The 71,898-nt window shown below is 41.6% G+C and overlaps 4 protein-coding genes across 7 annotated transcripts in view; 1 reads left to right on the top strand and 3 right to left on the bottom strand.

Annotated features, from left to right (window-relative positions):
• Positions 1-11,528: 11,528 nt before the first annotated feature.
• Positions 11,529-17,831, bottom strand: LOC309693816 (uncharacterized protein). Of its 2 annotated transcripts, none has more exons than XR_014272707.1 (2): positions 11,844-17,831; positions 11,529-11,641 (listed from the first exon to the last, which is right to left on the bottom strand). XR_014272707.1 is itself a non-coding variant. In XM_082513382.1 (2 exons), the coding sequence occupies exon 2, from the start codon at positions 16,515-16,517 to the stop codon at positions 12,303-12,305; it is 4,215 nt and encodes a 1,404-aa protein (XP_082369508.1). In that variant the 5' UTR covers positions 16,518-17,279; positions 17,482-17,831; the 3' UTR covers positions 11,529-12,302. The 2 variants fall into 2 exon arrangements, 1 of the variants encoding a protein (XP_082369508.1); XM_082513382.1 differs by having other exon boundaries at positions 11,529-17,279; positions 17,482-17,831.
• A 6,839-nt stretch (positions 17,832-24,670) lies between these two features.
• olfml2bb (olfactomedin-like 2Bb) lies at positions 24,671-35,226 on the bottom strand. Its single transcript, XM_082512426.1, has 9 exons — positions 34,489-35,226; positions 33,287-33,559; positions 33,063-33,170; positions 31,531-31,692; positions 31,162-31,381; positions 30,610-31,026; positions 30,081-30,257; positions 28,422-28,618; positions 24,671-26,220 (listed from the first exon to the last, which is right to left on the bottom strand). The coding sequence occupies exons 1-9, from the start codon at positions 34,741-34,743 to the stop codon at positions 25,825-25,827; spliced, it is 2,205 nt and encodes a 734-aa protein (XP_082368552.1). The 5' UTR covers positions 34,744-35,226; the 3' UTR covers positions 24,671-25,824.
• A 1,707-nt stretch (positions 35,227-36,933) lies between these two features.
• On the top strand, positions 36,934-61,180 carry LOC309694681 (protein Niban 1-like). Its single transcript, XM_082514894.1, has 14 exons — positions 36,934-37,111; positions 39,333-39,463; positions 39,601-39,738; positions 39,841-39,958; positions 41,127-41,288; positions 45,192-45,307; positions 45,699-45,803; positions 46,567-46,729; positions 46,886-47,067; positions 48,465-48,611; positions 48,716-48,826; positions 49,364-49,471; positions 49,572-49,683; positions 59,657-61,180. The coding sequence occupies exons 1-14, from the start codon at positions 36,979-36,981 to the stop codon at positions 60,919-60,921; spliced, it is 2,991 nt and encodes a 996-aa protein (XP_082371020.1). The 5' UTR covers positions 36,934-36,978; the 3' UTR covers positions 60,922-61,180.
• Positions 61,181-70,646: 9,466 nt separating this feature from the next.
• Positions 70,647-71,898, bottom strand: part of LOC309693817 (kinesin-associated protein 3-like) — a 26,658-nt gene continuing 25,406 nt past the window's right edge. For all 3 annotated transcript variants that reach the window (XM_082513385.1, XM_082513383.1, XM_082513384.1), the window contains exon 20: positions 70,647-71,804. In XM_082513385.1, coding sequence (XP_082369511.1) covers positions 71,702-71,804 — 103 coding nt within the window. In that variant the 3' untranslated portion in view covers positions 70,647-71,701. The remainder of the gene's footprint in view (positions 71,805-71,898) is intronic.

The raw sequence follows: 71,898 nt of genomic DNA, 5'->3' as shown, positions 1-71,898 counted from the left end.
AGGGGAATATGGTGGAAGATAGTGTCATGAAGCGAGGATGTGTTTGAAACCATTCCTGAACCAGCTGTACATGGTGGAAGCTGACATTGTCCCACACAACAACATAGACGATGTCTTCTCCCTGACAGGCCTGCTCCAGTTCATTTAAAAAAACTATCAGGTGTTCAGTGTTGTATGACCCTAGAACTGGTCTACAGCCTACCACACCATATAGCATATCGCTGCACACATTGAGATGTTTCCCCCACGTTGTCCAGGGACGTGGATGGTAGCCCTTTGTCCAATAAGGTTACGTCCTCTGCGTCTAGTTTTTGCCAGATTGAAACTGGCCTCATCAACAAAAATATACTTGTGATGATTCACAGCAGCGTCCAGCTCCATCACCCTCTAAAATGATAATTAAGTTGTTTTTTTTAAAATTACAACTAATAGTTGTCAGTACTGTCACAGTGATTGCATGCCAGTTTAAAGTTTTTCCAGCAAGATGGTGCACCACCACATTATGGGTGCCAGGTCCAAGCATTTCTAGATGAACAGTTTCCTGGAAATTGGATTGTCATCGTGGGCCAGTTGAATGGCCCCCAAGGTCTCCCGATCTGACCCCCTTAGACTCATCTGAAGGCAATTGTCTATGGTGTGAAGATACGAGATGTGCAGCACCTGAAACTACGGATACTGGATGCCTGTGCTGGCATTTCTCCTGCGGTGTTGCTATCAGTGTGTGAAGAGTGGGAGAAGAGGGTTGCATTGACAATCCAACACAATGGGCAGCACATTGAACACATTTTATAAGTGGTCAGAAACTTGTAAATACCTCATGAAAGAATAAAGTTACGTTGAAACCAGGCACACCATTGTAATATATATATATATACATATACATACATATGAATGTATGTGTATGTGTATATATATGTGTATATATACACTCAACAAAAATATAAATGCAACACCTTTGTTACTGCTCCCATTTCCCATGGGATGGACGTAGAGACCTAAAATTCATTCCAGATACACAATATAACCATCCCTCCCAAACAGTGGTCACAAATCAGTCCAAATGTGTGGTAGTGGGCACATCTGCTATATTGAGATAATCCATCCCACCTCACAGGTGTGCCACATCAGGATGCTGATCTGACATCATGAGTAGTGCACAGGTGTACCTCAGACTGCCCACAACAAAAGGCCACCCTGGAATGTGCAGTTTTTTGCGCTATTGGGGGTCTGGGGACCCAGAACCGGTCAGTATCTGGTGTGACCACCATTTGCCTCATGCAGTGCAACACATCGTCGCATGGAGTCTATCAGATTGTCAATTGTGGCCTGTGGAATGTTGGTCCACTCCACTTCAATGGCTGTGCGAGGTTGTTGGATATTCGTGGGAACTGGTACACGCTGTCGTATACGCCGGTCAAGCACATCCCGAACATGCTCAATGGGTGACATGTCCGGTGACTATGCTGGCCATGCAAGAACTGGGACATTCTCAGCTGCCATCTGCCCTGAACAATGTGAACCATGATTCATCCGTGAAGCGCACACCTCTCCAACGTGCCATCGAATGTGAGCATTTGCCCACACAAGTCTGTTACGGCGACGAGCTGGAGTCAGGTCAAGACCCCGATGAGGACGACGGGCATGCAGTTGAGCGTCCCTGAGACGGTTTCTGACAGTTTGTGCAGAAATTGTTTGGTTGTGCAAACCAATTGTTCCAGCAGCTGTCTGGGTGGCTGGTCTCAGACGATCTTGGAGGTGAACCTGCTGGATGTGGAGGTCCTGGGCTGGTGTGGTTACACGAGGTCTGCGGTTGTGAGGCCGGTTGGATGTGCTGCCATATTCTCTGAAACGCCTGTGGAGACGGCTTATGGTTGAGAAATGAACATTCAATGCACGGGCGACAGATCTGGTTGACATTCCTGCTGTCAGCATGCCAATTGCACGCTCCCTCATTGCTTGTGGCATCTGTGGCATTTTGCTGTGAGACAAAACTGCACATTCCAGGGTGGCCTTTTGTTGTGGGCAGTCTGAGGTACACCTGTGCACTACTCATGATGTCAGATCAGCATCCTGATGTGGCACACCTGTGAGGTGGGATGGATTATCTCAATATAGCAGATGTGCCCACTACCACACATTTGGACTGATTTGTGACCACTGTTTGGGAGGGATGGTTATATTGTGTATCTGGAATGAATTTTAGGTCTCTACGTCCATCCCATGGGGAATGGGAGCAGTAACAAAGGTGTTGCGTTTATATTTTTGTTGAGTGTATGTATTTATGTTTTTCTATGATTAAGTGGAGGAGTGCAATAGACCTGTATAGTCCAAAGCAAATTTCTCCTAGGGGGGACAAATAAAGACACTTTGACTTTATTTTGGCCACTTTGTAACTCAAAATCAAACAGAACATGTAGTTTGGTCTAATACATTCATATCATCAATATCATCACAATAAAACCTTTTATTCTTTTTATGTAAATTATGATTACATCCTCTTATGTTTTAACGTTAACTTACACTGAAGAAAAAAGAATAAGCCCGAAGGTGTGGCAGAGCAATGTTAGCATTGCTTCCAATTCAGTTTAATTCAATTTAATGTATATAGCACCAAATCACAACAACAGGCACCTCTTCCAGAGAAAAATGATTTCAAATGAACTAATTAATTTTCCATCCATCCATCCATCCATTCGCTTCTGCTTATCCTTTTCAGGGTCACCGGGGGCGCTGGAGCCTATTCCAGCTGTCATAGGGCAAAAGGCGGGGTACACCCTGGACAGGTCGCCAGTCTGTCGCAGGGCTAACACATAGGGACAGACTCACATTCACACCTAGTGGCAATTTGGATTATCCAATTAACCTATCCCCACAAGCTGCATGTCTTTGGACGGTGGGAGGAAGCTGGAGTACCCGGAGTGAACCCATGCAAACACGGGGAGAACATGCAAACTCCACATAGAAAGACCCCGGCCTGATGGTGGAATTGAACTCAGGACCTTCTTGCTGTGTGACAACAGTGCTAACCACCGTGCCAAATTTTGTATATTTGAGCTAATGGTAGCACTAGATGATGGCAGTATAGCTCTCTTACTCATGGATGTAAAGCTCCAGCACAGAATGAAGATATGACTTATGACTGTGACTAATGCAGAACCTGCATCAAAGGAGGAGGGGAGGTGGTTTGCAAGGAAGATCGCAAGACAGTTTGCAATACATAATAGAGATTTAAAAAAAAAATCTTCACAAAGGTGGTACACTGAACCTTCTAGCAAGCCAAAATAATAATTCTAAATTGATTTGTACGGGAGGAGCTTGTTAATGTTCTGAAGGCAGTTGGGGCCATAGTTACTAAGAAAACCAACTTACCGTTGGTGTTCATCTGTAATAGACAGAAATCCTGCACCACTCGCAAGGTCCCAACAAGGCACATGTACAGAGAATACTTGGGAGAACCTGCTGTGGTCAGAATGCTTACATCAAGTTACAATAATTTCTTCAAAGTTGACATTTTGTGCCCACTTAAGACAGTGTATAATGTCTTCCTAAATTTTAGATGCCATTTATAATGACTTACATTATAAATGACACCTATAGTAAATTTTTAGTTCTAAATAGTTCATCTTTCATTATTTCAGTGGAAATAATGAAAGATAAAATATTTGCTCACTGAACAATACCAAGCACTGCTGTTTCTTTGAAATCTCCAGGTTTGTTTTTATTACTAAAGCTGATCACAAAAGTGTCATTCATCTGTCTGCTGAGATGGTTTCTTTAACTTTATGGTCTGCGAGAGCAAAACATAAAGTGCAGGGTTTAAGAAATCCTTTTAAAGTGCTTTAAACAGATCTCACATATGCCCAGGATTTCATTAATTTAAGTGGTTCTGTCTCAAGTTATCGTTAGTGGAGTACCTAGACAGCCTGTGCTCTAGCAGTATGTCTGTTAATACAGATGACAGATGAAATACTTCTGTTAAGAAAAGAAAATTTAAAAATTCAGAATATTTCCTTTCATGGCCAAACAGCCTGTCTGGTCCTGGTGGAAATCCCATTTTATGCTGCTATTTCACACCAAAGAAGAGTGGTAACCATTTTTAGAATACTGTCTGCAGTGTTTCTGGGGTCAACTATAGTCCTTCCTAAAATTTACAGCTCTATTTTGATTTAACTGACAAAATTTTAGGCTCAGTGCAGCCAGGCTGAGTGGCAGTTTACCTTACAAAGAAGAAGTTACAGTTTTCCCACAGTTAATTATGCATAATATTGCCTTATCAAAGCACATCCCACACTCAGCATAACAGTAATCATAGTTTTTCGCTGTTTCTCAAGAGTCGTGTTGCAACCACATTTTCTGCACTTCATCAAATGTCTTTGTTCTAAAACCATAACAACTCTGTTTATAAGACTTTATAAACACAATGATGGTCCATAAAGTCTTCCATAAAAATGACCAGCTTTGGTAATTCACCTAAACAGCTTTTTTTCAACCATGGACCTTATATGTAAAATTAAATAAAATACAACCACACTGACATCACTCATTAATTTAGTCAAGTCTTGTTGTGAAGCCTCAAAATACGTATTTTTGCCATCACCATATTGGGAACCCCAAAATGAAAACCAAGAGGTGGAGCTGGCTTTCTCCTCCACGACAGACCAGTGCAGCCTGAGTCTCCCTGCAGTCTATCTGTCTCCCACTTCCCTCTCAACTCATTTGTGAACAAGATACCAAGTTACTTAAACTCTACTTAGAGAAGCAACTTGTCCCTATCCCAGAGTCAGCACCCCACCTTTTTCTGTGTGAGGACTAATTCTCATTCCTGCCACTTTGAACTAGGCTGCGAAACTCCCCAATGCAAGCTGGAGGCCACCACCTGATGAAGCCATCAGAATCACATCATCTACAAAAGGAAGGATGAGATTCTGAGGCCACCAAGGTGGAGCCATGCCACTAATTGACCACGCCTAGAAATTGGTGGTAAGGGAAGCTCTGGTAGAGTCCAAAACACACTGGGAGCGAGTCCAGCTTATTGCTGGCAATGTAGACTAAGCTCTTGCAACAGTTGTACAGGGACTGAAATGTCTCATAAGAAAGGGGGTCAGACACCCCGTACTGCCAAAGCACCACCCAGAGGATAACCTGAGGGATACAATTGAATACCTTCTCCAAGTCCACAAAACAAAGTAGACTGGATGGATGAACTCCACACACACTCAGATTTTGTGAGCCACTAAAGAGTCACTCCAGCATTTCACAAGAAGGAAAAAAATCAAATACTCCCCCTATTGTTGTTGTGCTGCATACCTGCAGTTTAATTGGGGGTCAGCATCTCCCTCAGCATAAAGTCATCTAGGCTTTGCTTCTCACTCTGTACTCCTTTGCAAACAGCAATGCAATACCATAATTATGATACAGCGTCCTTTCATTCTTTGGAGATGGCATGCTTATTAACTGCCAATTGTTAAATGTGTGTGCGCGTGCGTGTGAGATTTTATTTGATCTATGACTGTTAAGCACTTGGCCCTGCTTTTAACACATCAGTTCCCTCAGAAGTCCCACTTAATAATCAAGGTGGATAGGATTGCTTTGTCAACCAATTGCTGTCCAACCATCTGCTTTGAGGATTACCACCACAACAGGTACCAACCACCTTGAACCATGTTCCACACCTCCATTGTTGTGGCCCATGGTTCATTTGAACTCCATGTTTCTAGGCTCTCTTGGAATGTTGTTGTATTTCTGTTGGAGTTGGGAGCTAAAGATCTCACAGTCTGGGACCTCTTAACAGCACTCCCAGAGCACCCTCACTGTATGTTTAGGTGTGCCAGGCCTTTCCAGCATCCTTCCCTGCCACCTGATCCAACTCACCAACAGGTAGTGATCATCTGACACCTCAGCTTCTCTCTTCATCCAGGTGTCCAGAACATACAATCGCAGATCTGATGATACAATTACAAAATTAACTTGTGACATGGTGTGCCAATGGTCCCGTGCAATTATGGACACGCCTATGCTTGAACATTCTGTTCATTATAGACAAACTATGGTTTGCACAGAACTTCAATAACAAAGCACTACTCAGGCTTAGATCAGGCTGGCTGTTCCTCCCAATCATGTCCATCAGCCCTTGGGTCCAGGGTTGCTGAGGGTGCTCAAGAGGGTGCTGCTCTTCAACATCTTTCAAGAGGGAGGCTTGGGACACTGAGTCTGAGTGGACCATACTGAGCATCTCTAGTGCTGATGTCGAAGTACAAAGATGTTGCTGAAAGGTGGTTGGTGTCTGTCCACCAGATGATGGACACCAGAGGTGAAGGGAGCCACCAAGCTAAAGAAGGAATGCTAACAGGCTTGATTAGCCTGTGGGACTATAAGCAATCCAACTGGAGTGCAGTAATGTCAGTAGCTGAACCAAAACCTCAGATGTGGTAGGAGTTTGTTGAGGCGTTGGTCACTTCTCTCACCGCTACAACTTTTCCCTCACAGTCACTTGTCACCTGCCTTAAGGCACAGGAAACTGCTGCAGTATTCTGCAGTAGTCCAAAGTTGCTAATGATAAACAGTCATTCTATAACTCCAAACCCAGAGGATTTCCTGTAGAAAAACAACAACTTAAGCTGAGCATGAAGAAGTGAAGAATGAAGAATTTTTTTGAGAAAATGACCACAGACTAATAAAGCAGATGTATCGTGATGAGACACACAAATAAGCAGAGAATATATGTGGATGTCACCTTTTGCCATTTATCGCTATCACATCACAAGATTACTTACATTAACCTACTTCGTGTAACGTGATCCAAGACCTGCAGGACCTCCAGGAAAAGCAAAGAAGTGACATGATGGAGGATGTGAGTCACATTCAAACTTCAACTGTGTGACTCTGTGGTCTGTATGTCTGGACTCATGGAGCAGGATGTCTATTTAGAAAGCACTCAGCAGGCATTTGCTGCTCTGACTGGGCTTAGAGGAAAGGTGACTTAGGCTATCATTATACAAACAATTGTTTTGGCACAGAAGTAAGAGTCTTTGTAAAGTGAAATCTTTGCAGATTAGTTCAAGAACTACTTTTCAAGCTATTTCTGTCTTTCTGCCTCATTTATACTTCTCTGCCTTTGGCTGTAGACAGACACGGCAAACAAAGTTATTTTCCTTTCCGAGTGATTGATGTGTGATTTAACATCCTCTTGCTTCCAACAATTTCTTATTTTCAGTCTGTTCTTCAAAGATCTTTACTTTCATAAGCTACCTAAGCTGCTTGTTATTTTTGTCTTGTCTCCATTACCACACCACAACCACAACAAGGTTATTCCTGCAAGTACTTTGGCTGTATTTCTCAGTCTGTCTGAGAAGCTTAGAGTAACAAACCAGATGTTGTAACGTAATGCCTGGGGGACACATTAGCTCTCCCTGCTGTCTGCTTTTCTTACTTCCCTCATTCATCTCTCATCTTTACTTGTCTGCTGCCCTCAAATCCCTATTATTTTCCACCTCTCTCTTCTCCCCACGTCGTCTTTTTCTGTTCTCATCATTTGCGTCTCCCCTGCTTTCTAGTATTTCCTCTTTTAGAGCACTGATGGTCTGGCTGGAAACCTAAACGGAGCCATCTGCTGCAGAAATATTCAAACTTACATAATCTACATATGGTTGAAGTAGGTTTCCTAAATACACAAAAATATTTTCTTTCAACATGAGAAAATGACTGTATCAAAAATCCAAGATGTTCCCTAAGTCATATGTAGCAGACAAAGGACATGTGAGCAAGTTTCATTTTCTGTAATAGATTCTATTTAACTCCACCAACAAATTCCAAGAATACAAATGACTGAAAACAATTAAAGAGGACCCACTGTGTTCATTTCTATCTCCAGATTTTTTCTTGCACTTTTCTCAATAGCATTTTTTACCATTCAATATAAAGTAATGTAAATAAAGTTCATTTATATAGCACTTTTCACAGACATAAAGGTCACAATAAAATTCACAAATCACAATGTTAATCTATTAACTATATTAAACCAGAAAAATAAAATAAAGAAATATATAAATAACAACAGAATATCAGCTGAAGGCCTGATTAAGGCCAGAAAAATGTACAACAGTTTTTTTTAAAGAGTCCACAGACTCAGTTAAATGGAGCTGGAGTGGTAAACGTTCCAGAGCCCACAGACTGAAAGGCTGTTCCCCCAAGTCTTCAGTCTTGTATAAGAGAGAACTAAAAGATTTTGAGTGTGTTTAACAAGAAGCTGAAATGTTGTTCAAGTTTCCTTGTAGGCGTTTCACCTCTCATCCGAGAAGCTTCTTCAGTTCTAAGAGCAATTGGTGGAGAGTCCCAAATTTTAAGCCCTATGGGAGTTTCCCCAAGAGGGTCATGGACCCCCTGTTGATCCTGTATCTAATCACACGAGCTAAGGTATGAAAATGGGTGTGAGTCACAATCAGCCACGGTTTCGGGTGAACCCATTGTGAAGCCTAGCCCCACGTTATCATGTGATTTACTGAGGTCAAATGACCCACTATGTGAGTGGGCGTTAAAGCATCTGCGAAGGGATCTCAAAACTGGATTACAGATGGCAGTTGATGTCGTAAGCCACCGCCTCTGTTGAAAGATGATCGCTCACAGTGGACATAGATGGCTTCTTTCACTCCTCTTTCAAACCATCTGTCCTCTCTGTCCAAAATGTGAACACTGGCATCCTCAAAAGAGTGACCTTTGGCCTCAGGATTGCAGATGGAGAGCCGAGTCTTGTCCCGTTGAGGTGGCTCTTCTGTGTTCTACTATGTGTTTATTAAGTGACTGTTTGGTCTCTTCAGTGTAGAGGTCTGAGCATTCCTTGCTGCACTGTACAGCATACACTACGTTGTTAAGTTTGTGTTTAGGAGTTTTGTCTTTGGGATGAACCAGTTTTTGTCTGAGTGTGTGGCTGGGTCTGAAGCAGTGGCGGTCCTAGCCCCTGGGCGAAGACTCCCTCTGGCGCCCCCCCCCCCCCCCCCCCCCCCCCACACACACACACACACCCACCACCACCACACACACACACACACAGGATTGTACATTAACATAGAACTTTTGTCAGAACCATACTGAATTTCACAAGAGAAACATACAGATGTGAAGAGAGAGAGAGAGTAAACAGCTACCAAACAGCCATCATAATTCGTCATACAATGAGAACAGGACAAATCAACAATTGACAATGGACAACTGTACCCTCAAACACACAATAATAACATGGACTGAACCACCACTCACAACCACTAGCACTTTATATAGCCTCTGTAGGAATTATATCTCACTTATCTTAACTGCACTACTGTATAGCTCTGTGTAAATAATCATTCTGTACATTCGATAATTTTTAATCCTACAACTGTTTACAACTTGCATAGTTCCCATTTCTGTATAGCTGTATATCTCAGATTTCTGTAAAGTTATTTATTTCATATTCTGTATAGTTTTTCATATTTATATCCTGTACATAGCTTGTACTCACTACAGCCTGTACATACTTATAGTTATAGAATATTCACAACATACCTCATACCGTGTACATTATAACATACCATAATAGACCCATTTCTGTAATATACTTACATATCTATATTATTGCTAATATATATTGTAATATATCTATATCACTAAAGCACTTCTGGATGGATGCAAACTGCATTTCGTTGCCCTGTACCTGTGCATGTGCAATGACAATAAAGTTGAATTCTATTCTATTCTATTCTAATTAATATTAAAATCTGTAACATAATGTATTTGGAGTTTAGTCTGTTATTGTTAATATTTTTACCATTTCTTCTTGGAGCAACTGTAACCCACATAATTTCCTTAGGGATTAATAAAGTATTCTGATTCTGATTGTTTCAGGATGACCTGCCATTATCCAATGACACATCTGCTTACCTGTATCTTTTGCCCGTTTCTCCTCCTCCTCTTTTCTCTTTTTTCTAAACTGAGGACCTGATGGCGTTGAACCCAGGATTCAAATCACGAATACATAATGGCCTTGAATTTACAACATTATGAATGAAATGTGCTCTATTTGGAAGCAGCAGGTCTCCCTCCCCTTTCCACGGGTTGTGTGTGAGACTTTAAATCATCAAAATATAAAATATAAATTTTAAATTGTTATTGATCCCTTTACCTCTAGTCCTAAAGTGTATATTTATTTTCTTACTGTTCTCATATTTATTGTTTGTTTACTTGCACTGATGTAACTGGAGCTTCGTCGTCTCGTCTAGCCAGTGTTGGGAAGGTTACTTTTAAAATGTATTCCATTACAGAATACATGCCCTAAAATGTATTCTGTAACGTATTCCGTTACGTTACTCAATGAGAGTAACATATTCTGAATACTTTGGATTACTTAACATATTATCATGCATTTTACAACTACATGAATGTACTATTGCTGTGTGATTTATTACTGTTACTGAAGGTCCGCGGCTCCGAACCGTAGTAAAGGGACCTCTGACTAATACGGGTTCGTGTCGGGCTCGTAGCCGAAAAATAGCTTTACTTTGTTGTGTGGGTCAACTCTGCTTGCGAGAGACAGAGAGAGGCGTTGAAAGACTGCTCCAACGGAACTTATTGTTTCGGAGGAAAACACGAACACAGTGTACAGTCGAGTTTTAATAGCTTACTTACAACTGGCCTCGTCACCTCTCTGGGGACATCTCAGGCCCTCCAAGGTTTGGAGGCCTATCTCCCCCCACCACCACTTCCCCTGCCAGTGGCGGACTCCCTCAGGTATCGGTGCGTTGGTGGTTCTTTGTGTGTGGGGGTGGGCGTCCGGGTACACACCGGCTCACTCCTTGGCGGCCGCTTATTGGGGCTCGCTCAGGCCACTTCGGAGGTGGGGTGCCCCCGGCCTCTCGGCCTGGGGCTCGGTCACTCAGGCACAGCTGGCTGCCAGCGGAGCTCACGGGCGCGTCACTGCAACTCCCCCTGGCTTCTGCTCCGCGGCTGCTGAGTGAGCCCTCATCTGGGACTCTCCTCAGCTCTTTCTGGGACAGTGGCGCGGCTGCCCCTCTGTTGGTCTTCCTTGGTCTCTTGTGTTCTGGGGGCCTCTGGATGTCTGGAGTTTTGATCTCCTCCATACCTGCTTCATACCCTGGAGGACGGGGCTGTGGCCCCCCCACACTCCCTAGCAGATCGTTACATGGAGAAACCTTTGGAATGCAAGCATGCTGATCCACACAGGTATGCACACAGGTGTACACACGGGTATTCACAGACGCGGACTACAGCTTTCTTGGCTGCTGCCTCAAAGCACATTGTGCGCTGTCTATCTTGCGTGCTGCACAATATCGTTTATTATTTAGTATCTACTGATATCTACTGCTAGCTAGTTTATTGTGATGGTGCCGTTTTTTTTACTATGTTGCTCTTTGTTGTTTGCTTTCTCTTCTGTTTTTTTTCTCCATACAGGTGACCCAGGTGTTTTTATTTTTTTATTTTTTTATTTCTTCCCCCCTTCTCACCGTCTCTTCTCCCCTTTGGTTTTCTTTCTCTCCCTGTAACTCCCTCCAAGTTGAAAAACGAACACAAGGCGTTCTTGATTTACTGGCATTTATTGCACACGGGCGCCACCAACGATGCCACCAGAGATGCCGTAACGATGCCGTGAGAACTGTACAACAACATAAAATAATCAATTTCCGCCGTACATTGTTCTCATAGAGAATAAACAATAAGGTACATCATTAAACAACACAAATGCTTACAATTTACCTTCACAAAATGCTAACATATACACGTGGTTACCATAAACTCGCTCGCTCTATCACAAACAAACATCTTATTTTCTATCACAACATATACAAATTGCATACCTCATTGGCCGCATTAACTTGCAGGGGTTAAATGAAACGCTTCTTGTAGTGTCACTCTTTCCCATAGTCGAACGCTCCGTTGCATACGTCTACATGTTTCTACCACCACCAGAGAGAGACGAAAAGCATGCTGCGCTCTACCGAGTGTGGCGTGTAACTGAAAATATTGTCACCCCAAACAACAGACTAAACATTGGTTCCACCCCGGAAACATTCTGTAACCCTTGTAAATGTATTTCCAGCCAACAACATACATTACATCACACACATATATTAACAATAAAGTATTTCACTTATTCATTGTAACTTGAACCATAAAATTGTCTTAAATTGCATAACTGCTGCTGACGGCAGCCACACTCCCACCAAATCATTAATGATTTTTCAACTGAACCTCGTTGTAAAGGCAAGTGTATACAGTCCCTTAGTCACATAGATCACAGAGACAAGAATTCTGAACTATTCAGCTTCAAGTAGGGTAACTGTTTTGTGGATAGGTCTTTCAAGATACACTGGCTTGTTAACTCTTTTTCCTTGGTCATCCAATGTCGCATCACTGATTAGCAGCTCGAGTTTCCTAATGATTCCATCCTCACTAGGGTACACCTTGGTTACCTTGGCCAACTTCCACTCATTTCTGGGTAGACTATTGTCCATCAGCACCACAATGTCGTTGATCTTAGCATTTCTCCGTGCCTTGTACCATTTTCCTCTCTGCTGAAGATTCAGCAAGTATTCCCCTTTCCATCTGGTCCAGAATTCATTAGCCAGGTTCCTTAAATCCAATAGCCAAGACTCCCACCGTGGTTTGAGCTCTTCTGACAGTGGTTCATCCCATCCAACCTTGTCTTGACACATCTGTTGGAGTATTTGCTTTCCAACCAGAACAAATGGTGCCACAAAGCCGAGAGGGTCATAGATGGATGCCACAGTTGATAAGACTCCTCTTCTGGAAAGTGGGCGTTCATCCACAATCACTCTGAAATGGAACTGGTCTGCAACAATGCACCATTTGATTCCCAGAGCTCTCTCAATTTGGGACTCACCAAGAACCAAGTTGCGGTTTCGTACTGAATCTGCACGTTCACTCTCTGGAATGGATGCAAGTACCTCATGATCGTTAGAAATGAATTTGTGAATTCGCAGTTTGCCAGCACTGCAGAGTTGCCTTGCTTCCTTTACTAACTTAATGGCTTCATCCTTGGTTGCGACACTTGTGAGCCCATCGTCCACGTAAAAGTTTCGTTCAATGAACTGAATGGTCGTTTCACTGTAGTGACCATGTCCTTGGGCAGCAACATGTTTCAACCCAAAGTTTGCACAACCAGGGGAAGAGGCAGCTCCAAATAGATGCACTCGCATGCGATAGACTGATGGTTGAGCCTGGAAGTTTCCATCGTCCCACCAGAGAAATCTCAAGTAGTCCTGGTCCTCTGCTTTGACGTGAAACTGATGGAACATACGCTCGATATCGCACATTATGGCAACTTGTCCCTTGCGAAAGCGACAGAGAACACCTATCAGGCTGTTCGTTAATTCTGGTCCGGTAAGAAGGTGATCATTTAGTGACACGCCTTCAAATCTTGCTGAGCAGTCGAATACAACCCGTATTTTTCCTGGCTTGTGTGGGTGATACACCCCGTGATGAGGAATGTACCACACAGGACTGTTGTTAATTTCTCCTCTTGGGACCTTTTCTGCATCCCCATTTGTTATGATTTCACTCATAAAGGTCGTGTAGTCCCTTTGATATTGTTTGTTCTTTTCAAATCTTCCTTTCAAACATCGAAGCCTATGGACTGCACACGTCTTATTGTCTGGAAGATTTGGTCGATCTTTCTTGAAGGGGAGCGGCATTTCACAGTGACCATCCGCCTTGATTTTGATTCCTTCTTCCATGATGGTTAGGAAACGCAAGTCTTCCTGAGATAGATTAGCATCCTCTACTCTTCTCTCACTGAAGTCAGACTCAAGCATCCTCAGCACATCTGGCGGTGAAATGAACTCCTTGACTTGGGTTCGACATATATATTTCACTTCGTTTGTGAGCTTCTTAGATGTCTGGAGGTGAGGTTTCACTGACTTCATGACAATCTTGTGACTGCTTCCTATAGCATCACCATAGTCGACACATGGGCTAACACAACCGACTATGCTCCATCCAAGATCTGTCCTTTGAGCAAATGGCTCATTGTCTTTACCTGGGACGACCTCTCGGGGCAGCAAAGCCTGTGGACAGTTGTATCCTATGAGAAGCCCTACATCGCACTCAATCAATGGAGCGATCTCCTCTGCAAGATGCTCTAGGTGTGTCCAAGCTCTTGCCGTTCTTGGTGTAGGAATGTGACTTAGATTGGCAGGGATGAACTCTCTTGAATAGGTTACAGGGAGAGAAATCTTCTTTGATGAATAGAAACCTCTCACCTGCAGTCCAACTAACCTTTGACTCGGGATGATTGTATTTCTGGATGAAAGTGTGGAGAGTTTTAACTGCACAGCCTCCCCTTTCATTTCCAGAGCTTCTGCCTTATCTTGCATAATGAATGTGGTATCGCTTTGGTTGTCAAGTAGTGCATATACAAGAATTTCATTCTCTGGGTTACTTGATGTAGATAGCCAAACTGGGACAACCGTAGAGGAGTACATGCTGTCCATACCTTGCACTACTCTGTTTGACATGGCTTCATTTGATGGTTCAGGAGTATGTTTGCTCTCTGTTCCTTCCGTTGACTTAGCATATTTCGAGTTTTTTACACTCTCCCCATGCTCATCACTGCCTTTCTCTCTTCTGGTTGCTCTTTCACGGTCTTCATGTAAACATGTTGGGTGTTTTTCCTTACATGTCTCACAAAGACTCCTTCTTTTGCAGGTCCTTGAGAGATGTCCTGGTTGTAAACATCCAAAGCACAACTTCCTTGTCTGAATAAACTTAACGCGTTCCTCAACTGGTCTTTCCCTGAACTTCCAGCATGTCTGTATGCCATGATTGCATCTTTCACAAAAAGTGCATTTCTTACGTTCTGCATTCTCTTCAGAGTTGCTCGCAAGCACCTTTGCACCAATGTTTCGTGCCTTTGTTATCTTTACCTTTTCACCATCATTAAACTTCAGGGCATGAAGAGAAGTCACTGGGTTGCAAGCTATTTTTGCTTCCTTTGTGATGAATTCCACGAACTGACTGAAAGTAGGAAACACATTACAAGTTTCTTCTACCTCGGTCACCTTCCTGTTCCAACTGGCCACCAGCCAATCTGGCAGTTTTGTTAGAAGTTTTTGATTTTCATCACAGTCGTTCAATACTTCCAGACCCTTAATCTGGGACATTGCAGCCTGGCAGCCTCTAAGGAAGTCTGAAAAATCCCTCAGCTCAACACTGTCTTTGGGTCCGATTTTGGGCCATGCGGCAAGCTTATCCTTGAAAGCTTTAGCTATCACAAATGAACTTCCAAACCTTTCTTCCAGGATGTCCCATGCTGAGTTGTAAGCTGTATCCGTTCCTAATAGGAAGTAGCTTTCAATGGCCTTTTTTGCAGGTCCGCCAACATATTTACGAAGGTAATAGACTCTTTCCCCTACTGGAATGTTTTTCCTACCTATCAGGGTTTGAAATGACATCTTCCAATCGCTATACCTTAGTGGATCACCCATGAAGATAGATGGTTCAGGTGTTGGGAGACGGCTTACATTAATAGACTCTGCTATTGCTTCAGCGAGGACTGTGATACTATCTGCTTGGTGTATCACGGGATGCTCACGTGGACTCCTTACAACTCCTGGAGATCTATGTTGTTGAGCTGCGTGGTTATGAAGTAACTCTGTTATTTCCTCATCCGAGCTTATGTCTTGTTCATAAACTTGGAGTCGTGCCTTCGCCGCACTTAGCTCCTTAACAGTCTGTAAGCGCTCTATTTGTCTGCGTTTCTCTTCCAGTGCTTTCTTTCTTGCCACATTTTCTTCCTCTTGTAATGCAATCTTCTTTCGATTTTCTTCTTCAAGACTTTCAAGTTCTTGTTGCTCACATTCTATCTCTTGCAGGACCTTTAGTGCAGCTTGTGTAGCAGCTAGCTCTGCTACGGCCTCTTGTCTCTTAATGGAGGAAAGGCTTGACTTTTGTGACTTTATGCTGGAACTGCTTGCAGAGCTTAGACTTCTTTGAGAGCCCTTACTTGTGCCTTGAGAAGCTGAAGATGAAAACACTGAACTAGACTCAGGCCAGACTAAATCCTCTATCTGAACGTCTTCGTTATCTTTATTCTGAAGGTAAGTGGTTGCATTGTCCAAGATTATTTTGGATACCGCGTCACAGGTGTCTGCCCTACGACGGATCTCACTGTCTGGGGAAGCACATTTGCGCAAATCTTCATATGCGTGTTTCACATCTGCTGATGCACAACTTAACTTACACATCAAATCCTTCACAACCTCAACAGAGGGGGCTCCCTTTATCATTTTCTTAGCTTGCTTGGCGTTTGCTTTCCATTTATCATAAGTTGTAGTGAAACGATGCTGAAGTTTTTTTGACTTATCATCATGCAGTTGCTGAGCCTTTTCAGTAAGCTTTCGAGGTCTTTGACTTCTTCGTGGCTCTTCTTCACATGACTGCTGTACATTTGTGGCACTACTATCCTCAAGTAAGTCGCCGTTCTTAGTTTCATATTCAGTTGTTTGATCCATTCTGCGATGTTTACTTATTACTTGGCACAAAATAAATTCTAGCTATACCTTTAACAGACATGCGGTTTAACAACAGACCAGCTCAATTGCCTGAAATATTAATAGCTACAAGCTTAACCTTGTCTTTAGGTGAACTTGTCCAAAACATCAAGAATGGATAATACCTTCAAGATTTTACAACACCTTAAACCTTAATAAAATATCTGAATGAATACCATCTTGAGTCGTATAAATATGGTGAACTTTGTTCCTAAACCAACAACACATACGACGCAGCACTTAATTCTACAACACTTCTAGCATCCAAATAACACGAATAGGTAAAATGACTTCACCTATAAAAAATCTTATTAGACAGAACCATGAACTTAGAAAGGAGATATGCAGAGCACCAGATTACTTTCAGTTCTTACAGTGTTCCGTTAAACAGTCGTCAAAGTTGACCCACTTCTTAACATTTAACTTGTTTTAAATGCATCACTTAAAGGATCGTCCATGTAAACTTCAACTGTTTGCTGCTTAGGTTAACTGGCGTATGCATAGTCTTATCTGTCTGATGCTAGCGTGCGATGAATTTCTTCTTGCTCAGTGGATGACGACACCGCTACTCGTCTCCTCGCCTCATGCCGAGCAGACTGAGTTCTCACTGTAACTCCCTCCAAGTTGAAAAACGAACACAAGGCGTTCTTGATTTACTGGCATTTATTGCACACGGGCGCCACCAACGATGCCACCAGAGATGCCGTAACGATGCCGTGAGAACTGTACAACAACATAAAATAATCAATTTCCGCCGTACATTGTTCTCATAGAGAATAAACAATAAGGTACATCATTAAACAACACAAATGCTTACAATTTACCTTCACAAAATGCTAACATATACACGTGGTTACCATAAACTCGCTCGCTCTATCACAAACAAACATCTTATTTTCTATCACAACATATACAAATTGCATACCTCATTGGCCGCATTAACTTGCAGGGGTTAAATGAAACGCTTCTTGTAGTGTCACTCTTTCCCATAGTCGAACGCTCCGTTGCATACGTCTACATGTTTCTACCACCACCAGAGAGAGACGAAAAGCATGCTGCGCTCTACCGAGTGTGGCGTGTAACTGAAAATATTGTCACCCCAAACAACAGACTAAACATTGGTTCCACCCCGGAAACATTCTGTAACCCTTGTAAATGTATTTCCAGCCAACAACATACATTACATCACACACATATATTAACAATAAAGTATTTCACTTATTCATTGTAACTTGAACCATAAAATTGTCTTAAATTGCATAACTGCTGCTGACGGCAGCCACACTCCCTCTCTTTCTTTCATTCTTTCTCCCTGTCCTGTCCCGTGTGTAGCAACTGAAAATGAAATAAATTCATAATTATAATAAAGGTCAATCAAATGGACCAATATGGCAAGGCCATGATGATCCACTTGGTAAAATAAATCCGCTTGGCATCTTTCTTGGCCTTAAGACAACAATTCTGATGGCTAAAGATCCAAACGGGACACACACAAGTAAAAAAAAACAAAAAAACAACAACAACTGGGCTCGTCAGGCTCTCTTCTTGGCTGCAGTGGTTATTATTATGTTTACATGCTTCCAGCTCCCGTTTTTGCTCGATGACAACTCGTACTTTTCGACTCTCCTTTTTCTCCCACCTCGCGTTCACAGACACATAACGAGTATGGCAGTCCATTCTCCCTGCAGCACGGACTACACTGCCCATGATGCTACATTCTGCATTCTGCTTATTAGCTTAGCACAACAACAACAAAAAAGGCGTTCTCTCACCCAGGAAACACGCAGAGTGAGAGCGTCACCCTGTAACCATGGCAACCGCAACGCTGCCGCCTGGAACTACTGTCAAACAAAACCGAAACAGTCCTGACCTGCCACAATATGAAACAGGAAAGTACCGCCGTGTACTCCATTTATTTCAACAAAGTAACTGTTGTCGCGGACCACTGGAGGGCTCCACTCACACCCAGTTCTCAGGAAGTGTTGTTGCTGTGTTTTGGAGGGAAACGTATTCAGTTGTGTGGTGATGAGTAATAAACCAGCAGTGTTAATCGAGAGCTCTCATGTCGTCTGTGTTTACCTCCACATTGGTGACCCCTGACTCGAACATGCTGCAGTCCGATGGTGGCACTGACTCCGCTCTGGATGCATCAGCAGCCGCCAGCCCCCTGCCTCCGGCTGCAGCTACGTTTGCTGTAGCGCTTGAGCTGCCGGACTTTTGGCTTCACGATCCAACGTCGTGGTTCGTGCACGTGGAGGCTCAGTTCGCCCTTCGTGGCATCTCGGCTGACGACACGAAATATCACCATGTGGTGGCTTCTTTCGACCCTCTAGCCATCCGTCGTGCATTGACTCTCCTCCGGGACCCACCCACCCAAGGGAAGTACGCCGCCCTTAAGGAGCTGCTTCTTCGGCGCTATGCCCTCTCCGACGCAGAGCGAGCAACTTAAAGAAGTCCAGACGCTTTTCTTTGCAAGCTCCTTTGACTACGAAGGATTATCGCTCCCTGGCTGAGGACGCAGATCGTATTCTCCTGGCTACCCGCACTTTCCACGATCTCGACCTGGTTCCAGCCTCGCCGGCGGTGCCTTCCACTTCCCCGCTGACCTGCCCAGACGTATCCGATCCTTCGCTGACGGCAAAGATCGCGGCACAGCGACGCCACGGACGGGACCTCTGTTTCTACCATCAGCGTTTTGGCGCTAGAACGTGCCAGCTGCCTTGCACTTTTCCGACCCTGGGACACGGGCCCCGTCAGCGCGCTGTAGCGGCCACGACCGCTGGCGACAAAGAAAAACTGCTCTTCATAGAAGAAAAACTGCTCTTCATAGAAGACTTGCGCTCTGGGAGACGTTTCCTGGTCGACTCCGGCTCACAGAAGAGCCTCCTTGCCCCGTCAGGAGCCGACAGTTTAGCAGTGGGCTGCGGACCGCAGCTTATTGCGGCTAATGACTCTCCCATCGCAACGTTCGGGGAAAGGTTCGTGACTGTTTATTTTCATGGTCAGGATTTCCAATGGACCTTTGTTGTTGCCGCTAGCTCTGTACCTATTTTGGGCGCCGATTTTCTTTGTGCCCACGGTCTGCTGGTCGATGTCGCTAACAGATGCTTAATCGATGCCCTGTCTTTTTATTCAATACCCTGTTTCACTCGTGCCATCGAGCCCCTGAATCGGGCTAATTTAGTGACTTCAGGGAATGTTTTTCAGCGTTTGCTCTTGGAGTTCCCTTCACTGACTGTTCCTAATTTCTCGAACACGGCAATGAAGCATGGGGTTGAACATTATATACCGACGGTCGGTCCCCCGGTGTTTGCACGCGTGCGCTGCCTCGACCCCGCGAAACTCTCCGTCGCTCGGGAAGAGTTTGCTGCAATGGAGCGCCTCGGCATAGTGCAGCGCTCGAATAGTGCCTGGGCTTCTCCGCTACACATGGTGCCCAAGTCAGACGGTCAGTGGCAGCCGTGTGGGGATTTTCGCCGTTTGAATAATGTCACGGAGAACAACCGTTACCCCATTCCCCACATCCAGGATTTTTCCGCCCACCTCGTCGGCACCTCGATTTTTTCTAAAATTGACTTGGTGCGGGGGTATCACCAGGTTCCCGTGCCCGCCGAAGATGTCCCCAAAACTGCCGTTATTACCCCTTTCGGCCTGTTTGAATTTTTACGCATGCCATTCGGCCTGAAAGGCGCCGCCCAGACTTTTCAGCGGTTGATGGACTCTGTCTTGCGCGGGCTGCCTTTCGTCTTTGTGTACCTTGACGATATATTGGTGGCCAGCTGTTCTGAGAGTCAGCACGCGTCCCATCTACATCAGGTTTTCCAGCGCTTGGCGGCACACAGCCTGATCGTCAACCCCTCCAAGTGCCAGTTCGGCTTGCCGGTTCTGGATTTCTTGGGCCACCGCATTTCTGCTGATGGTGTGGTTCTGTTGCCAGACAAGGTTCGGGCTGTCTCGGCTTTTCCGCGTCCCGCGTCCATTAAAGCGCTGCAGAAGTTCTTGGGGATGGTCAATTTCTACAACCGCTTTCTCCCCAGAGCTGCGCACCTGCTGCAGCCTCTCTTGCTGCCTTGAAGGGTAAAAGAGCTAAGGACCCGATTGATTGGCTCCCTGAACGCATCCAGGCATTTTCTGGGGCCAAGACCGCGCTGGCTAACGCCGCCCTGCTGGCTCACGCCGCCCTGCTGGCTCACCCGTTTCCGTCAGCGGAGATTGCGTTGACCTCCGACGTGTTGGACGTGGCGTGGGCGCAGTGTTAGAACAGCGGGTCTCCGGTGTCTGGCAACCGCTCGCTTTTTTTAGTCGCACGCTTAGGGACAGTGAGCGCAAATATAGCGTTTTTGACAGGGAGTTGCTGGCCCTGCACCTCGCGACGCGGCATTTTCGTTTTTTTCTCGAGGGTTGGAGCTTCACCGTGTACGTCGATCATAAACCCTTGACATTTGCGATGTCCAAGGTCTCTGATCCGTGGAGCGGGCGCCAGCAGCGCCAGTTGGCAGCCATTTCCGAGTTCACAATTGACATTCAGCAGGTGGCTGGTAAGTCCAACTGCGTTGACTGTCTATCCCGCGTGCTGGTTTCTCCCGTTTATGTTGGCATAGACTTTGAGACTATGGCCGCTGACCAACAGGCCGACCCGGACGTCCTTGCCCTTCGGTCTGCGCAAACAGACCTGTGTGGAACGGCGGGCCTAGCCTGCTCTGTGACGTTTCCACCAGCCGTCCACGCCCTGTAGTTCCCCTTTCGTGGCGTCGTCGCGTTTTCGACTCCGTACACGCCCTCTCTCATCCAGGTGTCCGGGCCTCGGTCAAGCTGGTCAGCTCTATGTTTGTTTGGCCGGGCCTTCGTAAATCGGTGAAAGACTGGGCTGCCGCGTGCATCCCATGCCAACGTGCTAAGATCCATAGGCACACACAGGCGCCGCTCGAATCCTTCCGCGTTCCAGGGAGGCGTTTTGATCATGTACATGTGGATCTGGTTGGTCCTCTGCCGCAGTCACAAGGTTTCACGCACCTTTTGACTGTAGTGGACCGCACAACCCGCTGGCCCGAGGCAGTGCCTCTGGCATCCACTACAGCAGCAGCAGTGGCCAGGGCATTTTTGTCAACGTGGGTTTCGCGTTTCGCGCCGACATCACCTCAGACAGGGGCCCCCAGTTCGTTTCCGAGCTTTGGTCTGCCATGGCTGACGGCCTGGGGGTCAAGGTCCACCGGACCACTGCGTACCACCCGCAGGCCAACGGGATGTGCGAACGTTTCCACCGGTTATGTGTGGCGGACCACTGGAGGGCTCCACTCACACCCAGTTCTCAGGAAGTGTTGTTGCTGTGTTTTGGAGGGAAAAGTATTCAGTTGTGTGGTGATGAGTAATAAACCAGCAGTGTTAATCGAGAGCTCTCGTGTCGTCTGTGTTTACCTCCACACTGTATTCTAAATACCACCTTTTTAAACGGTACATGTAACGGAATACAGTTACTCATATTTTGTATTTTAAATACGTAACGGCGGTACACGTATTCCGTTACTCCCCAACACTGTGTCTCTCTATATACTGGACTGTAGCGGAGATGACAATAAAGTTTTTTTTGACTTCAGCAGCGAGCAGGCGCACCGAGGAAAAACATCGGTGCAAATTATAAGTCTGTATCATAATGTCTGCTGTTTCTGTGTTTGTTGTTTTGTTTTTATTTTGTTTTATTTTGCCAGTTGGTTATTAGACGCCGCCCCTCTCCTCCCTGTGCCGCAAGCATATAAGCTGTGGGGCATGGCCACATATCCACATCCACAACTCCACAACTGGGGGGGGAGGTGTCAGTATGGATTATGTAATGGAGTAATATTATTTATTAGTGATTGAAGAACACAGAAAAAGAACAACCATAGGTTTCTCTTCAGCACTGTAGCCAGGATGACAAAAGGTTTGAGCTCTGTTGAACCAACCTTTAACCTTAACTAATAATGAGTTCATGAAAAAATTACCCATAACCATCTCACAGACGTAACACTGTGTACAGCTGCTTTAATACCATTGATATTTATTTACACTTTTTTTCTACAATTGATCTTCCTGAGTTAACTTCAGTAATTACTTCCTCCAAACCATCAACGTGTTACACCCCATTCCTACAAGACTGCTCAAAGAATTAATTAATGTTCCAATCTTAAATAGGGTCAACCTATCTCTATTAATCAAATAGGTAACATAGGCCTTCAAACTGGCAGTAATAAAAACCATTACTTAAAAAGCCATTACCTTTACACAGTGGTCTTAGCTAATTATAGGCCAATCTCCAACCTTCCTTTCACATCAAAAATTCTTGAAAGAGTAGTTTTCAAACAGCTAGCAGATCATCTGCAGAGGAATGGTTTATTTGAAGAGCTTCTGTCAGGTTTCAGAGCTCATCACAGCACAGAAACAGCTTTAGTGAAGGTTACAATTGATCTTCTTATGGCCTCTGACAGTGGACTCATCTCTGTGCTTGTCCTGCTAGACCTCAGTGCAGCGTTCGATACTGTCGACCATAATATGTCAACGTGATTAGAGCATGCTGTCAGTATTAAAGGCACCTCACTGCAGTGGTTTGAATCATATCTGTCTAATAGACTCTAATTTGTTCATGTAAATGGAGAGTACTCTTAACACACTAAGGTTAATTGTGGAATTACAATGGTTTCCTAACTAGGACCAGTTTTGTTTCTGTTATACATGCTTCCTTTAGGCAGTATCATTAGAAGGAATAGGATACAGTTTCACTGCTATGCATCTGATACCCAACTTTATCTGTCCATGAAGCCTGATAACACGCACGAAATGCAGCAATGTCTTAAAGACATAAATTACCTCAAATTTTCTGCTTTTAAATTCAGATAAAGTTGTAGTTTTTGTACTCCACACTAACAGTCTTAGAAATACAGTATCTAACCAGATGTTAACTTTGAGTAGCATTAACTTGGCCTCCAGTAACACTACGAAGAATCTTTGATCAGAATATGCACATATTAAAAAAATACGTAGGACTGCTTTCTTCAATTTTATCATCTTATCCATTCTTTCACCCTTAAAATAATCTCTAAACTTTTAACCTCTCATTCGCTTCCAACTTTTTTTCTTTTGCTTTTCCTTCTTTTTTTCTTTCTTAACCAAGTCCTATTTTGGTAGTCTCTTTTTTGTTTTCTTTGGTATAAATATAAATAACCTTTAAGTGAGTGTAATTGCAACCCAAAGATTTTGATCTCCATGAGAGCCCTTCTCTATCGTTCTTTTGTTTCTTTGTTTAAAGTTTTAGCTCAGTGGTATTTTAGAATGTGTATCTAGATACCACTGTTATCTTTAAACTAGACATTATGCATTGCATGTTTAAAGACTACTCTGTCAGAAGAGAGCATCCTTAGCATATGACTTCTACTGTGAGTGTGTGTCTATTTGTGTGGTCTCCTTGCTTTCAGGCGTTTAGAACAAGTCATTCAAAGTGGTACAGAACACACACACACTAACGCATTCACTCAGTTTGGCAAGTCTGTAGTGTATGTGTATGGGCGTCTTTCTTCTGCATCCTGCTCAGTGGTCACTTACCACACACACTCCACCACCACATCAACATGATGGTTATATAACTTTTGATGTCATCTCCACTGATGTTCCACTGAGTTTTAGTGGAATATTCCTGCTCAGAATTTATGCATTTGAAATCAGCTTGGACTTAATGTCATTCACTTATCTTTAACGTTTTTCAAACAATTTTTTTTTCTAAATTTCATTTCTTTCTTGTTACAACTTTGCTGTGCACACACATACTTTTTCAGCTGGTAAGACTGTAGAGCAGAGATAAAGAGCTGGCTGAAATGAACCAGATTGGAAGAACAGCGGCAGTGAGCAGTGCATCACCCTGTTTGTACCCATGTGTGTTTCTCTAACATGTAGCAGGTCTGATGTGTGTCCCGAGCATTTCCAGTTTGAAGTTCAACAGCATCTGGCCCAGGGTTTATTTTCCATCCTGTGTTCCTTCCAGTGGCTCTGCTGCTTCCAGGAAAATTTAATCATACCTCACAAATAATGCCCACAACAGGATACAGAGGCACACAGAGAAGGAGAAAAGTGAGTCAATGACACTGAAAAACGTTTGAATCGTTTTATTATAAATGTACAAACTCCTAGTTAAGCAGTCAAAATTCTTGCCCTTGTCCTATTTTGGTTGTAAAAAAAAAAAATACCCAGACAAGTTAAAAATTATTTTACCACTTCTATCAACAATGGGAAATACATTAAAAGGACAAACAATAAAAATTTTATCACAAAGAAAATAACAGGCAATTACTTCAATACAAAATCTGAAAAAAAAAATCACTGGTTATACTGGTTACATGGGGCATATCATATGCAAATCTGCTTTCATTAAGCAAAGAATTTGAAAAGCTGTATTTGCTGTATTTGAGGCTGATTTGTGTAATTTTGACTCTGTGTAGATTAAAGAAAGTTCAAAATAAATTTAAACTTGTTGACCTATTTCTTGTTTTTTTTCTCTTTTAAGTCATTAAAGATGTATGTTGTACAATCATTCCACTCTGTAAAAAGAGCAGTTCAAAGACATCTTGAAAAGCCCCAAATTACCATAACATTCATGGTCATTATGAGTAAATATAAACCTCTGCCCAACTTACAGTCCCTTACTGTTTCCACATCCACTATAACCAAAACAATTGTTGCTTCTGATAAATCATTTTGCCCAGAAAAGGTTATAAGACCATTTCCAAACAAAATGAAGTCACTCTACGGTGAGAAAGATTATTGATGTGGAAAATATTCAAGACATTTGCCAATTGTCCCAGAAGTTAACATCCCAGCAATTCCCCCTAAGGTCAGATCATACAGTGCTCAGAGAAATTGCAACCAAAGAGCTACATCTCAGAATCTACAAGCCCTAATTAGTATGTTAAATGTTACAGTTCATGACAGTGAAATAAGAAAACAATTGAACTAGTATGGATTGTTTGAAACACTGCTGCCAGGAAAAAGTATCTTCTTCTTCATGTCACCCAAGACAATTCTGCTTTTCTTGTCTGCAAGTGCTGTGTCCGACAGTTACTGACTTAAGTGCGTGCACATCAGAGCAGCAACCCAGTGACCACACAGTGTTTAATTTATCCACAGTCTTTTCGAAACAAAACACAGACGGAATATCTGTTCAGTTTTCATATTTCTTCCATCCTCGGCTTTGTTTTGACTCACTGGACAAACTAAATTGCCAAATATTCATCTAACCATCTGCCCATTATTCTAAATAAGCAAAAATGACATCATACATCATCTGATGACCATTATCCCATGAGTACAGTTTCTTGTCCAGTGGACAATAAGCCAGCTGGGAGTTATGTGCATGCATGTTTGTGAATGCCAGGCTTGGCACTGTGTGCGTAAGCGTGTGAGTGTCAAATGCGTAGGTCACGTTTGCATAGCGACGCTCCATACTATCCACTGCATAAAGCACACCACATACCAAGAAGCTGTTACCGTAACGACCTCTTCTGAGACCTGTGCGAAAGGTCTGTATTGGCTGAAGGTCTCGAGGGTGGAGGTGGATTAGCAGGATAACTTCCTGGTGGAAGCCCTCTGTGTCCAAAGCAGGGTAAAGCAGCCACAGGCCGGACTCATCTACCGCAAACTCAACCTGCAAAATACACAAGCTCAAGTTTGTATGACTTTTGCATCTTAAAATAATTTTAGACTGCAATCTTTCAGGTTGTTGTTTTGGTTTTAGAACCTAGAATTTTACTGATCTATTCATTCCCACTGCAGTTATTCATCTGCAGCAGGCAGCTGTTTACATACTGTTCTTAGCTCTCCAGACAGCAGATTAAGGTAGATTAAGGTAGTCCTTGCTGGTGGAGATCAAAAACAGATTTGGAGAATCTTTAAAGAGATTTTAAAGAGTTTAAAGAGAGCCTGACTGGCTGACTTTTCTTTCTAACTACAGTTGAGGCCAAAATTATTAGCCCCCCAGGAATTTTGGAACATTTTGCTAAACTTTTGCCCAACGTTTGCAGCATTGATGAAACTTGATACATTCAAACATTCACCAGTGCGATTTAGTAGCTTTCAGTACATTTTGTAATATAAAATACCTTTTTAGGTTTGCTTCATATCAAATATAATAAAAAATGGGGAGGTCAAAAATATTAGCCCCATGTGAATGTTTGCTTTCAAAACACCTAGAGTAATTAACCAGTCAGCTTTGAAACCACATCTGTGCAGTCAACTGGCTTCCTAACAACATTCAATTGGCATAAAAAGGGTTCAAGGAACAGGGCATGAGAAGAACTACTGTTACTGGCCATGCCAAAGATAAAGGAAATAATTCTGGAGCTCAGAAAAAAAGATAGTAGAGGCTCATGATAAGGGGGAAGGCTACATGCCATTTCCAAGCAATTCACAGTGTCTAGAACTGCTGTATGTTGCATCATTGCCAAGTCCAAGGAGACAAATTCTGTAAGAAACAAACCTGGCCGTGGCCGTAAGTTCAAGATTTCAAGAACCCTGGAGACGAAAATAGACACAGATGTCAGCAAGGAACACCTGCCAAGATGATTGTTACTGACCTGGCTTCTTCTGGAGTTGATGTTTCAAAGAACACAGTTGTGACGGCTATTTATCATGGTGAACTTCAGGGGCATCATCCCAGAAGAACACTTTTACTCAAAGAGCTGCACATCACAGTCCGACTGAGGTTTGCCAATGAACATTTGTAAGGTAAAGATCAGTTTTGGAAGTGCTTTGATCTGATGAGACTAAACTGGAACTGTTTCAGCACATAGTTGTTGCTTATGTTTGGCAAAGAAAGGCACAGGCCTTCAACCCCAGGAACACAGTTGGGAACATCCTGCTGTGAGGCTGTTTTCAGGCACAGGGAGCCTTGTTTGGTTGCATGGCATCATGAAAAAATAAATTATGTTGACATTTTGAAAGAGAAAATGCAGAAATCCGCTCATAGTCTAGGCTTAGGTTGTCGCTGGGTCTTCCAACAAGGCAATGACCCAAAGCATACATCAACATTAGTCCAACAGTTCCTCAAGGGTACCAAAACCAAGATCCTGGAGTGGCCCGCACAGAGCACAGACCTCAATCCTATTGAGAATCTGTGGCAAGTGCTCCAAGTGAATGTCCATGCTTGGAAACCATTCAATTTGGATGAGCTAGAACAATTTGCAATGGAGGAATGGGCCAAAATCCCTCAGAAGACCTGTGCAAACCTAGTAATGACCTACTCTAAGAAATTGTTGTCAGTTGTGGCTCAGAAAGGGTACAGTATATGACTATTAATGGCCATGGGGCTAATAATTTTGGATGTCTCATTTTTGCCCTTTCTTGTTTTAATTTGGTGTATCAATAAAATATCCTAATTAACCTTAGTGGACATTGTTGTTTTGGAAACAGATACACTATACAAAACAGAGACTTGTTGTTAATGGTCATTTTCACACTAAAATCGCACACACACATATAAACATCCACATTCCAACATATACACATCCACATTCCAATGTATGGAACATACACCCACTGATGTATATAAATAAAGACCAGGGCAGTGGCAGAGCGCGAGTGCCTGAGCCCTCACTCCCGTGCGGGTGCTCTGTGACTGCCCTTGCTGCAAGTAAAACTGTGTGTTTCTCCTCTCTGATTCTCAGCTGAAGAAGTGTCTTAGAATACATCTCTTGACAGAAACAAACCACAAAAGTGATCAGTTTAGTAATTTATAATGTTCCCACACATAATTTTAATGATGCTTGAAAGACTTCTAAATGTTCTTGTTTAAATCATTATGGAGTACTTCTTGGGCCGTTATTTAAAAATGAAAGTAATGAGTCTTACTTCAGTCTGTGTCTTGTGAATTTGCTCCTCCAGTAAAGCATCGTGCAGTGTGGTCCACGCAGCCACATATCTGTGCCTCAGGTCATATCTGATAACGTCCCTGCTGAAGGCTCGATTATAGTAGAAAGCTCCATTAAACACAACATGGCCTGTTCCAGTGAAACTGTAAGGTAGCTTGTATGAATTACTTGTCTGACCTGAACAGGAAGGACACACAGAAAATAGATATGCACAACCTTAATGATCATCAAACTAAGATATGTCCATCATGTAGAGAAAATATTTTACTGCAACTGATTGATTGATTGATTGATTGATTGATTGATTGATTGATTGATTGATTGATTGATTGATTGATTGATTGATTGATTGATTGATTGATCATACTTTATTCATCCCGAGGGAAATTGGGTTAATAAACATTGCAACGATTTTTACCTTAATTAATAACAGTATTTCAAATGGTTAAAAATTTATTTTGTTTTCTAATAACACTAATGTTGAGACTAGATTATTTTTGTTTATAATGTTATGCAATAAATCAGACTGTATTTTATATTTCATATTTGGTTTCACAATTATCCTCTCATTTGTACTGTCTTATAATTAAAAGACCCGCCTCCACACCCTTTAAAAAACAAACTTGTTTCCAGGCTGTGGATGATCTTTGTCTTTGTCAAGAAATTTTTTAAAACTATTTCAGCTTTTTAGAAACATCTTGGTTTCAAGCATCCAATGAAGAACAACAAATATGATTTTTGTCAAAGCCTTGTGATTAAGTAATCGTCATTAGGATATTGAGCTAAGTAATTGTCATTGTAAAATTTCCCCAAATTGAGAAGCCTTATTTTCTAAGGCAGAAAATCCCTGCAATATCCAGGAGAAGACAAATATTACATGCTCGTGCATCAAAATGATGTTCAGGCTAACTTTTCATCCAGATGCAAAGGCGAAGGCAGTTTTACATCACTGCAAAGGGACAGCTATGGTAGATGAATGCCCTTTCCTGAGCCTGGTTCTGCTGGAGGCCCCTTCTTGTTAAAATGGTGTTCTTCCTTCCCACCGTCACCAAATACTAGCTCATAATGAGCCGTATGCTCATCAGGGTTCTCTCTAATAGTGTCTATTACATGGGCCTTTCCTTACAATATGAAGCACTTGGAACAACTGTTGTTATCTACTGGCACTACACAAATAACCATTAATTTAAACTATTTTTACGTACTTTATGAAACCTCATTTAAAATGAAATTGGCAACCAAGATTTAGAGGATTAAATATAAAGATCATTTGATTGTTAAGTATCTAAACTTTAACTCCTAGACCTGGTAATATTGAAACACAGGTGCTAAAATGAATTTCACAAGTGTATAGCATTTTACCATACTCGTGTTCAGCTTGAAGGACCTGATTCTAATCCATGAATATTTTTCTAACACATCCATTGTGTGTGAAATATTGTTTCCTGTTTTTCTGGTTTTTTACTTTTACGGATCTTCATGTCACTGTTTGTTCTGTCGTTCAAATATGAAATGCATTTGTCAGTGGAATCTGTTCTGATTGCTAAAACATTGATAGAACTTTTATGAGATTAATTAGGGTACCTGACACTGTTTGAGATTAGAAGATAATTTTTTTCACAAACACAAACCTCTGTACCTAATTTGAAGGTGTCCATGTCTCGGAACTCCAGTAGGTTGTTGCCATAGTGACCACTAGTGAGGTAGATGACGTTCCCATGACCACGAGCATCTCTCATCCAGGCTCCATCACTAAGGCCATAAGTATTTTTCTGGACCGGTTCAGAGATGCTGGCTACTGTGTCCTTACACACTCCTGTAAAAATACACATTAGGTGTCAGTAAGGATACACCTACTACCAGATGAGGTATTACAATACGCCGATCAGCCAAAATGCTATAATTACACCTTTCTAGTAATTATTTTGTCTGTCTAATATCTATAAGACTAAACAGTTATGTTGAAAAGGGAAACTATTGATAGAGACCAAGACCACATTTTTTTTATCAGGCTGGGAAGCTGAAACTGAAGGCATTTTAACACAGGATTTTGTGAGATCTCCCTCAAGTGGCCACTGGAGCCCTGGAGGTTACCATTTCATTTTTATGAAATAATCAACATTATTAGCTTCATATGGAAATGAATAGGTTCATTAGTCTTACTCTACCTGGCTTTTTGGTAACCACTGGTTGGTCAGCGGGGCTCTCTGTCCAGCTGAGGCGGCTTTTGGTTCTTGAATGAGGCGCTGAGGTGGGAGCTGCACCAATAGGTGGAGTGATATTGGTGTCTGAGGGTGAAGTGGTATACTGGCTGACAGGCGCAGTGGGGTGAATAGCAGTTCTGGTAGTTAAGGATTTTTGGGTAGTTGCCGTTGGGTTTGGAGTTGTTGTGGAGGAGCGAACTGGTTGGGTTGCAGTTATGGTTTGTTGGCTGGTAGATGGGGGAGCTGTTGGTGGATGGGATGGTGAAGATCTGGTCAAAGGTATGTCTTTGAGGTCTGGCTTTATGGTAGTTTTTGAAGGCCTGTTAGGTGGCAGCTGCTCAGACACCTGAAAATCCACTGATGATTTTGTGGTTACAGAAGCTACAAGACAAGATAAAAGAAGAAAGGGCCTTTCTCTGTAATTTTTAAAATAAATTTTACCTTTGATTAAATTAAAAAAGCCTTTAGCACATAACTTGAAAGCATTGATTTTACAGATCAATGCAATAGACTTACTGTTCTGTGCTTTGCCTTTCTTATCCTCCTTGTAGCTCTCTTCCTCTGCCTTGTAAAAGGTCACACCCCTGATGACAACAGTGTTTTTGTCTTTCATTTGCTGCTTTGGCTCTGTCTTCTCTTTGATCGGCTTTCGTGTTTCTGTCTGATTCCTGATTGGGTTCTGTTCCTCCACACCATCTTGCTGGTGGTTTGTCTTCAGCTGGCTGTCATAATTCTTCTGTAAGAGAAAATTCAGTCTCGTTTATAATGAAGAGGGACTATCTATGCATGATAGCAATCTTCTAGAAGAGTGCACAGCATAAAATCAGACAAGAGTTTGTCTTGACTTGTGATCTGTTAAGATGCAGATTTTCACAAGGTTTTTACCTGCTTGTGGGCGTAGGGAGCTGCTCCACTTTTAACTCTTGAGCGCTCATCATTCAGTTTCTTTTTTTTCGGCTGGATCTTTTTTTCTTTATCCTTTTCCCTCGCTCTTTCCTTTACACGTTCTTTCTCTCTCATTCTTTCAGTCAAATTTTGTGTGAATGCCTTGAGTTCAGAAAAAGACACATGCAGGGTCAACCAACTATTTCAGGTGACATCACTTTGCACTTAGTCTGGACTCTGTGAATATACAAATATATATTTTTAGAAGTCTGGATATTCAATTCAATTTTATTTATACAGCGCCAAATCACAACAGTCAAGACGACTATCTTACAATCAAGACGACTATCTTACAATCTATTATTGTAAGGTAGACCCTACAATAATAAATACAGAGAAAAACCCAACAATCATAGGACCCCATATGAGCAAGCACTTTAGCGACAGTGGGAAGGAAAAACTCCCTTTTAACAGGAAGAAACCTCCGGCAGAACCAGGCTCATGGAGGGGCGGGGCCATCTGCTGCCACTGGTTGGGGAGAGAGAAGTAAGACAGGATAAAAAGCATGCTGTGGAAGAGGGCCAGTGATTAATAACAGGTATGATTCAGTGCGGAGAGGTCTATTAAAACATAGTGAGTGAGAAAGGTGACTGAAGAAGAAATACTTAATGCATCATGGGAATCCACCAGCAGCCTACACCTATTGCAGCATAACTAAAGGAGGATTCAGGGTCACCTAATCCAGCCCTAACTATATGCATATCAAAAAGGAAAGTTTTAAGCCTAATCTTAAAAGTGGAGAGAGTGTGAGTATGAATGTTATCTGTCTCTCTGGTTCAGTCCTGTGTACCCTGCCTCTGACCCTAAACAAAATCACAGAAATATTTCTTTAATAGTAAAACTTCTATGGCTTAAAGACAATACCAACTATATATATTTTTTCAATTAATTGTAAAAATAAGCTATTCCAGTATTGCAGTACAGCCATCCATGTAGGGGTATCATATTTCAAGGAAATGTCCAACAATCATATTTCTGATATTTTAAAAAAAAATGAATACATTTTGTTGATTTTTGCGGCTCACAGACAACAAACTTTACAAGTGTAAGTGAGTGACGGGCATTTGCCATCCTTCTTTTCCAGTGAGCTACTTGCAGCATTATAGTACAATAGTAGTGACACAGTCAAATGTAAACGCAAAAGTAGCCAACGTGTTTTCCTTGGAAATTTTAAGTAAAGGGAAGTTGCAACAATGTCAAGAGTTTAGAGCACATAACTGGTATACTAGTATTGCCCTAAAGTATATGATATGGCACAGTTTAACATCCAAGCACAGTCAAAGAGCAAGCTGACAGAGGATATGAAGAAGCAAAAGTGTTTAGTTTTACTATTTGTTTGTGTTAGCAGGTCTGTCTACCTTTGCAAAGCTTCTGCATTAAAAATATATACATGCTCTACATAAGAGTATGTACTGTATACAAACTATCAGTTTTGATTTTTAATAGGTGATTTTTGGACAACATGTACTCACCTTCTCTATGTTGTCCACCCTGGTCAGTAGCTTGGTGGTAACAGAATGGAGCTTTAACAAGTCCATTCCATACAGAGAGACTTCCAACAAGTCAATGATAGTTGCCAGCTAAACAAAATCAAGAAATTGTTTTTTTTTAAATTATTATTAGTTAAACATCTTCCTGCTCAAAACTAACTTAACAGTGTATCATCAGTAACCAGAACACATGTATATGTTTCTACCTTGATGTCATCTTTGCTCGCTTCCTGTAGTTTTTTAAACCTGTACTCTCCCTCGCAGGGATTGACAGCGGAAGGTGGAGCCATGCACACACACTTCTTGCAGTCTGTTCCTTTGGTAATTGTCTCTACAGTGTAAAAATCCCGAGATGGTGATTTTAGGTCACTTTCATGGACATGGCTGCAGTCGGATCGCTTAATTGGTCGAACAACACAGCGACACACACAGTCGGACCCTGAAGACACTGTTTTTACTTTGTCGTAATCTCCCAGCAACTGAAACAGAGGCAGAAAGTTGTCTTTCTCAGTATATTTTTTCCACAATATAGGCCAGATAGCAGGAAACCTGAATAAATATTGAATGTAAAATTAATAGTATATTATACTATACTTATATTATAATTTATTTAGCAGAAATGCAGGAACTAAAATCAGAAAAAGAGTTGAAATGTCTGACGATATGCAGCTGCAACAGTGGTGAGCTGTGTGGAATGAAGACAGCTATAGGCATTTACAAACAGGCCCTCTTTGGTTTGGACCACTTACAGTTTGAGGATATTACATAACCAACCACCAGGGGGATGCAAACTTTTACCATAGTGTACACTCACACACACACACACACACACACACACACAGCTCTGGGCTTGATTTACCATGACAGTATGAGGTAAAAGGAAATTTCCCGTATAGTTAAACTTTTGGAATCGCTGTGTCAGAAACAACCCCTGAAATCCAACTCAAGATGGAAAACGAGAGGTTCAGGGTTCACTGTTTAAAGCAAAGTAAGTCCTAACAGCACAAGTGCTGTGGGATCTCATGTGGTTTTCCCTTGGTGAGGTAGATGGAAAGTTTTGCTGAGGTACTAACTGCTGTTACTCAGTTGAAGTCTCCTGGAAGAAGAATTAAGCAGGTCACAGGTCATGGATTGAAGTTTTAGTTTTTATAATTTGCATAAAAGAGCATGGCTTTGCAGAACTTTACTTCAGTTCAGTCAAATGTAAAAATAGGTCAAACAGCACATCATCTTGTGCTTTTAACTTTTAAAACGTTTTAAATTTGATAACTGCCTTAATTATTAAAACTAGGAATTTCTGTTCTCCCAACTCATTCGCAGTATGTGAATATACATAAACTTCTTTGTCAGTGTAGTTTAACATAGAATACAATTAATCATAAAAAGGCGCACATTATAGTTCACAAACCTGGCTTATTATATTCTCTTGGTTTTCCAGCTCGTCCTCCAGAGGCTCGACAGTGGGTTGGAACTGTGGAACTCTCCCCTGAGTGGCTTTCTCCGGGAACTGGTGACTACCCTCTGCTTTGCTTGTGGAGTTGGCATCTTTAATCGGCCTCAGCTCGTCGGTTTCAGCTAGCAGCATCTTCTCCCGAATGCTTCCGTCCACCGCCAGGCTTCTTACAGCACAGCAGAAAATCAGCAGTGAAAGTCCGCGCCACATTTCTGCACAGCAGCTAAGGATAAGAAGGACTCTGTATACAAACTAGTCTTTATCAGGTAGTTGTAGCCAAAAATTGCGGAGCAAGTACGAATGAATAAACACCCACGCATCAAACGGTGCAGTAAATTACTTCACTAGAAAGTAGGCTTATTGTCCGGGTAAAAACGAGTCCATAAAACGGTTTAGCTTGAAAAAAAAAGTACTCAAACTTAAAAAAGAAAGAAAGATCTCGTGTACTTGTTATTTTTTTTATGAAGACTCGTATTAAAATAATTGTTGTAAAAGAAACGAATTAAAAGCTAAAATAATAATAATAATTTTTAAAAAAAGGTTGCTTTAACTCGGGTCAGTGTGACGTGTCGCCGGTGAGCTGAATGGCACCGACGGACCTCAACACCGGCCCCAATCAGAACTGGACTAACTGCGCTCGAGCCTGAGCCTGAAGTGGGAGTGGGACAGATGGGCGGGGAGGGAGAGGGGAGAGAGAGAGAGCAGAAAGGCTCCAGGTTGAACACTTAACATTACACACAGCTTACTGCAGCTTGCCAGCCAATCAAAGTAGCCTAACTGGGCACTGCAAAGGTCCCGAGCGGTTTATCATGTCACAACTGTTTTTGCTTTACCAGTAAACCTCACGGTATGTTCACGTTTAATAAGGTTCCCATTAAAACCGATGTCAAACAATTTTCTTACTATTAATGTCTCGAAATATACTACAAGGTATTTAGTTTAACCAGAATATCTGAAAACGGATCCTGCTTATTGTAACAAAAACTATTAGAAATATAGAGACTTTTTTCAAATTATATTTTAATATTTATATAAAAATACGTCATATCGTATATGAAAAATTATACAAACAAGTTAAACTATTGTATCATTCCTAACTCTTTGTGTCTTTCATAAACACATGGCCATTAGAATGTCATCAAATATACACCCATCCGTTCACTTCCGCTTATCCATTTCAGGGTTGTGAGTTGGACTCACGAAAAGGCACTTTCGCTGTAGTAGGGAATTGTGCTTTTTGTGATTGTCTTCCATGTACATGCTGTTCAATGATGTTCATATTAAGTATGGACAAAATTCTAGGTCAGTGTTTGAAAAACTAACCCCTATGAGCCACAAACTCATAAGACTGCAAACAAACTCTAAGTGTTCTGTACAAAAACCCAGTTATAAAGTACACCAAAAGCTGAAAGTTATGTTTTGTTGTGTTAGCTAAATATTGTGGAAATCACAGTGCTCATTAAAATGTGTTTAGAATTTGCAAATTGATGATGATTTATCTAAAAAATCATGTTGTCGCCTACATAAGCTGCCTTCATAGGTTGACGGTATTGGAATTGATTAAACTGGTCCTGTGTTTACTCCTTGTCAGAGTGTGAATAGCCTAGCTCTGGCTGAGCATAGAAGCCCCACCCTGGCTGAGCATAGAAGCCCCACCTATTTGATTTAAAAGAGGAGGGGCTTAAACAGCTTGTTTCAGACACTCTGCAACAAAGCCGGTAAAAGATGAAGAAGTTTATTTTTTAAAAGCTACTCCTTCACTGTCCAAGAATAAAGCCAAATTGAACTTTAAATAAACATAATACAAAATATAATCTTTAAGAGATTTAGTTAAATTTGCTATTATCTGGAAACTGTATATTTTGAAATGTAGAAGGTTAGGGTCTAGACTTTCATTGGTTGCTACAAAGGTACTTTTTTCATCTTAGTATATAAGGTTGACGTCAAAGTTTTACAGATTCAGCAGAGTTGAGAAAGGTTCAAATAATTATTACTTAAATAAGTTCATTTTTCCATTTGCCGTCTTGTTCTTTTGGTCACTACCCACAGTTCTAGCTCAGAGGTGGGGGCAGGAACATAGACTGATTAATAACGATCTCTCCGTGAACTGCCACAGATAACCCAAAGATGAGGGACTAAATGCTTGTTATCTTTTCTAACTTGTTCAATAAATGCATCACATAAAAAAATACTTATGTTGTTAGGTAAGGGTATTATGTTAAACATGTCACTCTTGTGCATACCAGCAGATGGCCTTGCAAGGATGGCTGTGACACTTGGGTACAATGTTAAAGTTGGTAGGGGCCGCAGTGACAGATTCCACCTCACATTTTGCTGGCCCCGCCCCACCTCACCACACACTGACTCACAGAGCACAGAGGAAATGAGTTGAGCAAAAGCCTCTTGACACATCAGAGCAGCTCATTCAGTTGACATGTGTTTCCTATGTGTGTTGTGCGCAGATCCTTAAATAACCCCAGTCACCTGTTCTTAACAACCTTCAAAAGAAAGAAAGTAGACATCATGGGAGCATCTTCCTCTGGCTTGCTGGATGAGGCCAAAATCAGCTACATCAAAGGTAACTAAGAAATCACTTTTCTTTTTCAGAGCAGCTCAGAAAAACTTGAATGTCAGTTTTCTAATCCTAAGAAATAGAAGGGAGAGAGTAAAAGTGAAACAGAACCTATAAATGTATGGGCACAATGATAGCAGCTACTTTGGCTTTGTAGTAGTCAAAGTAGTAGCAGTAATAAAAGCAATAGATGTGGTTATTGCAGCTGTATCAATGTAGTAGTAAATTTAAAAATAAACCAAACTGCTACTTTTGTTCGATTGCTTTTAGACAGCATAAATATATTTTTATTAGTCTTCTAGTTGCTAACTTTTAGCAAAAGGCTGACAGGAAACCTGGTTAGAGGTGCGGTGTGTTACAAGGGTCCCCGGAATAATGGGTTGACTGGGGAAATTGCGGTTATTTTGGGCTGGGTACCAGCCTTGACCACCAAGCTAAGAGTGTGACAGTAACCAAGCAAAGGACATTATGCTTTAAAGTCTAATTAAATTATATCTATTTTAATGAATATTTTAACTTTAATAGAAAAAAGTAACAAAACTGATGTGCTCTGTAAATGTTTTTGCTTATTTCTCCATGTGTACATTCCTATACATGTTATCAGCACAGTCACATCCTGTCACTAATCTCCCTTGCAAACTCAAATGTAATTACAGCTATTTCCAACTATTATATTATTATGGGTTGTCAGATCTCTGTCTATCTATGTGTGTCAGTATGTAAGATGAAAGTCAGGCTGGATAGTGGTCTCATACTGTAAACAAATGATTATGATCAATCTACACTGAAGACACCGGATTAAAAACCCGGAACCACAGTCAAAACCCACTTACACACCAGCGTACACAAGCAGGACTTTTGTTAAATTCGGCCACATGACAAATTACTTCACACCTGCACACTGTGGTATTGTTTATATTTGGCCTTTGTATATGTGTGAGGTAGTTGATATATCCTCTCACCCTTTTCAGACATGTACATTATTTCTTCAAATATGCCTGTCTTGTTTTACCTCTCCAAGATTACTTTTTACTTACCATTTATTACTGTTTTTTTTTTCCCGCCGCCTGTCCCGTTTGGTTCTTTTGCCATCAGAATTATTGTCTGAAGGCCAAGAAAGATGCCCAACGGATTTACTATACCAAGTGGACCATGGACCAATACGGCCATTGGTATTATATATATATATATATAGGTAGATAGATCGATAATCTATGAGTATATAACAGTAAATACTAAATATTGAATATTATTGTGCAGCTTTAAGTGTTTTGTTAACTGCGTTAAATTTAAAAAAAATCTCCCTGGAGTCCAGTGCTAGGGCAATTTCTATACCTTACCTTACGGTTGTAAGTTTTTTGCTCAAAACATTAAAAAAAGGTTAGGGATGACTATCAAAACAGTGAGCTGACAGAGATATTGGAGTTATGTCAGCCTGATGTCTTAGTGGTCACACTGCTTTCCCATAAAAGTCACAATGAGAGACTTGCTGGGCTGGATTTGAATGGTGAATCGCCTTGTAACCATTTACAGCCATTCATGCAGTGCTGTGTTCTATGCCTTTAAGTGCTATCTAACTACAATGACATTCTCACCTGTGACCCTTTAACTCACGTAGTTATATTAATAAACGAGCATGCACAACATTATAATTCCACATGTATCTTGTGCATTTTATGCTCAGCTCAATAACATCAGGATTATTTTCAACAATATGTATATAACAGTGTGGTGTCTCGCTAACTCTTAATGAAATTTAAAATAACACTTACATTTGGTCCATGCCTGAATGTCAGACAGACTTTAACATGCTGAACAAGCTAGCTAAGTTATGTAGCCCATATCTGAAGCAGGCTATGAAAGACATTGGCCTAGCAATTTAAACATTTGTCAGTATAAAAATATTGACAAGTGCAGCTTTAATATGTACATTTCCATCCTTAAAACTAAATTTACCATTCCCAGTTACTCTGCACTTGCAATGGTTTCCTTCAGTGAAGGGTATGTATAAGTTCAAACACTCGTTTTGAAATTAGTTTTTAATATCATGGAGTTTTTAATATCTGTGTAACAATGCACACAGAGAGGAAAACTATGCTGATTACTGTTATAAAAGAATACACATGTAAATATGTGTCATTATGAAAAAAATTGTTCTAAACAAGTTTGAGTAACATCAAACATTATAATAATCCCAACAACAAGCTGTGTTTCTGTATGCATCCAGGACTGGTTGATGGTACATTCCAGAGCTTCAGTGACTTTTACCGTCAGCAGTACTCTGTAGCCTACCTTGGACACTTACACCAGGAGGTGGAGCCTAAGAGAGAGGGGAGGGGGTTATTGCTTACACGGAGGGTAAGAGTTAAATCTTTTCAAACTCAATTCGACTACATATATATTTATGCATGTTGATGCAGCTGGAAAATTGGTCTAAATTTCTAATTATGTTAAAGTTTAACCAGTGTGTGCTTGTGTGTTTGTGCACTGTACAGCCTCAGTATGCTCCTGAGGAGGTGCTGTATGAAGGGAGCATTAAGTTCTCCAACTGGGATGAGCAGCTAAAGAAATGCAGAGAGAGATACATAATTCTGCGAAGAGACTACAAAGCAGAGATACATGATAGCATGGAGGTAACACACAGATTAATACGCTCACACACAGCACGTGAAATTTGCAGTCTAAATGATTTGCATCCTGTGATGAACATTGCTATCTGTGATTCCAATTTTTAGACTTTCAACCGTGGATGTGTGGCTAAGATGGTCCTCCAGCTGACGGGGGCAATTGTTTTCACCAAAGATGACGAATCAAGAGCTCACCTTGAGAAAACCTGTGCCGGAATACTGAATGGTATTTTAGATGTGCAACAGCATGACTGATACTACTCATAGTTTGTCTTCCCAATGAAGATATGATCTGCTTTAACTCAGCATCTCTGAAGTCAGTTAATGAAAATGAAACGACTGTCAGTAGGGAAATGCTCCATGATGAGGGTATGAGTACAGCAAACTGAGTAACACTACAAACTTAATCATTTTAGTACAGATAATTATTTATATATGTAGAACACCTCACACAAGGCAACAACTTGATAACAAGCAGGTTTTAATAAAGAAGTGTAACCTTCAAGGTTTTCCGCTGGATTTAACAAATTCCTGACCGTTCAAAACATATTTGAAGTTTAGCAAGCTGTGATAAAAGGCGGAAAACACCGCAGCCATTAGGATGATTACCAATCAGTGATGCTGACTGCTTGTGTTTGTGAATGTCTAACACTGTGCCACATTGACTTATGGTATAGCATTTTCTTCTTTCCTTTCATAAAGGATCCACCAGTGCAGTCCGTCATTTGTATTAGAGCCTAGATTGTACTAAATTCTTCTAGCGGGAGAGAGATATTTTGAAAATGGAAACAGGAAACATCGAGGAAAGTAAGATTATACAGTGATACACGCTATCTATCAACTGTTCGAAACCACTTGTAAATGTCCTTGGTTTTTTTGTGTTTTTTTAAGAACATTTAAATAAAAAAAGGGTTATAATATTGTAAATGAAATTTACAATAATGAGGTGTCTGAAAAATCAGATTGTGTTGACCCGTTTAAGTGTCAAACACAAGATTTTATAGAAGAGTGTGTACTACTCCTCTCACATAACAGGACAATTTGATCAGAATAGAAGAAAATGTGGAAAGTTGCTAAAGATGATCAAGCTCAACAGAATCTCTAATGAACCTCAAATTCACATGTTCAGGCTGGGTTGGAATTTGATTTCATAACAATCTGTCAAATCAAATACCATGATTCATCATTATTAAGTAAAAAAGGTCACCAGTATCTTTGAAGATGTCCAGTATCTGATAGATTCGATTTTAGTCACTTAATTACATGATAGATAATTTACTAAACAGTCAGAGGCTTATGAGTGTAACATAAACAAAAGCTTCTTTGTTGGACACAAATTAATAGAGAATACAGTCAAACCCACATCAGTAATTTTGTTTTATTTGTGTTTCCAGGAGGAAAGGAGGACTCTTCTTCTGCAGTCGTTAATCCAGATGCATTTGCTGTGCATCTCCACTTGGCTTACACAGGCCACACCTGCTTCCTGTTTCAACAAGAGGAGGAGCGAGATCACTTCCTGTCTGGCCTGAAGACCTGTATTAGACATCGCAACCTTGGTAAACACTCATATGTATGCTTTTGCCGTGGCCCACTTAGCCTTGCTTCAGATGTGCAGGGTAATAACACAAAATAAAGACAAAACAATGTCAAATGCCTGCTTGCACAATCACTGCAAGCTAAGAAATTCCCTAAGCAGTCAAAGCCATCACACGTGTAGATAATTTTAAAAGATGAATCGCTCGCTTTCAAATTATTTGAAATATCCAATTTTTTTTAAAAAAAATGACCAGACCCATCAGTTACCTCACTTTTTCTCCCCAAAGGTCTTTAAAAGGTCTTTATATGTTGGTATGACCAAGTGCAATTTGTCTATGTGCATGACTTCTAATTTCTGAGGATGTCCTAGTTCAGAATTATGTGTTTTCATATCAAATGAAAACAGTTTTACAAAGTATGCATCATTCTAACTACTACAAGGTCAACAACAAGTTTGGGTCCATTTCTTGCTCAGTAGCTCTGAATTTTTCTAACTCTCTCCTAAGCTGGTAGTCCTTGCTAATATTTTTGAGCTAAGAGCTCAAAAGGATTTTCAATATTTTGTCATGGTGTGCAGCGCTACATGCTGTTGATTAAATCCAAATACTTTTTACAGTTGTCTAATATCAGATGTGAGTGTAAAATATTTCAAATTGTTGTAGCAGAGTCCTGCTTCTGGTTGGCTCGTCTTTAGTTTGTCATTCATGTTGTGACAGTTGCCCGGGTGACAGATATAAATATTAATGCTGCTGACTTCCTGTGTGGTTAGCTAGGATACAAACCAAAAAACAAACCCCTTCAACTTTAAGCAATAAGGTTGCAAAAACACAGCACATCATATCTGCACAAAGATATCCTCAGCAGGAAATAGCACACAGATGGCCGCCACTGTCTATTTCACTTTAGATGTGTAAAGCCACAGCACTTACAGTGATGTTGATTTTATTCATCTCAAAGTGATATATCAACCTCTTCTTCCAATAACCATATCTCTTCATTTAAACACTTCCTTGGAATTTTAAGTCTTTGACTTTTTTAAACATTTGATGATGTTCTGGTGTCCCTTCAAAAAAAAAAGCTAGCCTACCTGAAGTACTTCTGCCCCCACTGTACACTTGTATGATATATAACACATAATGTTAATTTTAGATTATTGCAATCTGCCAGTTGTGGTCAGATGTTTACATAAACTCATGAATGCCATGAATAGGCATGAATATCTTGTTAATTTAGGGGGTTTTAATTTTTTTTTTTTTCATTTGAGTTACGAATTTGTATTTTCTCTAATCCACACAGGATCATACAGGCTGAAACACACATATATGCACTCATATCCTTATAAATAAAACACAACTTGAACAAGTAGTTGTTGACAGGCTTCTGGCAAATTGTGGTTGGATATTTGACCACTCATCTTGGCAGAATTAGAAGACTTAATTTAAATTGGTATGGTAACAATATTAAACAATAGTCTGTCCAGTTTTTACCCTGCCCTTCACATCATGGTAGCTAGGATAAGGCTTTTAAAGGAATGGAGAATATTTTTGGCCAGGTTTGCAAATTAAATTAAGAGAGTTTAAAAGTATCATGTGGAGGGTATTTACAGATGTCTAAATATTGGACTTTAGAAAGAAATTTTGCAATCATTATTGAAGATTGTTTGGATAGCTATTATTTTTAGTGTTTGTGCATACAAACTAGGTTTTACATAGTCTTTTCTAAAATTAGGAAACCTGTCAGTAGCTGCAGTGAGAAAAAATGCACACTGTTTTGTGAATTTAGCAATGACACAGATGCAGACTTGGTATGTTAGTCAGAGCAAATTCAGGGGTGATAGGTAGTGATGGGACTACCTATCATTTGAAACACAGAACTATTTCTATCCATCCATCCATCCATCCAAACCAACTGAGCGAGTCCTTGGGTCTACCTCCTTGCGGTAGGACATTTCCGGAATACCTCACCTAGGAGGTGTCCGGGAGGCATTCTAGTCACATGCTCGAACCACCTCAAATGGCTCTTTCTGATGTGGACGAGCAGTGGCTCTACTTCAAGTCCCTGGTCGAGTCTTCCACTCATTGAAGAAAACTCATTTCTGCCACTTGTATATTTAACCTCATTCTTTCAGTCACTATCCAGAGCTCGTGACCATAGGTGAAGGCTGGAGCGTAGGATTGATGGCTTTGCTTTTATGCTCACCTCTGTCTTCAATTCAATTAGATTTAATTTGATTTCAATTTAAACAAATCACAACAATAGGTGCAAAAAATCACTCAGTGGGTTGAGGAGTATAAAAAAAACATGCATCATATTCAATTCAATTCAATTCAATTCAATTCAATTCAATTCAATTCAATTCAATTCAATTCAATTCAATTCAATCTATATAGTTCCAAATCACAACAGAAAAACCCAACAAGAATCATACAATCCCTAATGAGCAAGTGCTTCAGCAACAGTGGGAAGAAAAAACTCTTGGAACAGAAAGAAACCTCCAGCGGAACCAGACTCGGAGAGCGGTGGCTGGCTGGGGGTGTAGAGGGGAAGACAGGACAAAGACAAGCTGTGGAAAAGAGCCAGACAGGGTTTTCGGAACAAACTGTTAAATGTTCAGTTTCTATGCCATATGTCAGAACAAGATCTAGAATGTCATTAAAGTGGTGGGTGGGTTGTTTTATATTTTAAAAGAAGCCAATTGACGCTGTAATTTTTAGTATCTACATGGATGTTAAAATCACCCACAACAATTATTTTATCTGAGCTGAGCACATAATTTAGATAAAAAGTCTGAGAAATCGTTCAGAAACTTAGTAAGGCCCAGGTGGATGACAGATAACAACAAGTAAAACTGTTTTTTGCTATTTCCAGCTAAGGCTAAGAACCAGGCTTTCAAATTAATTAAAACTCTGTCTGGGTGTTTGGTTAATTAACAAGTTGGAGTGGAAGAGTTTTTGAACACCACTCAGACTCAGACAGTCAGGGTTTTCAAACAGGGGGCTAAACGGGGTCTCCAATTCAGTGATCCTGGCCTCCAGAGCTGCAAATAGGCATTTAATTACAAGTATCATTGTTACTAAAGTAGGCCAAGGAGTAAGTAAACATCTGACACAATGAGCAGGAAAGTGCAGGAGGAACAGGTGAAAAGACCATGCTGCTAGAGAGTCTGCTATGAGCTAATCTAAGCGAATCCCTAGAGACACATTTAGTGAATACTGTCAATATAATTAGCAGATCAATCAACAGAGAATGGATATTGTATAAAGTATGTGAAGACTATACTTTGAGATAAGATGTTGTCTATATGTTTTTAAGTAAAATCTATGCTATCTAATCAAAACTATATCTTCAGTCGATGTCAGCAGCATCCCATGTGTAAAATGTCTCTTCCTCTCCTGAAATATCTGATGGTTTACCAGAATCGCTTTGAGGCTGACCAAAAGTCAAATAGGAAATGGCCGCATGCTGTTTTTTTTTTTAAATTTATTTATTTTTAATTTTTAGCAGGATATGATTCATGACTTTCTGTTCCTTAAACTTCTGCAGAAAAAAAAATCTGAAACAGCTCAAGGGAAACTACACTACAAGACATGTTTTTTAGTGAATTAGCAAAAGAAAAAAAAGAAAAAAAGAACAAAAAAATTAGAGATGTGAAAATGGTCAGATGTGTTGTAATGAGAATGGAATATTGATGTCAGGGATCCACCGAGGATACAGGATCAGCACAATTTCTACCAAACTAAAATGACTAATGACAAAATACTAAGAATTAAGTATTTTAATACTTACCACACTTGTAGATCATTTTAAGCCACGGGTGTTCTAATAAGAATGGGATACTGATTTCAACTTTCAAAAATAAAGGGACAGGATGAGCATGCCACCAGATTCTTTCAGAATAATAACAAAATCCCTACTTCCTGCAGACCCGTGGTGTAATTCATCATATGAGAATCAAGCATATGCACGAGCCCTCCGACTCTACCGACAAGACAAAGGATGCTATGAATCCTGGGAAATGCTGCTGGGCACTGAGGAACAAGTTTGTACACACACACACATTAAAACTTTAAGCCTGTCTGTGTTCTTCATTTCACTTTAGTTCAGTTTATTTTTATAGTGCTAAATCACATTAATAGTTATCTCATGGCACTTTTTTTTCTAAAGACCCTACAATAACATGCAAGAATTAGAAAACTCCAATAATCAGATGTCCCACTACGAGCAAGCATTTGGTGACAGTTAGAAGGAAAAACTCCCTGAACCAGGCACAAGGAGGGAAAACCTCCTTGTGCTGCAACCAGTTAGAGTGTAGGGAAGGGAGACAGCAGAAAAGACAAACTGTGGAAAAAAGACAGAGATTAGCAATAATTTATGATTAAATGCAAAGTGTTGTAAAGACAAAGCCATAAACAGTGTGCTTGTGTATGTAGGTGCTTGCCTCCCAGGTGATGGAGGAAGTGTTGCCATGGTTACACAGTCAGCTTCAGTCCAGGATAAAAGGCAAGAAGACTGAAAAGATACGGCAATGGCTCGCAGTAAGTAAAAATATGACACCAAGTCTCTGCAAATTCTGAGTCTATCTATTTATGAAATGTTCCTGTTCAGGATTGTTTTAGTACTATGTCACTCGTTTAGCATGTATGTGTAGCATTTAGCAATATTCTAACTAACACTACTGAATGGTACGGTAAAAGATGATCAAAGCATTAAGCAACATTCACAGGAATTATCATCTAATCAAGCAGTTCTGAGCAGCTTGCGAACATATGAGGTAATGAGCTGCTTTGTAAGATGTGTTTAACAATATATTTATATTTAGCAATACATAGGGGTATTTCTTTTACTACACTTTTTCTCCATGGCCATTTATGCAAATTAGAACAATGTTCAAAAATGTAAACAAACATTTAGATAGCTGTCTAAAGATAATGTAATGTGTCATTGGCATATTTAAATATAAACCTTGTATTACAAAAGTCCCTATTGTAATCAACTGGGGATCTTAAGCAAAAGTTCCTTGTTATGCTGCCCCCACGTGGTCAAAAAATAGCATTTTTTAAAGTGAACTTCAAGACTTTTTCTTTCTTTAGAAATGATATAATCTGATACCATACCAATCTGATCTTCTCAGAATGCTACCTAACTTATCAGAATTAAGGGAATTATCTGACAGCAAGTATCTTTGAACTACAACACTATTATCTTTTACCCCGTGTTCCAACAAATTGTGTGTGGCAGTTTTAGCATCAGTTTTTAATCTCTCTGTTGCACAGTGTATTAATTTGTTTGTATGTATAGACAGTGCAAGCAACCCACACGTTGGTGCTGGAAAAGCTGACTGCAGGTCTGGAGGCTCTGAAGAAGGAGTGCCGTGAGACAGCATCAGACAATCAGGCACTCATCAGATCCAATCTGGACCAGATAATGTCCTCTCACTTGTTCCTGGAGCAAAAAGTCAGAGGTACACATTGTTTGACTAATCTCATCTGAAAATGCCTAGAAAATGAGTGACTGTTTTTAATGGCTAAACTCAGCTAAATCCATATTAAGCTACAAACTGAGCGTCTAGCCATGGTTCAGCTTTTGTGCACATTTTGTGAATCTGTATCTGTTTCAGCATGTGTATGTGAAGAGGCAGAAAAAGTGTGCAGTGAGTCTGTAGCACCCTACATGTCCTCCATCCTTGAAGCACTTACCGAGAACATAAGCGGAGGTATTCTTGGGATGCAGCGCACGCTGAAAACACAGATGGATTCGGCCTTTTTACACAAAAACGAAGGGACACAGGAGACAAAGAAGGTGAGAGAGGACTTGTTTTTAGTTACCCTAAAGTATTTGTGTGGCAGCCAAAATAAGAGCTGTTCCAATTCTCCAAATACTGAAGAAAGAAGTTTGAATGCTGCCTTTATCGTTTCCTTTAACATAGGATACAGTGCACCATCCTTTATGAAAACGGAGGTGAAAACACTCCCATAATTTACTACAATGGACTATCTGACAATTATGAACACAGTCGACATAAGTGGAGCAGATCATGTAAATGTTATTTGTACAGTAGCTGCATTTTCCATTTCATTCCAAACCTCTTGATATATTTACAATTTTTACCAACAGTTTGTTAAGCTCAGAGCTGAATATCACCAGGAGCCTCTAAACACTCAATGTGAAGACTGAGTGAAGAGTTTGAGGTTTTAGCAGTAACAAGAGCAATAGCAACTTTGAGCCATCCATGCAAAGTGCAGATTACGAATTCATTCTGATAACATCACCCCTTCTAAAAGTAAACTCTCCTAGTAGCAACTATCACAACCACAATGGGCATAAGACATGATTTTATGGTTTGTTTGTTTTGGGTTTTTTTGCATTTGATTTCATGCAAGATGTTAGTAAATGTTAGTAAACCTATGGCCACGAGCTGTGGGTAGTGACCGAAAGAACGAGATCCCGGATACAAGCGGCAGAAATGAGCTTCCTCCGAAGGGTGGCTGGCCTCTCCCTTAGAGATAGGGTGAGAAGTTCGGCCATCCGGGAGGGGCTCAGAGTAGAGCAGCTGCGGCTCCACATCGAAAGGAGCCAGCTGAGGTGGTTCGGGCATCTGACAAGGATGCCCCCTGGGCGCCTCCTGGGTGAGGTGTTCCAGGCATGTCCCACCGGGAGGAGGCCCCGGGGCAGACCCAGGACACGCTGGAGAGATTATATCTCTCGGCTGACCTGGGAACGCCTTGGTATTCCCCCGGATAAGCTGGAGGAGGCGGCTGGGGAGAGGGAGGTCTGGGCCTCTTTGCTTAGGCTGCTGCCCCTGCGACCCGGCCTCAGATAAAGCGGATGAAGATGGATGGATGGATGGATGTTAGTAAATCTGGCCATAAATGTTCCTTCTTCTTTAAAGTGCCAGCCTTTGTAATGAAGGGATATTTTTCACAGGCTGTTCTCATTTACATAATCTCCATAAAACAGAACACAGTGTGGCATTTTGTACTCCATCTTCCTCATATTGTAGTTTCAACACAGCTGGGACATTTTCATTAAGGTTAGACTTTTGGAAGGCACCCATTGTGCCGCTTTTGTGCCATCTTGAAGAGGGTCTCATTTGAAATCAAGAAACACAAGATGTTTGAAGTTGAAGATGTCTGAAGTTTTTGCTTGCCCAAATTTTCAAAAGTGCTGACAGAAAGCATTTGCTCTATTTCTTTTAGGCCTTGTCCAGTCTACGATCAATGCGTCTAGATCAGTGCTACAAGCAGGTGGAGAACCTGACAGAGAAACTCGAAGCCTTAAAAGAGCGATTTGGATTGAGCAGCATTCATAGACTGGTTCACTATGCAAGTCTGGAGATGGAGCTGGTATGAAGCACAATCTTCAGTATAGACATGGCCTCTCAAGGAGCCTAAAAGTAGAAAAGATTGACGTGAGCCGTTTTTTAGTGTTTGCTGTGTGTGTGTTACAGTTGCTGGACAGTGCTGTCTACACCTTGGAACAGTTCCTCCAGTCATCAGCCAGACTGCAGCCCACTCAGGTTCCTGTTAAGCTGAACAGGGCTACAGAAAGAGTGCTGAAGGTAAATAAGTTAATTATTTTGAATTAAATTTTTATTTAATAAAAAATCTATCATGTGTGATCAGAAGATTTCTGAAGGAACTGTATAGACCGTGTATTTTAGAAATCCAAATAAATGAAAGATATGTGATTTTCATAAAATAAGGAATAAATATGCTTAGATACACCATTAAAATGTTACACACTGAAACAAAATGATGTGTGCATTCTAGTGGGAACCCTGGACTCTGGTCCCAAACCCTAAAAACATGTCTTTGTAGCAGGTGTAGTGCGCAGCTTGTTAAACCTGGAAAGCCCTGAGAGACTATTTGAAATCTACAAAGAAAAAGTATTTGTGTCACTGACAACTTGTGTTTTTATGTGGGTCAGTTGCAAATTGACACACTACAAGTTCAATTGCGGATTCAGACAGCAAAGTAAACTAACCTGTCACAGTGATAAGTAACTTGTTCCTGTTTTCTAGTGTGCCCCACAAATACAATACAATCTTTGCTCAAAAGTGAGTATTACAAAAAATCTTGCTTGTGTGTGTGAGTAGCAGCTGGACTATGACAGCAGGGTAGTCCAGAGGAGGCTGTACGAGGAAGCCCTGCTGGAGATCACTCTGCCTACTCTCACCAGGAAGATGGACAGCAAGTGGAAAACTGTAGGTCAACCTGCTGCTACTTCACTCTGTCTGACTCTATCGTGTGTTATTGATATTTTATATTCTACAAAGCATGGACTGTCTGGTTTTCTGTGTCTAGGAGCTGCAACAGTTTGAGCAGTACATTTTCGCTGACTACAGCAGTTTTATCCTGGTTCATAACATTTACGATGATGTTCTGAAAACCATTCTCAGCAAGCAGATAGAGACAGGTAAATATTGATCTTGATATTGATCTTTGTTTGTGCATTGGTATAGATTTTGTTTCTTCTTTTTTCTGGTATTCTCTCCTAGGCTACAAGGAGACAGGTTACAAATTAAACGAAAATCCTGGACTCATTTTATTTACATGGTTTTACCTCAGAGAGAAGCATCATTGTGAATCTATAAATTGTAAGGATTTGGTCACTTTTACCCTGTCATGAAGCATCTTCAACCTATTCTTGGATGACAGTGCATCCAAGCCCATTCATCAGGCACAGAGAACACTCATTTTCTGCTTCTAAATTGAAACTGAGGTTATTGTACACAGCCCAGAAAACCTTAGAAATATGGTATCTAATCAGATTCTTGCTCTGGATGGCATTACCTTGGCCTCCAGTAACGCTGTGAGGAACCTTGGAGTCATTGTTGACCAGGATATGTCCTTCAATGCACATATTAAACAAATATGTAGGACTGCTTTCTTCCATTTGCTCAATATCTCCACAAGTCTCAGAGTGACGCTGAAAAACTAGTTCATGCATTTATTACTTCTAGGTTGGACTACTGTAATTCATTATTATGAGGATGTCCTAAAAACTCCCTAAAAAGCCTTCAGTCGATCCAAAATGCTGCAGCAAGAGTCCTGACAGGGACTAGAAAGAGAGAGCAGATTTCTCAGATATTGGCTTCGCTTCATTGGCTCCCTGTTAAATCCAGAATTAAATTTGAAATCCTGCTCCTCACATACAAGGCCCCATCTTATCTTAATGACCATATCACCCTTTTAGAGTACTTCGCTCTTGCACTGCAAACTTACTTATGGTTCCAAGAGGATTTAAAAATAGTAAAAAAGTAGTACATCGTACTTGTATGATTAGGCTTAAAACCTTCTGTAACAAACCACGGCAGACACAGCAGACCTGGTGACATTTTTATGCTCTTAAGCATCCTTTATTAACTCTCACACGTTGCTATTCACACCACAGCCAGCTTAACATACCGACAACAACAAGAACCACACTCAGGACCCAGTAGTATTTAAGCAGGGTGGTGTGATGACCCGATGCAGCTCCAGTGCGTTGGCTTCTCCTCCAGCTGTGCCACAACCACGCCTGCCACACTTTCCTTTTTCTAAAGCGTATAGTTAGACAGTAATCAGGTGACCCTGAATCCTCCCTTAGTTATGCTGCAATAGATGTAGGCTGCTGGGGGATTCCCATGATGCACTGAATATTTCTTCTTCACTCACTATGTGTTAATAGACCTCTCTGTATTGAGTCATACTTGTTATTAATCTCTGGCTCTCTTCACAGCATGTCTTTTATCCTGTCTTCCTTCTCTCACCCCAACCAATCACAGCAGATGGCCCCGCCCCTCCCTGAGCCTGGTTCTGCCGGAGGTTTCTTCCTGTTTAAAGGGAGTTTACCTTCCCACTGTCGCCCAAGTGCTTGCTCATAGGGGGTCATATGATTGTTGGGTTTTTCTCTGTATTTATTATTGTTTATATATATCTTACAATTTGAGTGGTTTGGAAAAACGTGCTTCATATCTAATTCCATTCAATTTAGTTCAGTTTTATTTCTATAGCACTGAATCACAACAACAGTTGCCTCAAGGTGCTTTATATTGTATAGTAAAGTAAAGTAAAGTAAAGACTTAATAATACAGAGAATCCCAACAAAAATCATATTACCCCCCCTATGAACAAGCGCTTTGGTGACAGTGGGAAGGAAAAACAGCAGAATCAAACTCATTGAGGAGCAGCCATTTGCTGCGACCGGGTGGGGGTGTGGGGAGGAAGACAGGAAGAGAGCCAGAGATTAATTATGACTAATATTTGAATGCAGAAACCTGTATAAAGACATAGTGAGAAAAAGGTTAGTGAAGAATAAACACTCTCCCCAGTGCATCAAGGGAAGCCCCCTCCCGCAGCTTAGACCTAAGCCTGATCTTTACAAGAGGGTGTCTGTCTCTCCAATCCAAACTGGAAGCTGGTTCCATAGAAGAGGGGCCCAAAAGAAGGCTCTCCCTCCCATTCTACTTTTAAACACCCTAGGAATCACAATTAAGCCAGCAGTCTGAGAACAAAGTGCTCTGTTGGTGTGATACGATAACTATGAGGTTTTTAAGATAAGATGGGGCCGGTTCTTCAAGACCTTTTACGTGATAAAAAGGTTTTTAAATTCAATTCTGGATTTAACAGGGAGGCATTGAACAGAATCCAGGATGAGAAAAATATGCTCTTTCTTTGTGTAATGGGGAAGGCTTTAGGACCCAGGGGACTCAATGGAGGGCATAAAAGAGGGCGTAGTAACAGGTGCTGACGATTCCCACTGACAAGCGGCTGTGAGTAATGGATGCGTGAGTAGGTGAAGAGCCGAGAAGTTTAATCGCCTACGACGCAAACTGTGGTTTTAAACCTCTATAGATGAGGTTCAAGTAGTGATTTCTGTGGAAGAAAAGGCCAAGACAAATCAGGTGTGCAGCAAATACAGTTGCCTACTCGAGGGCAGGCTGCACATGCGACCTTGTCACTGTTTTTTTCCTCCTTCTCTGTATGGTTGTGTTTTGTTGGTTTTAGCAGGTCACCGTTTTTAATTATTTTTGTTGTTTTATTTCGGGTTTTGTTTATTTTTATTGGGTTGGTGCAATACTAAGCGGGCAACGTGCAATCCCTGAGTGGGGCTCATACCTCGGGGGAATGAGGATTTTTTAGTGGTGCTCTGTGTGTGGATTTGCCGTGATTAAGGTTTATTAAGAGTGCTTTTGTATTACCACCGTCTATTGCCTGAACTAGCACTTAGTGCATGCTATAAGTGTTCGGTTGGGCCTTTTTATGTTTGAGGTGGATTTGTCTCTTTTAGAGTGACGAGCACCTGGGACCGCCAGGGAGGAACAAACCCTCAGGTGATAGCTTCGTTGCTGGCAAGGTTGCACCGCTACTATTTTTTTGTTGTAGCGATGTTTTAGGTTTTTTTTTCTTTTTCTCAAAACTTTGGTGTCTTGTCATGTTAATAAATTGTTGAACATCTTTTACTGATATTGACCCTCTTGTCCTGTTTATTCTGGATTCGATCCTGTGAGAGTTTTTTTTGGTCTGAAAGTTCGTACTAGTCATAAGAGAGGCCCACAGTGGTTACTTGGTGCCTTATACCACGCTACATTAATTGGCGTTGTCGACAGAATCTAGGTCATATCAGTTACGGTGTTTGGTTTTTATTTTGACGGTGGCCCTGCTTATTTTAGGAAGAATATTAAAGGAGAGGAGGGAAAGAAAAAAAAACAGTGACATTTTCTACGGAGGGGAAGCCAACGCTTGGACTGCTGTGGGGATAATAGACCTCCGTCGCCGACCTTATGGATGACGTACAGGCCCTTTTGGAGCAGCTGCAACAGCTAAAAGCAGCAAATGAACAGTTGAGGGACCAATTACAGGAACGTTCTCCTGTGACTGGCCAAGTGCCAGACCCAGTGCCAGGTCCATCTACTGTGCCCTCAAATATGAATTCAATAAATGAAGCTTCCAATGTGTGTTACGTTTATGCACCTCGGGAGCGTAAATGCCCAAGGTTCACCGGTAAACTGTCAGTGGACTTGTTAACGGTTGACCAGTGGGTGGAAGAAGTACATAGGTGCTTGGAGATTCGTCCTATGTCAAGAGCAGCACAAGTGATGTTTGTGATGGACCATCTTGATGGCAGTGCCAAATCGGACGTCTGTTTTCATTCGAGTATCAGCAGAGACACTCCTGACAAGATCTTTGATATTTTGGTCGAGAACTATAGCTGCACTCAGTCATATGTAGCTGCCCAGCTACAGTTCTTCCAGCGCACCCAGCGAGAAGGGGAATCTCTGCGAGATTACTCTCATGCTCTTAAATCTCTAATGGACATTGTAAGCTGTAAGACACCAGGTGGTATTCCAAATTCTGACATATTGTTAAGAGATCAGTTTACTGAACATGTCCATGATGATATGCTGCGTAGAGAGCTGAAACAGCGGGTCCTCCAAACACCAGACCTGTCCTTTCTTGCCCTACGCAGTATTGCCCTTAAGTGGGCTGATGTAGGGAGGCAGGGAGGGAAAACTAGGCCCCGAGCCTATTCCTGTGATACGAATTGCCAGGTAGTAGAGGGAGTTAATGCAGAGATGCATGCAGTCACCCTCGGGTCTAATGATGACATTCTACAGATAAAAGAGTGCCTTCGTAAACAACAGGTTCAATTGGATACGCTTATGAAGCAGATGTCGGTCCATTTCTCACAGCCGTCTCAGACTAACATCCCCTCGATCTCTCCCACCACTGGGCCCTTTCGTTTCCAGGCAGATGGAAAGCCAATTTGCCATCGGTGTGGTAGGGCTGGTCACATTGCCAGGTTCTGTAGGGTCAAACATCTAGCCACGAAGAACAGTGGTGGGTCTCATGCTGACGCACATGCACACAGTCAGGTTGTGGAACAAGGCCCTGAGTCTCAGCTGTCGGGAAACTAGGTCCCTCTGGTGCAGAGAGCCAGGCATCGGGAACAGGGTTTGTAGGCTCAGCTGAAGTTGTTATGGGAGATCCCTCTCGCTTAATTGGAAATTGTCCAGTGGTGGAAATAGAAATGGGGGGTGTTATAGTTCCCTGTCTTTTGGATACTGGGTCCATGGTCACCACTATTCGAGAGAGTTTCTTTGAGAAGCACTTTAGGCCGCAGGGGGTGGGGCACTTAAAGAAATGCCAATGGTTACGCCTCAGGGCAGCTAATGGGTCGAAAATCCCCTATATAGGCTACATGGAGCTTGATGTGACTGTTTTTGGCGGCATCCTGACAAAAATGGGCGTGTTAGTGGTGGAGGACCCTCGAGATGGTAGCGTTCAGCAGCCACAGAGTGTGCCTGGTCTCTTGGGGATGAATATCATTAGCCGTTGTTACCACCTACTCTTGGAACAGTTCGGCCCTCGTCTGTTTGAATCCCCTGCCCTTGAAAATGCCAATAAGACGTGGAAAGAGACACTTCATAAGTGTCAGCGCATTGAGGCTTTGAATACATCCGGGTATTTAGGTAAAGCAAAAGTCTATGGTCGAGCTGTTTGTGTCCCTGCTGGGTCGTTGAAATGGATACGCACTAGTTGCCCCTCTGCTGCTAATATTAATTTCCCATCAGTGCTCCTGGAGCCTATAGCGACGGGTAATCCCCTGCCGGGGGGCATCTTGGTTTCTCCGGCCCTCATTTCTGTTGAACAAGGTGTGGTTGACATTCCGGTGGTTAATGTGGGAACTGAGGATGTTTGGTTACCGCCTTGTACACAACTAGGCGAGTTGCATCTGGTTGACCCCCCATCATCTGGGAACCCTGTCGTTATCGCAGAGTCTGAGGACTCCACGCTGCCGATAACGATGCACGAAGTGACCGTACAGGCGCATTCGCACTTTGATGTTTCTGAACTCTCATGGCCTACTTTGTCCAATGAACAGGTCCAACAAGGAGTGTCACTTTTGCAGAAGCATTGTTCAGTTTTTAGTCATGGGGAGGGAGATTTAGGATGTACCACATTGGTGGAACATGAGATCCCTTTAATGGACGATGCCCCAGTGCGACAGCGGTATTGTAGGCTCCCACCTTCTCAGTATGAACAAGTGAAAGCTCATATTAAAGATTTGTTGGATCAGGGAGTAGTGCGTTTAAGCAGTAGCCCTTATTCTTCCCCAATTGTGGTGGTTTTCAAGAAAAATGGGGAGATTAGGCTGTGTGTTGATTACCGTTTGCTTAATGCCAAGACACGGAAAGATGCTTATCCCTTACCCCGTATTGAGGAGTCATTAGATGCCCTGACGGGAGCACAGTGGTTCTCTACATTGGACCTTGCAAGTGGGTATAATCAAGTACCAGTGGCCGAGAAGGACAAAGCCAAGACTGCTTTCTGTACCCCTTTTGGGTTGTTCGAATTCAATCGAATGCCATTTGGGCTTTGTAATGCCCCTAGCACCTTTCAGCGGCTAATGGAGCGGATTTTTGGGGACCAAAGTTTCCAGTCCCTCTTATTGTACCTGGATGATATCGTGGTGTTTTCATCCTCTTTTGAACAGCATTTGGAGCGTCTTGACTTGGTCTTAACGCGGCTGAAAGAGCACAATCTAAAGTTGAAGCTGGAGAAGTGTCACTTTTTCCAGCCAGAGGTTCAATACCTCGGGCATGTGATATCGGCTTCTGGGGTGGCGACCGACCCCTCTAAGATTAGTGCAGTGGCTGGGTGGGCGCGACCGACTACTTGTATAGAGCTACAGTCATTTTTGGGATTTGCCTCATATTACCGGCGGTTTGTCAAGTATGCTGCCCCGCTTCACCGGCTGGTGGGCGAGCTGGGAGGTACCAAGAAGAAACGTAGAAGTGGTACCAGTGGGCCAATGGGCCAATGGGTCACCTTTGGAGTGAGGAATGTGAGAATGCATTCCAAACATTAAAAAGGTTGCTGGTTAGTGCCCCAGTATTGGCCTATGCCGACTTTGCTAAACCTTTCGTCCTTGAGATAGATGCCAGTCAGGCAGGGTTAGGGGCAGTACTATCCCAGGAGCAAGAAGGGAAGAGACGGCCAGTTGCTTTTGCTAGCCGGGGCCTGCGACCTAGTGAAAGGAATATGTCCAATTATAGCTCTAGAAAGTTGGAATTTTTGGCTCTAAAATGGGCTGTCACTCAAAAGTTTCGGGAGTATTTGTTGGGAAATAAGTTTGTCGTGTTCACAGATAACAATCCTCTCAGTTATTTGCAGACTGCTAAATTGGGAGCTGTAGAGCAGCGATGGGCCTCAGAGCTAGCTGTGTTTAATTTTGAGATTAAATACAGGCCAGGTCCCAGCAACCGCAATGCTGATGCGTTGTCACGGCAGCTACACCCACAGAGTTCATCTGGCCTGCTTCCAGGGGTGAAGATCCCACAGACAGATGTGCAAGACCAGACAGATGTGGGGCAGCTGGGAGATGCTGTTGCTGCTACGTGTAGGGCCATAGGTGCATTTCCATCCCGACCTAAAGCTGACTTAATATCCCTTCAAGCTGCCGACCCGGTAATTGGCCCTTTCTTACAGTATTGGGAAAGTGGGAGGCTGCCTACTAAACAGGAAATGGGAAATGTAAGTAAGGGAGTGAAAAAGTTGTTGCAACAGTGGCCCAGAATCAAGTTGAAGGAAGGTGTCTTGTATCGTCAAGTTCAGACACCTGGTAATGGCAAAGTTTTGCTTCAACTGTTGCTACCCCAGTGCTTGCAAATAGAGGTTCTAAGAAGTTTACATGATGATCATGGTCATCAAGGCATTGGACGCACTACCAGCCTGGTGAGAGAAAGGTGTTTTTGGCCTTTTATGGCACGAGACATTGAGAAATATTGTCAGGAGTGCGATCGTTGTGTCTTGGCAAAGGCTGTACAACCAAAGGTTCGCACATTTAGGGGGGGTTTGGTGGCCGCTAAACCCCTGGAAGTCATTGCCATTGATTTCAGTGTTTTGGACAAGTCTAGTGATGGGCGTGAGAATGTACTTGTGGTCACTGACGTGTTTTCGAAGTTCTCTCAAGCATACCCTACAGTAGATCAACGGGCAAGTACAGTGGCACGGGTGTTAACTGAAAAATGGTTTTATATCTATGGGGTCCCTAAGCGTATCCATAGTGATCAAGGAAAGAGCTTTGAGGGAGATTTGTTGAAACGTCTGTGTCACCTGTATGGCATAGACAAAAGCAGGACCACGCCATATCACCCTGAAGGCAATGGACAATGCGAGAGATTTAACAGAACACTCCATGATCTGTTGCGCACACTCCCTACTGATAAGAAAAGAAAGTGGCCGCAATACTTGCCACAGGTATTGTATGCTTACAATACCACAGAACATCAGTCTACTGGTTTTTCACCGTATGAGCTTATGTTTGGCCAGAAGCCCCAGTTGCCTGTTGATTTCCTACTGGGGGCTTCCCAGTCGGAATCAATGTCTAGATCTGCGCAGGAGTGGGTGGAGGAGCATAAACAACGTTTAAGCTCGGTTTATGTGCATGCGAGAGAACAACTCCAACAAGCTGCAGAGAGGAGAAATAAACATTTTCAGCCCACAGTTATTTCCCTTCTCCCCCCAGGTACTTTGGTTTATCGGAAAAGTCACCCTTTAGGCCGCCATAAGATCCATGATGCCTGGGATTCTATGGTGTATGTTGTTGTGCAGAGTATGGACAAAGAAGGCAGGGTTTATAAAATACGCCCTAGAGATCATTCAGGCCCTGACAAAAACTTAAATCGGGCAGAGTTGAGAGTAATACCTTTGGGTACTATGGCACCTGCTCCAGACCAACATCCCCTCGCTGACCCAGGGCTGGTACTTGAGTCACCCCAGCAATCAATATCGGATATACCAGATGATGACAGTGAGGTGGGTGGAGTTATACTCGCCATGGCTCCAAACCCACCCAGAGATCAGCTACCCTTGGTATCGGTTTCAGAGCCTGTTGGTGAAACTAGGAGTCTAGGCCTGAGCAACCTGAACCCTGTAACCCTAGTTCCAGAACAGCCAAGGGAAAGTGGGATTGATAATAGGGAGAATGTTCCAGAGCAGGACCCGGGAAGAGTTCAGGAGCGGCCTAAAAGAAGTACAGCAGGAAAACATTCAAACCCCTTTAACCTCCCGCGGTCAGTAAATTCGACGGTTGTTTTTCTCACCGGTGATTCACAAAGTTCCCCTGTCCATAATGGTTTGCCCCAAAATGTATTTAGGCCCTGGCAGTAAGTGGTCGCCGGGACGGTGACCTTTTAAAATGAGGGCAATTGTAATGGGGAAGGCTTTAGGACCCAGGGGACTCAATGGAGGGCATAAAAGAGGGCGTAGTAACAGGTGCTGACGATTCCCACTGACAAGCGGCTGTGAGTAATGGATGCGTGAGTAGGTGAAGAGCCGAGAAGTTTAATCGCCTACGACGCAAACTGTGGTTTTAAACCTCTATAGATGAGGTTCAAGTAGTGATTTCTGTGGAAGAAAAGGCCAAGACAAATCAGGTGTGCAGCAAATACAGTTGCCTACTCGAGGGCAGGCTGCACATGCGACCTTGTCACTGTTTTTTTCCTCCTTCTCTGTATGATTGTGTTTTGTTGGTTTTAGCAGGTCACCGTTTTTAATTATTTTTGTCGTTTTATTTCATGTTTTGTTTATTTTTATTGGGTTGGTGCAATACTAAGCGGGCAACGTGCAATCCCTGAGTGGGGCTCATACCTCGGGGGAATGAGGATTTTTTAGTGGTGCTCTGTGTGTGGATTTGCCGTGATTAAGGTTTATTAAGAGTGCTTTTGTATTACCACCGTCTATTGCCTGAACTAGCACTTAGTGCATGCTATAAGTGTTCGGTTGGGCCTTTTTATGTTTGAGGTGGATTTGTCTCTTTTAGAGTGACGAGCACCCGGGACCGCCAAGGAGGAACAAACCCTCAGGTGATAGCTTCGTTGCTGGCAAGGTTGCACCGCTACTATTTTTTTGTTGTAGCGATGTTTTAGGTTTTTTTTCTTTTTCTCAAAACTTTGGTGTCTTGTCATGTTAATAAATTGTTGAACATCTTTTACTGATATTGACCCTCTTGTCCTGTTTATTCTGGATTCGATCCTGTGAGAGTTTTTTTTGGTCTGAAAGTTCGTACTAGTCATAAGAGAGGCCCACAGTGGTTACTTGGTGGCTTATACCACGCTACATTTGTAGTCCCTTGTCAGTACTCCTGCGGCAGCATTTTGGATTGACTGAAGGCTTTTCAAGGTGTTTTTAGGACAGCCTGACAATAATGAATTTTCTACTCCGTGTAGAAAATTCCCGTGTAAAAAAAAAATGGGTTCTGAAAACCTGTACATCCATTAGGCAGCTGACAGAATGAAGTGCTCTGTCCTATAATGAAACCTGTGACAAATACTGAATATGAACTGGAACATTCCTGTTTGGTCCAAACATAAATTATGATTTTGTCTCTTCCTCATTATCAGCTGTCCAGGATGCAGCTAGTAAGAAAAGCAACAATCTCCTGTTGGACACTTCAGATCTTGCAATTAGTCAGTACAGTTTGCTGGGACAGACGCCTCCAAACTCTGCACCAGACAGCCCATCTGTTCATGCCCGACGGTCCTCCTCAGCCATGCCCACTGATGATCAAGAAACAATTTCTGCAGTGGAAGAAAAAAGTCAGACAGTTGATGTTTGCCCCCAGAGGAAGACAGAAGGTAACACTGATAGTGAATGTGACCAGACACATGTCTCTGACCAGAGCACAGTGCTTCTTTCTCCAGTTATTATCGTGACACAACAGTTGGATGAAACTGGCAGCAAAGAGGACCTGTTCCTGAAGGAAACCATAGAAGTTCAGATCACAACTGATGCATCTTCTACAGCAACAGAGCCAACAATAGCAAACAGATCAGACACAGATGCAAATGTTACATATGAAGTCAATGCACCCAAGTTATCTGCTGAACAAGGACCGACCATCCCAGACTCTCTGGAGTCGTCCCCTCTGGTCTCACCTCAGACAACAGAGATCCAAGTTCAAAGTGAACCTGCTATGCCTGACCTTTCAGTCTCAAATCAGCCATCAGAAGAGGATTCTTCCATCCAGCCTGCCTTACCATCACACCCACCTGATGCAGATAGTCCAGTACAAATCAGCCTCGGATCACTAAGTGAGGCAATTGCTTGCAGTTCCTCAGAACCTTCTGTTATGCCAATGATGGGACAGCAGACCACTGACAGAGCAGTCTATTTGACAGGAGAACTTAAAGACAATTGGGAGGTGGAGAGAGTAAAAGAGGAGAAACACAAAGATGAAGCAGAAATTGAGGGGCGTGAGACAATTCAAGCATGGGAAGAACAGAGAGAGAAAGAAGAGGTAACAGAGGAAGAAACAGGTGAGGGGCAGATGGAGATCCAAACAGGAGGTGAGCCTGCTGATGACAGCTCATCTGGATCACCAGTGGAGACCACCACTGCCTTAAACACAGAGCAGAAAAAGAATAAAGAGATGATGGAGGAAGAAGTGCCAAGCAGTGAACTCAGGATTGAAAATAAAAAGGATGAAGATGAAGCAGTCACAGAGAAAGGAGATTCTACAGAAGAAAAAAAAGAAGAGGATACACCAGTAGAGAGTGCTAATGAGCTACTTTCGGACAGCGTGGCTTGCATCAGAGAACTTGTGGTTGAGATTATTGAGATAGAAACAACAGTCTCCCCTGTTGCTGACAGTAGCAACAATCTCTGAAACAAGCATTAAAACAGCAAGAGCAGTTCCAGACCAATGATTCCCAACCAGATAAAAGTCACTTCAATAAGCCTTACATTTTCTAATTATTCCAGACAGAAATTTGTGCTGATTTAATTAATGTGCTGTGTTTTCATACAACAGTAAACTGAAAAATGGAATAGTTTGTCATTCTATTGTAACTCTTTTGTTGCTTTTTTTGATTCTATATTTTCTATAACAATTGCATTGAATCATCCAAATAAAGATGTTAAACTTGTGATTTTTTTTTTTAAAAAGTCGCTTTAATAATTCATTTGATTTGGTCCTCTTTAACCAATAAGCTCCAACTAATGCACGGAGATCTTTCTGAGACCTTTCTAAAGCTGTTGTGGCAGGCATGTAACCACCAGGATGAATATTCAGTTGGATGGTCAATTCAGTTGGATGGTCAATCAAGCACAATGATAAAATGACCGGCAAACCATTTGGTAATAGTTTTGGCACTATGAGAAGGTGGAAAGCCCTGCTGGAAAGGAAATCTGCATCTCTATAAAGCTTGTCAGTAGACTGAAGCATGGAGAGCTCTATAATCTCCTGGTGGACAGCTGCGATGGCCTTAGATTCGAGAAAACACAGTGGACCAACTCCCACCAATGCTAGCAAGATGACATGCAAACCACAAAACAGACTACCTAAACTTCACACTGGTCTTCAAGCACCTTGAATTTCGTGTGTCAACACACAAGGTGACACACATTTGAAACACGAAATTTCAAATGAAATGCAAAGTTGGTTCATGAATAGTTTGATATTCCAAATATGACAGTTGTGCCTCCTTTAAGTGTTGGCTTACCTGCATGCCACTCCAGGAACTGTAAAAAACAAGATTGATTAAGATGAAGATTGAAGTTTTGATTTAAAGTCATGTCTGTGAAGGTTCTCAGTCATCCAGGTCATCGTAGTCAAAGGAGCTTGCAAAGAAAAGCGTCTGGACTTCTTTAAGTTGCTTGAAGACGTTTCACCTCTCATCCGAGAAGCTTCTTCAGTTCTAAGGTCAAATGGTGGAGAGTCCCAGATATAAACCTAGTGGGAGTAACCCCCCACAGAGGGACAAAAGGACCCCCTGATGATCCTCTAATCGCCTGAGCCAAGGTGTGAAACTGGGTGTGGGTCCCAATCAGCCAGAGTTTCGGGTGTGTTCATTGTGAAACCTGGCCCCACCTTATCATGCGAATTCCTGAGGTCAGATGGCCCAGGATGTGAGTGGGCGTTAAGGCATCTGGGAAGGGATCTTAAAACTGGATTATAGATGGCAGAGAGTTGGTGTCGTAAACCCCCGCCTCTGTTCAAAGATGGTCGCTCACAGTGGACATAGATGGCTTCTTTCACTCCTCTTTCAAACCCTCTGTCCTCTCTGTCCAAAATGTGAACATTGGCATCCTCGAAAGAGTGACCTTTATCCTTAAGATGCAGATGGACTGCTGAGTCTTGTCCTGTGGAGGTGGCTCTTCTGTGTTGTGCCATGCGCTTGTGAAGTGGCTGTTTGGTCTCTCCAATGTAGAGGTCTGGGCATTCCTCGCTGCACTGTACAGCATACACCACATTGTTAAGTTTGTGTTTTGGCGTTTTGTCTTTCGGGTGAACCAGTTTTTGTCTGAGCGTGTTGCTGGGTCTGAAATACACTGGGATGTCATGCTTGGAGAAAACTCTCCTGAGTTTCTCTGATACACCGGCTACATAGGGGATGACAATGTTGTTGCGTCTGTCCTTCTTATCCTCCCTCGCTGGTGTCTGGTCTTCTTTTCTGTGCCTCTTTGCTGACTTTAAGAACGCCCATTTAGGATAGCCGCACGTTTTGAGTGCTTCCTTTACATGTGTGTGTTCCTTCTTTTTTCCTTCAGGCTTAGAGGGAACATGTTCTGCCCGGTGGTGTAATAATAATAATAATGGATTGGATTTATATAGCGCTTTTCAAGGCACCCAAAGCGCTTTACAATGCCACTATTCATTCACTCTCGCATTCACACACACTGGTGGAGGTAGCTACGTAGCCACAGCTTCCCTGGGGCAGACTGACAGAAGCGAGGCTGCCATATCGCGCCATCGGCCCCTACCAGTAGGCGGTAGGTGAAGTGTCTTGCCCAAGGACACAACGATCAGGACAGAGAGCCCGGGGATCGAACCGGCGACCTTCCGGTTACAGATACGCTTCCCAACCCCCTGAGCCACGGTCGCCCCAGTAATTAGGGTCCTAATTACTCCAAGTTTGTGTTCTAAAGGGTGATGGGAGTGCCATGGGCTCCCCCGTGTCACCTATTGTAGCCAACCTTTACATGGAGGAAGTGGAAAGGAAGGCTCTTGGCTCTTTCAAAGGAAGAGTACCCAGCCACTGGTACAGATATGTTGGACGACACCTGGGTCAAAATCAAGACACAAGAAGTGGAATACTTCACTGCGCACATTAACGCTGTGGATAAAAACATCAAGTTCACCAGGGAAGACACAAAGGACAACTGTTTGCCGTTCCTGGACTGCGCTGTGCACATTGAAGAGAACGGCAAACTCAACATCGAAGTTTACCGGAAGCCCACACACACGGACCAGTACCTCCTCTTTGACTCCCATCCCAGGTTTCACAATGAACAGACCCAAAACTCTGGCTGATTGGGACCCACGCCCAGTTTCACACCTTGGCTCAGGCGATTAGAGGATCATCAGGGGGTCCTTTTGTCCCTCTGTGGGGGGTTACTCCCACTAGGTTTATATCTGGGACTCTCCACCATTTGACCTTAGAACTGAAGAAGCTTCTCGGATGAGAGGTGAAACGTCTTCAAGCAACTTAAAGAAGTCCAGACGCTTTTCTTTGCAAGCTCCTTTGACGATTTAAAGTCATATTTGCTTTAACTAGTAAATTTTAAACACACTATTTTAACTTTAAGATGACTTTGCCTTCTCAGCCTACTGCCAGTAGACTGTTTATACTTTATAGAGCAATCAAGACATTGGCCAAGTCATGTGTGGAAGACCCTAAATCTGAGACATAATGAATAAGTCAATCAATTATTTTCTTCCTGACGAACATTTGAACAGATGCATTGTACATTTCATCTTTTAATCACATTGAATGCAAAAGGCATACATATTTTTATTGTTTTTATCATAAAAATGCAAACAATAAATGTCCTGTTGATCTAAATTTGAATTATAACTTAAAGTCTGTTTAAATAATTAATTAATCATTTAATTTAAGTTGTATTTCACATATTCTTGTGCAGGAAATAGATGTATAAAGGCCAGCATTTAAGAAAACTTTGATAACCACTATTGTTAAGTGACATCCTTGGACTACTCTGAATAAAAAGCTTATATTTTATGCTGGTAGATTGGTTTTTGCAGCTTAATCTAATTCAGCATCTCTTATGAATTTTTCTGTAGCTCAGGCGGTAGAGCAGGTCATCTACTGATCGGTTGGTGGTTCGATTCCTGGCTTCCCCTAGTCTGCATGCCAAATATCCTTGGGCAAGATACTAACCCCAAATTTCTCTCCGATGCATCCATCGGAGTATGAGTGTGTGTGTGAGTTAGTTACTTAGAAAGCACTTAGAAAAATGTGCTTGTGCGAATGGGTGTGAATGGGTGAATGCACAAGTTGTGTAAAGCGCTTTGAGTGCTCAGAAGAGTAGAAAAGCGCTATATAAGAACCAGTCCATTTACCATTCTTCCTGCAGTATTTTAGTAATACGATCAGATGATACATAATTGTTTTGTTTGTTTGGAGATGGTGGAGGATTACAAATACCCTAGTGCTCAGCAAAAGACTCATTCAGCCATGAAGCGCCACACAATGCCACAGGAAAACATTACTAACTGTAGCCATTAAACAAAGCAGCTGCTTTGTAATTCTCAAAGATGCAAAAATACAGCTGAAAAACCGAAAGCCTTGATAACAAAGGTCTTCACCCCAAAACTGGTGTATTGTAATAAAAACTGTGATTATTCATTCTGAACCATTCTTAGACAGCAATAGGTCAGCCAACTATTTAAGAAGTAGTAACATAGTATGTAACCAGCTAAAATGAGGTTTGCAAATGTGAACAGAGTTGACTACTAGTGGCATATTCCTTTTATATTAATTGCAAGACATTGTATGCACTAGATTATATGTAAGTAAGTAAGTAAAATTTATTTATATAGCCCTTTTTATAGATAAATAAAATCAGAAATAAGAATAAAATAATAATAAAAACAATAAATAGAAAAAATAAAACAAATTAATTAAAAGCTTGTCTGTATTGAAATCTTCAGCTGCTTTTTAAAAGAGTCAGTGGAGTCTGTGCAGCGTAAAGACAATGGACAAGAATTCCACAATCTTGGTGCCACTGCCTGAAAAGCCCCATCCCCGTGTTTTGAACCTATTACACGAGACCAAAAGCAACCTCTGACCTGAAGACCTAAGTGCTCGGGAACTGAGTGGGAGCTGAGCACTCCTAAAACTCCTAAAGAACCTAGACTGGCCCTGCTCTCATCTGTGAAAATTACCAAATACCTCCTGCCCTCAAAGTCTTGTGCTTTTTCCACAAACTAACCACTGCATGAACAAAACTGACAATGAACAGATTGTCAGTTCCAGTGTGTGATATGAACCATATCCCACAGTGTCCTCTAATGTTGTAGTTACAACCGATGTGACAACCAACATTTGTTTTTATGAAACACTTTTGTTTAACACAAAATAAAATTAACTTAATCAGAAACGTTGTGCAAGGTAATTAAGTTTTAAATTATATTTTATAAATAACTAATTAAATGTATGTATGTATTCATTTTATTTTTCTGAAATATAAGTGTAAAAAGGAGCACTATATTTCATAAATATATAGTACCAACAACAGTCGCCTCAAGGTAGTTTGACACTAACAGTAATAGGCTTATAACATATCAGAAATATATTGTGGGCCTAAACCATTCGGTACTTTGTAAACCTACAGGAATATTCTAAAGTCTAGCCACTGGAAAGTCACACTGCCCCAAACAGACATTCCTGTTGACAAAACAGGGAAAGAGTTTTTGTATTTTCACGCTTACATATTGGGATGCTGAACATGACTGTTACTGGAAGATTGCTTGTACAACTTGTTATAATTTATCTTGCTAATTAAGTCCATCCATCCATCTTCTTCCGCTTATCTGGAGCCGGGTTGGGGGGGCAGCAGCCTAAGCAGAGAAGCCCAGACCTCCCTCTCCCCAGCCACCTCCTCTAGCTTGTCCAGGGGAACACCAAGATATAATCTCTCCATCGTGTCCTGGGTCTTCCCGGGGCCTCCTCCTGGTGGTTACATGCCCAGAACACCTCACCCAGGAGATGCCCATGGAGGCATCATTGTCAGATGCCTGAACCACCTCAACTGGCTCCTTTTGATGTGGAGGAGCATTGGCTCTACTCTCCCCTCCTGGTTCAGCCCCTCCCGGATGGCTGAACCTCTCACCTTGTCTCTAAGGGAGAAGCCAGCTGATAGGTTTGTAGCATACACCTATTTGCTGGAACGTTCAAGACAATTTACTACACAGCAAAAAGCAAGACACAAGTAGGCAAAGTTCTTTGTGTTACTCATGAGGGAGACCTGCCTGGAGCCAAGTGTCGTTCCACCCATTTGACCTCCATCAGACTCTCAGCCAGGTTCCCCATAGCACTCCTTTTATTGTGGTTACATGAATATGCATAGGTACATTAACATATGACATTTCATATAGGTATACATGTGGACAAAGAATACCTTGTGTGTGTGTGTGTCGTGTAAGTATGTGTGTGTGTGTGTCTGTGTGTGTGTGTGGGCGGGGGGTCAAGATGTGACCCCGTGAAGACTCCCCAAAGCTGGTGCCAGGAGTCTAGCGTATCTGAACAAAAGGCCCTTACACTCAGACAGATATACGTGTGTTTGCTATACCATATATCAGCAAGAGAAGATACTACCTCTCCTAGGAGGTGTGTGATCTATTTTTAATTTATAAAGGATAAAAATGTTCCTCTCTAGACCTATTTCATAAAAATCATTCCATTAAAACATTTAAAAAAAAAAAAAAGCTACCTGACCTCGATTTATTATTTCATTGCATTGTCATTTACAACATTTCTTTGTTATTCTTGTTTAAAAGTGTTTTACAAAAACAAGTTAATGTCTGATAATTATAGATAGATGCAGAATTGATTTTCCTGTAACTGTGAAAATAGATTTAAACTAAATATGACAGGTTTAGTGTAGATCGTGGATGTCAAACTCCAGTCCTTGAGGGCCAATGTCCTGAAACTTTTAAATGTGTCCTTGCTGTGACACACCTGAACAAAATTAGTAGGTCTTTAGCTAGATTTTAAAGAACTTGACTGCATAATAAGGCAGCAATTCAGCCATTTGATTCATGTTAGAGCAGCTCATGAGTGAATGAACATTGTGCAATAAAAGTACTTTCAGAAGTATTGGGTTGGCTGTAGCTAAGGAGCAGTAGTACAGCAGGTCAGCTGCTGACTGGAAGGTTGGTGGTTCGATCCCTGGCTCCTCAAGTTTGTGTGCCAAATATCCTTGGGCAAGATACTAGATACCACTTTTTTTTATGTCCGATACTGATATCATAAATTTGGATATTGGCCGATACCGATATGAATCCGATAGTGTTTTTTAATCAATAAAACTGTTTTTTTAATATCTTGCTGAATTTTGTATAAGTTCATACTCAAGTTTAAATAAACAACAACACTAAAGCTATTCTGTTATACCTGTATGCAAAAAAGTACACTGCACCCAAAACATTTCATAGTTCAATACTAATCAATCTAATAAACTTAAACCTACTCCATCCTCCCAATTCTGGTATTTTAAAGAGTAAGCAACCTAACTAATAGGGTTGCAAACTCCCAGCAAAAAAAAATAAAATACGGACCCACCCCCCACCTCATGATGCTTAATCGACGTAATCAACTTTAATTTGATGCAGGGTGAAAAAAATGCACAGAAATCAATTATTTTTCAAGAATAATTAAATAGATTCAACATCTTTCTTCAAAAGAATTGCAGACTGCACAGATGGTACCTTCCCAAAGGAAAAAATACTAGCTTACTAGGGTATATTAGACTTAATAGTTACTATATACAGTAATGGACTTCTATACATTTTACATCAGATTCAGATAATTATTTATTAAAAGCTAGATATTTTAAATGAGAATAAGAATGAAAAGTATGTCTTTGTGCCCCCTTTTCCCTGTTCATCCCCTATTGGCCCCCCTGGCTAAACTTTGCTAGATCCGCCCCTGCACAGTTACCAGCCATCAGCTGCGTAGAAATGGATCCTGGTCTAGAAAGTAATATTAAATAAATTCTAACAACTAGTGATGGGATTTCCGGCTCTTTTTAGAGAATCGGCTCTTTCAGTTCGGCTCACTAAAAAGAGCCGGCTCTTTCGGCTCCGAACCGGCTCTTCAGGTTGTTTTGTTGCTTTAATTAATTTATTATTAACAATAATATAAAATTATGCACAAAAGAAATTACTAATGTAAAAAAAAAAAGTGGTTTTATTTATATATGTTTATATATAAATATATGCGGTGGCCCCTAGAGACAAAACACGTACAAACTCCAAAACACATTTCTAGCATAAGTGATCTAGGTAGCTCTGAACTTCCAAACCAGAGCTACTTAGATCACTTAAATTACACAATTGAAAGCATATGTGTATTGTTTGTGTATTTATACACAAGCATTCATATATATAGTCAAATATATATGAGTGATCGTGGCTCAAGAGTTGGGAGTTCGCCTTGTAATCGGAAGGTTGCCGGTTCGAGCCCCGGCTTGGACAGTCTCGGTCGTTGTGTCCTTGGGCAAGACACTTCACCCGTTGCCTACTGGTGGTGGTCAGAGGGCCCGGTGGCGCCAGTGTCCGGCAGCCTCGCCTCTGTCAGTGCGCCCCAGGGTGGCTGTGGCTACAATGTAGCTTACCATCACCAGTGTGTGAATGTGTGTATGAATGGGTGGATGACTGGATATGTAAAGCGCTTTGGGGTCCTTAGGGACTAGTAAAGCGCTATATAAATACAGGCCATTTACCATTTTAATAAAAAAATGTTCGTTTACCTGTTATTACCACACACCAAATCCGGTTGTTGGTACTTGCTGGGTTGTATAGCCACTAGGTAACAAAAGTTCAACACTGCCCCTAGCATCCTGGAGTACTTCTGTTGTCTTTTGTACGTGTTTTGAGTTTTTATGTGCTTCTGAGTTTTTATGTGTTTGGAGTTTGTACGTGTTTTTACGTGTTTTGGAGTTTGTACGTGCTTCAGGGTTCGTACGTGATTTGAAGTTTGTATGTGCTTTGTCTGTAGGGGCCATCGTCAATATACTTTTATTTATTCACTCCACATAAAATGTAATAAATAAATCATAATACAAAACTCAACTATTCACATTTCAACTTTTAACTACTTAAATTTTCAGCTTTTTCCTTTTACAAATTTAAAGTGAAACAACACAAAACACTGCAAACCACAACACAATTAAATATAAATTATAATATGAAAACAAAAAGAAGATGCATATTCTCTGTCATATGGACCTGCATGAATAAACTTTCCGAATCCTTTATCATCTGCAACTGAAAATACTTGTGGATGATTACTATACCGTTCTAATGTGACCTTGTTGTCCCTGGCTCTCTTTCTCTCTCTCTCCCTCCTGCTCTGTTCCAGTGCTACTGCTACCGCCCCTCCCCCCGCTTCCCAGCGTAAAGCACAAGGCTCGCATGCTGAGTGAAGTGGGAAAAAAAGTGCGAGAGAGAGGGTGAGAGAAAGAGAAAAAACAAAAACAAACTTATGGTAAAGTAAACAAAAACACAAGTACATATGTGCAAATAGGACTAAAACCAATACTGTATGTAAAAGTTTTCTTCAAACAGACCATCTTTTCCATATGTGGTTTAATCAGTGCCATTTAATATTAATATGCCACCATGTATTTAAAATATACATGTTAAACCATGTTATCAAAGTAGGCATGTTATATTTAGCTTCTTTTTTTAGAGTTTGTTTTTGTTTTATTTTTTAAGTGCATGTTCACAGAGACAACTCTTTTGAGATCTCATTGCTGTTAAAAAACACCCAGAAGCATTATGAGGAATACCCAAAGTACACTCTTGTTTCTATTTAAACAGCCATGAGAAATGATGTGCTAGGTGACTGATGATCATGGATGGGTTTTTTTGTGTTTCTTTTTGAAACACATTTTTTCAGTTCACAGCTATCTTTCCTCAAGGAAAGGATTTCTGGCCTCATTTTATGAACACTGCATTAAGTGTGGTCTGACAGGACAGATTTCGATTTAGCAAGTCTGTGGGGTAGCAGGTCAGAAACATCACATAAATGTAGTGGTTAGAAGAAGAGCTCCCCATAATACTGCTGTGGTTTTGACATCTGTTATAAGCCAAATTTCAAACTACAATAAATCTTAGGGCGCTTTGAGACTGGGTTTGCATTTTTTAAATATTAATTTGTATGTGATGTACATACACTTTGAAATGCATGCAGAAAACTAGAGGACAATGGCAAAGACTAAGAAAATGAACTAATGGCACAGTACCACCTGGGAGTGCTACAAAAAATAAGAAACAAGCATCGTTTACCAATTTTCCTTCTTGGGAATTGTATTTGAAGTCATTGCTGTTTCTTACAATTTAAATCATTAGCCAATGAGATCATGAAAGACATGATGAAATTTTATTTTTCAGCTTGTAGTAACAGAGATGGAAACAGACAGCACTTCACTATTGCACATCAATATAAAAAAACAACAACAACAACAACAACAACAAAAAAAACAAGGGGGCAGGGGGACAGGTGTTTAAAGCCTTTGCAGTTTCCTAATTTCTAATAATGCTAACATAGAATTTCACTTAAGGAGCTGAAGAATTTCACAGTTTAAAAAAAAATGTCAATGCGGCTCAGCAGACTATAGCCTGCTCTCCTCTCTGCTGCAGACTTAAGGTATACCAGCGGATCACAGAATGATTTGAACAAACTGTCAGCAACTACACTGCCCTGCAGGTAATGTAGGCACCAGGCTTTTATCTGTTGGTCAGCATTCAGCTCCTACATCAACTTGGACCTTTTAACAGTCACAAATTTACTTATGCAACATTTAACATGAACTGAAATCTATCCCCGACTAATACACAAGGAGGAAGTCTTTTTGTGGAGATCCAGACTAGCTGGCCAGTGTGAAAGCACCCTAGGCTGTAACAACAATGTTCCCATTTTACAGTGACATAGATAAAAGAAACATGCTGTAAACTCATTAAATAAATGTCACATGTTGACATGGTTTTGAAGGAGCCAAAATGAAGGATCTCAAACAGTTCAATAAAGACGCTGAATATTTTTGTATAAATATTAATTATCACATAAGAAAAAAAAAGAAAAGCAAAACCTACCAACATACAGAAGCAAATTTTAAAGAAAGACGTAACTAGTTCTGCTTGAGATGATTGTAAATAGATGAAATAGCTAAGTGAAAATTGTATGCAATCTGCAGTGTTAGTGTGGTCTGTATTATTAATTTCAGCATTTGAAAGCACTGTCTGAATAACTACAACTATTCTTAACATGTCAAGATGAGGCATATGAAATGCTACACTGCAAGGGGCTGTCACTTTAATAAATTAAACAATGAGAGTGGAGTTGTAGATAATGTGTGAATATGCACTTGGTGGAGAGGAATGAAACAAAGACGACGTGAACAAAGCAGACTCAAAGTGTCTATGAGTACTGATAAAAGGGCTGCTCATCGGGTCTGAAGCCATAGGCCGTGGCTGGTCGTGCAGGTGATGAGCTGGTCTGGTCGAAAACATCGCCAATGTCTCTGGTAGACAAAGTTACAAAAAAAAAAAAAAAGCCAATTTAACAGTATGAAAAATAAAAATGTGAAACACTGGACTGGGATTTTATAGTGTGGC

The sequence above is a fragment of the Aulonocara stuartgranti genome (assembly GCF_965226115.1).
Source record: "Aulonocara stuartgranti genome assembly, chromosome: 18".
Lineage (NCBI taxonomy): Eukaryota > Metazoa > Chordata > Actinopteri > Cichliformes > Cichlidae > Aulonocara > Aulonocara stuartgranti.
Note: the sequence above shows the minus strand (reverse complement) of the source record. Positions and strands in the feature narration are given on the sequence as shown.

Bases quoted from the DNA above. Each gene is read 5' to 3' on its own strand.
- LOC309693816 (XM_082513382.1), bottom strand. From the start codon at position 16,517: ATGGATCAAACAACTGAATATGAAACTAAGAACGGCGACTTACTTGAG.
- olfml2bb (XM_082512426.1), bottom strand. From the start codon at position 34,743: ATGTGGCGCGGACTTTCACTGCTGATTTTCTGCTGTGCTGTAAGAAGC. The intron at 33,560-34,488 runs GTTTGTGAACTA...CCTCTGTTTCAG, and splicing joins AAGAGAATATAATAAGCCAG to TTGCTGGGAGATTACGACAA. The intron at 31,382-31,530 runs GTAAAAACCTTG...TTTCTCTTACAG, and splicing joins CTCCCTACGCCCACAAGCAG to AAGAATTATGACAGCCAGCT.
- LOC309694681 (XM_082514894.1), top strand. From the start codon at position 36,979: ATGTGTGTTGTGCGCAGATCCTTAAATAACCCCAGTCACCTGTTCTTA. The intron at 37,112-39,332 runs GTAACTAAGAAA...GTATGCATCCAG, and splicing joins CAAAATCAGCTACATCAAAG to GACTGGTTGATGGTACATTC. The intron at 49,684-59,656 runs GTAAATATTGAT...CCTCATTATCAG, and splicing joins CAGCAAGCAGATAGAGACAG to CTGTCCAGGATGCAGCTAGT.